Source organism: Trifolium pratense, linkage group LG5, assembly GCF_020283565.1.
Source record: "Trifolium pratense cultivar HEN17-A07 linkage group LG5, ARS_RC_1.1, whole genome shotgun sequence".
In the NCBI taxonomy this organism is placed as follows: Eukaryota; Viridiplantae; Streptophyta; class Magnoliopsida; order Fabales; family Fabaceae; genus Trifolium; species Trifolium pratense.
Genome location: NC_060063.1, coordinates 36,000,893 through 36,072,981, shown reverse-complemented (window position 1 = coordinate 36,072,981; position 72,089 = coordinate 36,000,893). Strand labels below are relative to the sequence as shown.

General features: G+C 36.8%; 2 protein-coding genes, 1 long non-coding RNA gene, 1 other non-coding gene and 2 pseudogenes across 4 annotated transcripts; 3 read left to right on the top strand and 3 right to left on the bottom strand.

Moving 5' to 3' along the window:
- Window positions 1–17,799: 17,799 nt before the first annotated feature.
- On the top strand, window positions 17,800–21,300 carry LOC123886534. The gene is made up of 3 exons (XM_045935842.1): window positions 17,800–17,897; window positions 19,388–21,060; window positions 21,245–21,300. Exons 1-3 carry the CDS (start codon window positions 17,800–17,802, stop codon window positions 21,298–21,300), a joined length of 1,827 nt encoding a protein of 608 aa, XP_045791798.1.
- Window positions 21,301–32,316: 11,016 nt separating this feature from the next.
- On the bottom strand, window positions 32,317–37,578 carry LOC123886533 (annotated as a pseudogene).
- LOC123887784 lies at window positions 37,094–37,200 on the top strand. The gene has a single exon (XR_006801780.1). It is a non-coding gene; the product is annotated as a small nucleolar RNA R71 (small nucleolar RNA).
- Window positions 37,579–41,522: 3,944 nt separating the features above from the next.
- LOC123885413 lies at window positions 41,523–43,210 on the top strand. Its single transcript, XR_006801154.1, has 3 exons — window positions 41,523–41,631; window positions 42,471–42,529; window positions 43,161–43,210. It is a non-coding gene; the product is annotated as an uncharacterized LOC123885413 (long non-coding RNA).
- Window positions 43,211–64,071: 20,861 nt separating this feature from the next.
- LOC123887076 lies at window positions 64,072–64,603 on the bottom strand. The gene is made up of 2 exons (XM_045936356.1): window positions 64,432–64,603; window positions 64,072–64,349 (listed from the first exon to the last, which is right to left on the bottom strand). Exons 1-2 carry the CDS (start codon window positions 64,558–64,560, stop codon window positions 64,098–64,100), a joined length of 381 nt encoding a protein of 126 aa, XP_045792312.1. The 5' UTR covers window positions 64,561–64,603; the 3' UTR covers window positions 64,072–64,097.
- A 1,150-nt stretch (window positions 64,604–65,753) lies between these two features.
- LOC123886532 overlaps window positions 65,754–72,089 on the bottom strand; it is an 11,073-nt pseudogene continuing 4,737 nt past the window's right edge.

The following is a 72,089-nucleotide window of genomic DNA, read 5'->3' as shown; positions in this document are numbered from 1 at the left end:
ATTCGCATCTAAGGCCTTTGTAAAAATGTCTGCTAATTGTTCTTCAGATGCAATGTGCTCAAGTGTAACAATTTTTTCTTCCACAAGCTCTCTTATAAAATGATGACGTATATCAATGTGCTTAGTCCTACTATGTTGAATAGGATTTTTAGAAATGTTTATAGCACTTAGATTGTCACAGTAAAGTGTCATGACATCTTGCTCAACACTATACTCCTTCAACATTTGTCTCATCCATAACAATTGAGAGCAACTACTCCCAGCTGCTATATATTCTGCCTCAGCTGTTGATAGAGACACACTATTCTGCTTCTTACTAAACCAAGATACTAGATTGTTTCCCAAGAAGAAACATGCACCAGAGGTGCTCTTTCTATCATCAGCACTTCCAGCCCAATCTGCATCACAATATCCAATTAAGGTAGAATCATTACCATGAGAGTATAAAATTCCATAGCCACATGTTCCATTGACATATTTAAAGATCCTCTTTACTTGAGTCAGATGACTCATCTTGGGTTCAGATTGATATCTTGCACAAACACCAACTGCAAACATGATATCAGGCCTGCTAGCTGTGAGATATAGCAAGCTCCCAATCATACTTCTATAGAGGCTTTGATCCACATCAACCCCTTTCTCATCTTTGGTAAGCTTCAAGTGTGTAGGTGCAGGTGTCCTTTTGTGACTACCACCTTCCATTCCAAATTTCTTCACAATGTTTCTTGCATATTTTTCTTGAGAGATAAATATGGTGTCTTCCATTTGTTTGACCTGAAGACCTAAAAAATAAGTTAGCTCACCTACAAGACTCATTTCAAATTCAGATTGCATTTGATGCACAAAATGTTCCACCATTTGTCGCGACATTCCACCAAATACAATATCATCCACATATATCTGAGCTATCATTAGCTTCCCTTTTTCTTCTCTTACAAACAGGGTTTTATCATTACCACCCTTCTTGTATCCATGGCTGACAAGGAATTCAGTCAGTCTTTCATACCATGCTCTAGGGGCTTGTTTCAATCCATAGAGTGCTTTCTTTAGTTTGTAAACATGGTTAGGAAAGCTTGGATCTACAAACCCTTTTGGTTGTTCAACATATACCTCTTCATTTAGATAGCCATTTAGGAATGCACTTTTTACATCCATTTGATATAGCTTAAATTTTAAAATGCATGCCACAGCCAAGAGTAATCTTATGGACTCCAAGCGAGCAACTGGAGCAAAAGTTTCATCAAAGTCTACTCCTTCTATCTGGGTGTATCCTTGTGCTACAAGTCTGGTTTTATTTCTAGTAATGTCACCATTTTCATCAGTTTTGTTCTTGTACACCTACTTTGTACCAATAACATTTATACCATCTGGTCTAGGTACTAGATCCCATACCTCACTTCTTTTGAACTGAGTTAGTTCATCCTGCATAGCATTGATCCAGTATTCATCAGTCAAAGCTTCTTTAACATTCTTTGGTTCAATCTTTGATATAAAACATGAATTGGATATTGCTTCTTTTGATCTTCTTGTTGCAATTCCTTGATTTGGATTTCCAATGACAAGTTCCAGAGGATGATTCTTCTGTGTTCTGATAGATGGTCCCTTGTTTGGTCTAGGAACCTCTGTAGTAGATTCAGAATGTTGATCAGGTTCAGGTTCAGTTTGATCTTCATCAGGTGTTGGGACAGGTGTTATGACATCTGTCTCTTCAGCTGGATCTGCACTTGTTGTATCACTATCATCAACAACAACATTAATTGATTCCATCATAGTTCTTGTTCTGGAGTTAAAAACCCTGTAGGCTCTGCTGTTGGTTGAGTAACCTAAAAATATCCCCTCATCACTTTTGGGGTCCAATTTTCTCCTAGGTTCTCTATCTGCCAAAATATAACATTTTGACCCAAACACATGGAAATACTTCACAGTAGGCTTCCTATTCTTCCATAGTTCATACAGTGTTGTAGCAGTGCCTTTTCTTAATGTTACTCTATTGTGAATGTAACATGCTGTATTCATGGCTTCAGCCCAGAACTTGTAAGGAACATTTTTGGCATGCAACATTACTCTAGCAGATTCCTGTAAGGTTCTATTCTTTCTTTCAACCACACCATTTTGTTGAGGTGTAATTGGTGAAGAAAATTCATGAGTTATTCCTTCAGCAGCACAAAAATCAGCAAATTTAGAGTTTTCAAATTCCTTACCATGGTCACTTCTGATTCTTACAATACCACAGTCTTTCTCCTTTTGAAGTTGTAAACAAAGATTTTTGAATTCTTCAAAAGTCTCAGATTTTTCCCTAATGAAATTTACCCAAGTATATCTAGAGAAGTCATCAACAATAACAAGAACATATTTCTTACCTCCAAGACTCTCAACTTGTATGGGTCCCATCAGATCCATATGTAGTAACTCAAGAACTCTAGAGGTGGACAAGTGTTGCAACTTCTGGTGCGACACTTTGGTTTGCTTCCCAATCTGACATTCACCACAGATATTGCCTTCCTGTATCTGTAAGCTTGGTAGTCCTCTGACAGCTTCTTCTGATATGACTCTCTTCATGCTCTTCAGGTTAAGGTGTCCTAATTTTTGATGCCACAGCTTAACCTCTTCATTTTTAGTTAAGAGACATGTAGATACATTACCTTCTTCAAGAGGGATCCACAAGTAGCAGTTGTCTTTTGATCTAACACCCCTCATAAGGATGTCTCCTTCATTATTGCTGACCAGACATTCATTTTTTGTAAAGTTGACTTTCATGCCTTGATCACATAGTTGGCTTATACTGATTAGATTGGCAGTTAGTCCTTTTACAAGGAGAACATTTTCAAGTTTTGGTAGACCATGGTCAATAAGTCTTCCAATACCTTTGATTTCCCCCTTTGCTCCATCTCCAAATGTCACAAAACTTGTGGCATAAGATTTTACTTCCTTTAAATATTTTTCAACACCAGTCATGTGTCTGGAACAACCACTATCAAAGTACCAATCTTCTTTTGATGATGCTCTGAGAGATGTATGGGCAATCAAACTTTTCCCACTGCTTTCAGCTGTATACTCCTTGGTATTGGTTGCATCATCTTTTTGCTTCCATTCCATCTTTGTTTTAGTGATGGATTGATCAGACTCTTGTGGAATTTCACTTGGATAACCATACAATTTGTAGCAATAAGGCCTTATGTGCCCCTTTCTTCCACAGTGATGACATCTCCATGAATGGTACCTGCTTCTTGGTCTAGGTATAAACCTAGGTCTCTGCCATCTTTGCTGATGTGGTGCCACATGTGGCAACACTTGTCTCTGCTGTCTAGGAGACAGGTGTGACGACATCCTGTCATACATTTTTGTAGACGGTTGTTTACTTATCTCAGGCATATATTTCCCTTCTTTGTTGTAATCCATAATCCTATTAACATTTTTGTATTCATACCCAATGCCTGTTTTGGATCTACTAGGAGCAGGCAAAGTTTCCAGGATTTCATCTAGATCACTTCCTTTGAATAGCCTAAGAACATGCTTCTTTAAATTCTCAAGATGAGAGTTTAATTCAGTTACCTCTTCATTCAGATGGGCTATCTCAGTCAGTTGTTTGATCTTGTCAGCTTCTAAGTTGATGATAGTTGCCTTCTGTTCCTCAATGATCTTTAAACTATCTTCCCATTTAGTACTAAATTCAGAGATTCTTGACAAATTAGCAGCTCTCTCAGTTTGCAACTTAGTGATTGTTTCTTTTTGCTCTTCAGAGACTCTGCAGACTTCTGCACTCTTCAGACACAGCTTTTTATATGATTCAGCAAGTTCATCAAAGGTTAGTTCTTCTTCACATGATTCAGTGTCAGATGTGCAAACACTTGTCAATACATGTATAGCTTTTGCAGTATCGGCTTCTCCTTCAGAATCTTCATCTGACCAAGTTACAGTTAACCCCTTCTTTTGTTTCTTCAGAAAGGTTCCACATTCACTTCTAATGTGACCAAACCCCTCACATTCATGGCATTGAACACCTTTATTTGGAGCTGATTTCTCATCTGTTACAGGTTTTCTGAAATTCCTGTAAGTGTTGCGACCAATGTCAGCTGCACCTGTCTTAGAGCGTTTGTCCATTCTCTTTAGCACCTTATTAAATTGTTTTCCCAAAAGAACCATTGCATCAGAGATGCTTTGTTCAGACTCTGTGTCACTCAGTTGATCTTCTTCCTCAGCATTTGAAACAAAAGCAATACTTTTGTTTTTCTTATCCATCTTTTCATTTGTAGCTACCTCATAGGTTTGTAGTGAACCAAAAGTATTGCTTGTTGATTTGATTAATGCAGCTGGATTGATGAAAACTGCAACTGGGCTCCAACTACTCATTCCAATACTCTGGCTACAGGTTTGGCTCGGCTTATATATGTTGTAGGGACAAGATCACCTTTTGACTTTGGTTCTTATATTCTTGATGAAACTGTTCTGGATATTAAGTCATTTGTTGTGAAGATGCCTATAGCCTTCCCTACACTGATGTGTGATATTGTTTTGGCTCAACATCCTGACATCTGTTATGAGGGTGATAAGAGAGGTTGTGATTTGTCTTTTGATTTTAGACTGTTTGAAGGTACACATGCTGCAGACTGTGCTGCATCATCTGTCAATCAGTCATCTGATGTTTTGCCTAGGAAGCAAATAATTGTTGACCTCAAGGTGTTTTCCAATGTCCATCCTAGTGTTCTTAATGATATTGCAGGTGGTGATACTGAGGTAGAGGAGGAGGACTCTGACGCAAGTCCTTCTATGTGACCTGCTTATGCTTTATTTGCATGTCCTTTTGGATTTTAATTTGTTGGGCTACGCCCTGATGCTCTCTAGATTGTAACATGCATAATCCATGTCTTTGGTTCCGATACTCCAGGTTTTCTATGCCCTGATGGTTTGTATATGCACTTTATGAGTTCCTATGCTCTGATTCTCTCTACACTCTGTGTTCTCTATGATCTGATAACTCTGTGGAAATATGTATTTTGCTCCTACTATGTGATACTGACTTTATTTGTCAGAATTTATGGCTAAAAAGGGGGAGTAATATGTTGTGCATGATGTGATGCATAATGCTATAGCATCTAGTATAGCATGTCTGTTCTATGTTATATGCATGTTTTGAGGGGGAGTGAAGTTTATGCATATATTGAGGGGGAGTAGGTAGAATTTATTTTTTCACTACTTATGATATGCATTTCTATATAGGAATTTATTTCTCCTATTCTTTGTGGCATTGCTTAAAATATGAAGGAGTTTATTTCTCCTAGCTTGAATCCACTATGTGAGAGTTTATTTCTCTCTATCTGTACTTTGAGGCTAAGATGTGTTATGTTCCGCTGTTGCATGCCTCTGATGCTTACGTGCTAGCTATCTATTCATCTGATGAATTTCTTTACTCTCTTTCCTAGTTGTGTGCGTATGTTGACTCGAAGGAAAGTTTAAATAGCTTAGCATCGTTCTACTTTCTTTCCTAGTTGTGTGCTTATGTTGACTCGAAGGAAAGTTTAGACTGTATCTCTCTATGCACTGGCCTAAGGTTGTTTTAGCCAAAATTTGCCAAAGGGGGAGATTGTTGGTGTTTTGATTGGCTACATTTTGCAAAAGCCAACCAGCCAGATGCTGGACTGAGATGCTGTAGCATTATAGTACAGCATATTGAAGCTCTGTTTTCGTGCAGAATTTTTATTTCAAATCTGAGTCAAGATTTGCTTCAATTATATATTCAAGCACGTGCGTCTGGGCAAAACGAGCCTTGCTCAGCAAGTTTTATTGAAGTCGGCTGAAGGAATATTATTTAAAACAAAAATATAATTATATTATATTTTTGCGTTTTTTTTGTTTGGCACAACATGAATTATATTTCTGGAAATAATTTAGGGTTGGCCGCAATTCCTACAGCTGTACATGTCTGAAGACCTAACTTGGACATCAAGACAATTGAAGACTATAAATATGTGAAGCCTCAAGCTACTCTACTCATGTATTCTAAACCGTGTTCTTTACAAAGTGTGAGATTTTAGGGTTTACAGTTTGTGTCTTGTTGGCGTTGTATGATTGGCCTCATTTTGCTAAAACATGCGATCTTTCCTGATGTGGAACTACATGCTTCCACCATCCAGTATAAGCAAGATGTTCGGTACAATGCTTCAACATTGGATACCACATCCAGTAGGCCGGGCCTGTGTATGTTGAGATCTCGCGCCTAAGTTCTAAATATGGAATCCATAATAAATGATCGTTTGTGATAAGGAGCGTTGTCACGCATAATTATTAATGGATCTCGTGATCAAGTTTTGCTTACTAATCAGATCTTCAAGTTAAGGAAACAAAACATTTTAATCGAAGAATATTCCTTGAAGGATCCATTAATCAAGCTATGCCATTGAAGCCTAACTGAAGACCTAGCCTGAGCTCGTGAAGGCTATTTAAAGAAGGTTGAAGCCTTTGTTCAAATAACTGAAACCAGAATTGAGTCTTACAAAGCGTGAGTTTAGGTTTTAGTATTGTGTTTATTGTGTTCTAAGTCTTGTGTTGATTTCCCACTAGACTAGGAACTGTGTGTTTGTGCATTGTAATATCTCTGGAGCTTCTAAGCAAGGAGATAGTGTGTGTATACAATTCCAAAGCTTTTAAGTAAGGGATTGGTGTGTGTTTTATGAAGTGTGTCTTCACCTATTGAATCTAGAAGTGTACGATCACAGTGGATGTGATCAAGAGGAGGTGAGCGGAGGTTCTCATACCTAGGTGTGTCTTAGGTAGGATATAGCACGGGTGGTGATTAGGTGAGAAGTCATAAACGGAAGGTTTATTGAGGGCTTCAAACTAATACTATCATAGTGGATTCTCTCCTGGATTGGTATCCCCCAGAGTAGGCTTATGCTGAACTGGGTTAACAAATCACTGTGTTAATTTACTTTCAGTTTGTTTAGTTTATTATTCCTTGTGTATGCGCTGTTGGATGTTGGATCATTGATTCACGCATTAAAAGTATACTATAGTGGTGAAGCGTTGAGTACAACATCTTTATACTAGTGTGCCAGAATTCCAATTGGCATCGGAGCAGGCACCCTGCTCGAATCTCAGGGTGAGCTTCAGGGACGGAAATTTCTGGTGAGATGGACAAGGAAGGAGGAACGGTTTCTAAACCACCACTGCTAACTGGGCCTGAGAACTATGACTACTGGAAAGCTAAGATGATGGTGTTTCTTAAATCCATTGATAGCAGAACATGGAAAGCTGTAGAAAATGGATGGGAACCTCCTATGGTCATTGATAAGGATGGAAAGGTAACAGGTGAAATCAAGCCTAATAAAGACTATTCCAAAGACGAGGATGACCTAGCTCTGGGAAATTCAAAAGCCTTGAATGCCATATTCAATGGGGTGGACATCAACATGTTCAGACTTGTTAAACGATGCACTGTAGCCAAACAGGCGTGGGAAATACTCAGGAAAGCACATGAAGGAACCAACAAGGTAAAGCTGTCCAAACTTCAGATGCTTCGCACAAATTTTGAAAATCTGAGTATGAAGGAAGAAGAGACTATCCATGACTTTCACATGAATATTTTAGAATTTGCAAATTCATTTGATGCTTTGGGAGAACCCATATCAGATGAAAAGCTGGTGAGCAAAATTCTCAGATCTCTACCTAAGAGATTTGACATGAAAGTAATAGCAATAGAAGAATCTCAGGATCTGGCCAACATTCAAGTGGATGAACTAATAGGCTCACTCCAAACCTATGAGATGAGCATAAACCAAAGAAAAGACAAGAAAAACAAAAGTTTGGCTTTTACTTCTAATACTGCAGAAGATGATGAGATAGATATGGAGAGTGATGAAAGTTTATCTGAAGCCATGGTGTTACTTGGAAGACAGTTCAACCGTATCATGAAGAGGATGGATAAAAGAAATAAATTCAATGGTCCAAACACCAAATCTGACCTCAACAATAAGTTCAATGGTCCAAGCACCAAATCTGACTTCAACAAACCTGTATCTAGTCAAAGGAGGACCAGAAGTGATGATAAAAGTACTTCATCTAGAGGAGTTCAGTGTCATGAGTGCGAAGGATTTGGTCATATCAAATCTGAATGTCCTACTTTTCTGAAGAAGAAGAAGAGTCTTGCTGTTACTTGGTCAGATGAGGATGATTCAGAAGAAGATGAAGGTGAATCTGCTAAACTTGTCAATGCATTGACAGGTGTCTATGAATCTGATGCTGAATCATGCGATGAAACATCATATGAAGAACTGCTGGCTACCTATAAGGACTTATTCATCAGGAGCAATGAATTCTGCAAAGCCTTGGAAAAACAAAAGGAGACAAATTGTCAACTTCAGGCCGAGAAGAATGAATGTCTGGATATAATTAAGACTCTCAACAAAGAGATTGAAAAGCTGAATGAAGACTTGGAGCATGCTAGAAAACAAGTTAGAGTTTTTGCATCAGGAGAAGAAAAGTTTCAAGCCATGCTGCTAAAACAAAGTGCTGGTAAGAAACCTATTGGCTTTGATTACGAGATAGTGGATCAAGAAATGGGTTACAACAAAGCTACAATCACTACCCCCATTGATAAAACTTTTCCTGTTAGTGGTGGGTTACTACCTCCTCATCCTCCCACACATCAGGGAACTGACACATGGTTAAAACCCAAGCAGCATGTCCAGACTAACTCGATGCCTCAACACCCGCCTCACCATCAATACAACAGGTCAAGATCTAGGACTAAAAGAAGGAATTGGAGGTGTCATTATTGTGGTAGGAAAGGGCACATTAGACCTTATTGCTACAAACTGTACGGCTATCCACAGAATTCAAGGCCACTTGAACCCAAATCTGAGAACGTGAACGTCAAGAAAGAATGGAAGAAGAAGGAAGATGGTGTAAGCTTGATAGCTCATACATCACTGCGGGCATCATCTAGACAAGATTGGTATTTTGACAGTGGATGCTCTAGACACATGACTGGAGTGGAAGGGTATCTAGCCAACCTAAGGTCCTATGCCACAAGCTTTGTAACATTTGGAGATGGAGCTAAGGGAGAAATAAAAGGAATTGGAAACCTAATTGATAATGGGTTACCAAACTTAGACAATGTTCTGTTAGTAAAAGGACTTACAGCAAATTTGATTAGCATCAGTCAACTATGTGACCAAGGCATGAAGGTGAACTTCACACAATCTGAATGTCTTGTTACAGATGAAGAAGGAAAACTGATAATGAAGGGAGTAAGGTCCAAAGACAATTGTTACTTGTGGGTGTCTGAAGAAGGAAATTATATGTCTACCTGCCTCATAAGCAAAAATGAGGAAGTCAAACTCTGGCATCAAAAGTTGGGTCATCTACACCTGAGAGGAATGAAAAAGGCCATAGCTGAAGAAGCAATCAGAGGATTACCCAAGCTAAAGATAGACGAAGGAACAATATGTGGAGAATGTCAGATAGGCAAACAAACCAAGGTGGCGCACCCAAGGCTTCAACATCAATCTACTACCAGAACACTTGAATTATTACACATGGATTTGATGGGACCTATGCAGACTGAAAGTCTTGGAGGAAAAAGGTATGCATTTGTTATGGTGGATGATTTCTCTAGATTTACATGGATAGACTTCCTTAGAGAAAAATCAGATAGTTTTGAAACATTTAGAAACTTATGTGTACAACTTCAAAGAGAAAAGGGGTCTGTCATCATAAGGGTCAGAAGTGATCATGGAAAGGAATTTGAGAATAGCAAATTCTATGATTTCTGTGCAGCAGAAGGTATCCAACATGAATTCTCTGCTCCCATAACACCACAACAAAATGGTGTAGTAGAGAGAAAGAATAGAACCATTCAAGAGTCTGCTAGGGTAATGCTTCATGCCAAGGGTCTTCCATATCAGTTTTGGGCAGAGGCTATGAGTACAGCCTGCTACATACACAACCGTGTAACACTCAAAAAGGGAACATCTGCAACCTTGTATGAATTATGGAAGGGAAGAAAGCCAACTGTGAAACACTTTCACATTTTTGGGAGTAAATGCTACATTCTTGCTGACAGAGAACCAAGACGAAAACTTGATCCTAAAAGTGAAGAAGGTATATTTCTGGGATATTCCTTGAATAGCAGAGCCTACAGGGTCTATAACACAAAAACCAAAGTCATTATGGAAACGATCAATGTTGTGATTGATGATGCACCATCCACTCAACCATCGGATGTGGAAACTGATGTTGAACCATCTCCTGACAACTCTGATGAGATAACACAAAGTGAAAAGTCTGAATTAAAAGGTGATGAATCTGATCAAGACTCTGCACCTGCCCCAGCAAAAGCACCATCTATTAGGACACAGAAGAATCACCCTAAAGATCTAATCATAGGTGATCCAGACCAGGGCATTGCTACCAGAAGAAAGATTGATGCTATCTCAAACACTTGTTTTGTATCAAAATTTGAGCCTAAAAACATAAAAGAGGCTCTTACTGATGAGTTCTGGATTGAAGCAATGCAAGATGAATTGAATCAATTCAAGAGAAATGAAGTTTGGGACCTTGTTCCAAGACCACATGGAGTAAATGTCATAGGCACTAAATGGATATACAAGAATAAGTCTGATGAGAAGGGTACAGTAACAAGGAATAAGGCAAGACTGGTAGCTCAAGGCTACACTCAGGTGGAGGGAATTGACTTTGATGAGACATTTGCTCCCGTGGCAAGACTAGAATCCATAAGGCTGCTTCTTGGTGTAGCTTGCATCCTCAAACTCAAACTCTACCAAATGGATGTCAAGAGCGCCTTTCTAAATGGGTATCTTCATGAAGAAGTATTTGTTGAACAGCCCAAAGGTTTCATAGATCCAAATCATCCGGATCATGTCTACAAACTGAAAAAGGCTTTGTATGGCTTGAAACAAGCACCAAGGGCTTGGTATGAAAGGTTAACTGAATTCCTGATTAACCAAGGATACAAGAAAGGTGGAAATGACAAGACCTTATTTGTCAAAGAAATGAATGGAAACTTGTTGATAGCACAGATATATGTTGATGACATAGTCTTTGGAGGGATGGCGGAACCGATGGTCCAACACTTTGTGAGACAGATGCAGTCTGAATTTGAGATGAGCTTGGTAGGTGAATTAACCTATTTTCTTGGATTACAGGTGAAACAGATGGAAGACACAATATTTGTGTCTCAAAGCAAGTATGCTAAAAATATCATAAAGAAATTTGGCATGGAAAATGCTGCACACAAAAGAACACCTGCTGCCACACATCTAAAATTAACCAAGGATGAGAAAGGTGTAGATGTAGACCAAAGCCTGTATAGAAGCATGATAGGGAGCCTACTGTACCTCACAGCAAGCAGGCCTGACATCACCTTTGCTGTTGGTGTATGTGCTAGGTACCAAGCTGAGCCAAAGATGAGCCATCTTACACAAGTAAAAAGAATCTTGAAGTATGTCAATGCAACCTCTGATTATGGAATAATGTATTCCCACACCAACAATGCTAGGTTGATGGGATATTGTGATGCAGATTGGGCTGGATGTGCAGATGACAGAAAAAGCACCTCTGGTGGATGTTTTTATCTAGGAGAAAATCTTATCTCATGGTTTAGCAAGAAACAAAACTGTGTTTCTCTATCCACTGCAGAAGCTGAGTACATTGCAGCTGGGAGTAGTTGCTCTCAATTATTGTGGATGAAGCAGATGCTTAAGGAATACAATGTTGAACAGGATGCTCTAACATTGTACTGTGACAATTTAAGCGCCATAAATATTTCAAAAAATCCTATTCAGCACAGTAGAACAAAGCATATTGACATTCGCCATCACTTCATTAGGGATTTGGTGGAAGAGAATATTGTGAAATTGGAGCATGTTGCAACTGAAGAACAGGTAACTGATATTTTTACCAAAGCTTTAGATGCAAATCAGTTTGAAAGGCTTAGGGGCAAATTGGGGATTTGCCTATATGAGGAATTATAGCAGTTAAGGCATTATGTGCGCGCAACCGTTTTTTTTTCCAAATTTCAACTATTGGCGCACGTAAATCAAGGAAAGACAAAAATAACTTTCCATAACTTCTCAATTACACGCTATCAACTCTCATATCATCATTATTTCTTTCCAAAACCTTCAACTTCCTCTGAACTCTTTGCTGCGATCTGCAAACACAAACCATCATCGCAAATCATCAAAAACTTCAAAAACTTCAACAATCTCCGTGTGAAAATGTCTCAATCCTCCGGTTCCACTCAAATCAAAAACAAACTTGTTGATGCTGTGAAAACAAGATCAAAATCTAAGAAGGAAGGATCAACTGTTGTGGTCAATGCGACACCCATATCAAGTATCCCTGCTACTAGTTCGAAAAAGAAGAAGTCTGCAAAATCCACTAAGAAAGTAAGTGAATCGTCTCCCTCAATCTCTATTAAGTCTGATTCTGTTAGGTCTAAGAAGAAGAAACCCCAATCTCCCATAAAAAGGGGTTTGAGCATGTCTGATCTATACTTGAATAAGGATCCTTCTGAAACTGCGAATGTGGAATCGCATGATGTTGCCTCCGGCAAAAATGCGAATGTTGAATCATCTGTTAAATCTGTGTCAGAAAAGGTGAATCAAGAAAACCCTTCTGTAGAGGAAAACCCTAGTACTGTTGAAACCCTAGGAAAAACCCAAAATATTGCTGAGAATGTTGGTGTGAGCAATAATCCTAGTGTTCCTGAGAATATGACAGTTCCCACGAATGTCATAACTGATGTTGCTGAAAAATCTCAAGAAAAGGTTGTTGTAACTGTTGGGTTTTGTGTTTGGCTACATTTTGTAAAAGCCAACTTTGCCAGATGCTGGACAAAGATGCTGCAGCATCCTCGTACAGCATCCTGATGCTCTGTTTTAAGTGCAGAATTTTTTCTGTCAATCTCGTTCAAGATTTGCTTCAAATATTAATTCCAGCACGTGTGTATATGCAAGACGAGACTTACTGCACAAGAATTGTCCAAGTCGGCCTAAGGAAAGTTATTAAAAACAAAAATATAATTATATTATATTTTTGTTCGCTTTTTTTTGTTTGGTACAACACAAAACATATTTTCAATTTTAATCTAGGTTTGGCCGCAGCTGTTGCAAGGGTTTCTGTCTGCAACCCTAGCTTGCCCATCAAGACATTGAAGACTATAAATATGTGAAGCCTCAAGCTATTATTTTTATGTATTTTCTAAACCGTGTATTACTAAAGCGTGAGTTTTTTTAAGGTTTAGTGTGTTCTTTTTGTGAGCCTTTCTTGTATCGTGTTGATGCAAGTTTAGGACTGAGTTTTGGTTGTTAATTGTAAACGACTCCTAAGCTTTGAAGTACGGAGTTAGTGTGTGTGTTTCACTTGAAGCTTTTAAGCAAAAGTGAAAGTCTAGTTTCAAGGAGAGTGTCTCCATCTTGATTATTATTAATTGACAGCAACATGGTACGTGTTGTTAGAGGGAATTTGGGACGGGGTCTCATTATCTAAGAGGTTCTTAGGTAGGATTGCACGGGTAGTGTCTAGGCGATAAGTCAAGTACCGGGTGTTGGTCAAGGGCTTTGAACTAGAGCTATTATAGTGGATTCATTCCTGGATTGGTATCCCCCAGAGTAGGTGACGTTGCACTGAACTGGGTTAACAAACGATCTGTGTTATTTATTATTCTGCTATTTATCGCTTTATTTTATTCAGCGTTTGTGATGCTACACCACATGCTGTAGCATCATCTGTAGCATTGTGTCCACTGCATGCCGGAATTACAATTGGCATCAGAGCAGGCACCCTGCTCTATTTTGGGTGAGCTCCAGGGAAGATACTTTCTGGCAATATGGACAAGGAAGGAGGATTTGTCACCAGACCACCTCTTCTAGATGGTTCCAATTATGATTATTGGAAATCACGAATGATGGCTTTCTTGAAATCCATGGATAGCAAAACTTGGAAAGCTGTTCTGAAAGGATGGGACCCCCCTGTGATTGTAGACAAAGAAGGAAAGTCAACACTTGAATTGAAACCTGTGGAGGAATGGTCTAAAGAAGAAGATGCGCTTGCTCTAGCAAACTCAAGAGCATTGTATGCATTATACAATGGGGTGGACAAACACATCTTTAGACTCATAAAAAAATGTGTCTCTGCAAAAGAAGCTTGGAAGATTCTCGAAACTGTTCATGAAGGTACCTCTAAGGTAAAAATGTCTAGATTACAAATTCTCACTACTCAGTTTGAAAATCTTAGAATGAGGGATTATGAAACCATTCAGGAGTTTCACATGACTATACTTGACTATGATAATCAATTTGATGCCTTGGGAGAAAAGATATCTGAAGAGAAATTAGTAAGAAAAATGCTTAGGTCTCTTCCTAAGAAATTTGATATCAAAGTTACTGCAATAGAAGAAGCCAAAGATATCTCTGAGATGAAGTTGGATGAGCTGGTTGGATCATTGCAAACATACGAAGTGGCTACAAATGAAAGAACTAAAAAGAAGAACAAGAACATTGCTTTTGTCTCCAATGCTGATGATGAAGAAGTGCAGAGTGACATGGAGACTGATGAAAGTATTTTAGATGCAATTGTGCGTCTTGGTAGGGAATTCAACAAAGTCTTGAAGATGATGGACAGAAATTCAAGACCAAACAAAGGCAAAGGAGTTCAATGTCATGATTGTGAGGGTTATGGTCATGTCAAAGATGAGTGTCCTACGTTTTTAAAAATTAAAAAAGAGGGAATGTCACCCACTTATTCTGATAAAAATTCTGAAAGAAAATGTGATGACGATACAGCAAAACGGGTGATGGCCTTTACAGGGAAGTATGACTGTGATAATGATTCTTGTGATGGAGAGGTAACCTACGAAGAACTTGCTGATTCCTACAGAGAACTCTATTTCAAGAGTGAAGAAATATGCAGAGTTATCGAGAAACAAAAGGTAACCATCAATCAAATGAAGGCAGAGAAAATTGAAAATATGTCAAAGATGGATGAACTCCAGAAGAAGGTAAATTATTTAACCTCTGATCTTGATGAAGCTAAAGAAGTCATAGAAAAATTAAATGCTGACATTTGGCGTTTAAGAAAATTCTCTGATATGTTGTATAAAGATGATGATCACCTTGATAAACTTCATAAAGCTGATGGTCAACTAGAAGAAATTTTAGAGAAAAATGTTCGAAAGCCTAAACATATTGGGCTTAGCTATGAAAATGTCAACAAGCACAGAGGCTATAATCCCGATCTCATGTATACACATCCAAAAGAAACACAAAGTACAAGGATGCTTAGAAAGACGCTGCAGCATCCTAAGCAGCATCATGGAACCAGGTATAAGGGTAAACGACGCTCTTGGATATGTCATCACTGTGGAAGAAAAGGGCACATAAGACCTTTCTGTTACAAACTATATGGGTATCCTGACATAAACTCTCAACCTAAACCACCTCCTATGACTATTCCAACTCGGAAAGAATGGAAACCTAAAAGTATGGATATGAAGACTAGTGATGTAATTCTACCCGAGAATAAGGTAGCTAGCTTAATTGCTCACACATCATTTAGAGCATCATCAAGAGAAAACTGGTATTTTGATAGTGGCTGTTCTAGACATATGACTGGCATTAACAAATTTCTAGTTGACTTGAAATCCTACCCGACTACCTTTGCAACCTTTGGTGATGGAGCAAAAGGAGAGATTGTGGGTATAGGAAAGCTAAGCAACAATAGCTTGCCTAAACTTGATAATGTTTTATTAGTAAAAGGATTGACTGCTAATCTGATCAGCATCAGTCAATTATGTGATCAAGGCATGAAGGTAAAATTCACTAAGTCTGAATGTTTAGTTACAAATGACAAGGGTGACTTGTTAATGAAAGGTGTTAGATCAAAGGACAATTGTTATTTGTGGGTTCCTCAAGAAGAAGCTAATGTGTCAACCTGCTTGATAACCAAATCTATGATGAAATCAATAAATGTGGTAATAAATGATACACTAGAAGGAATTGTGCTAGATGCTGCAGATGTTGCTACAACATCTCTCCCACATGATGATGCTCCTGAGATAGTTGAAGAAGGCATTGTGACTCTTGAGAATATTGCTACTAAAGAAAAATTTGCTGATAATTTTACTAAGGCTCTATATGCAGTTCAATTTGAAAAATTACGAGGCAAACTTGGTGTTTGTCTATTTGAAGAGTTATAGCAATTATTGCAAGTGTGGCGTGCAGTTTTCTCTTCAATTTATTTAGTAATGCACGCTGTTATGGGTAATGTTGAAACATCTGAAGATTTGGTAAGAATTGTGTGTTTGTTGATGATAAGGATGTTTCTTGTGGTGAGAAAGTATTTGTCAGAGAAAGTTATATGGTGTTCTCCCCTGCTGTGTTTAACATTTATTGGTAATGATATTAGCGCTCTAACTGAGGTCAAAGATGACTTTGTGTTGGAACATGTCAAGAAGAGTGTTCCTGAGAAAGATGCTGCACATGATGCTACAACATCTGCAGCACGAGAAAATTTGGAAAACATCGTGATACCCGAGTCTCCAGACGATGTTATTGTTCCTGACAAAGAAAAGGGTTCTGAAGCAACTACTACTGATAATGTTTTTGTTCATGATATCTATGTGATCCCTTATGTTGATGATAGTGGTAAAACTATGTTTGTTCCTTTGAATGTTGATGAATCTGCTGAGAAAGATTCAAATGTTATTTATGTGGACAATCTCAACCTTACTGAGAGGACTCCTGCTTCTAGTACTAGGAGGTTAAGATGCAATGCTGGTAAGAGTGTGCCTGTTTCTAATGTTCCTGTCAAGACTGCCAAGGAAAAGAAAATCTATGGTCTTAAAAGACAGTGGAGTAAGATTACCAGGCCCTCTGAGCCAAAGAAGAAGCTTTTGAGGAGGAAGATTATTTCCTCTAGTGATTCAGAGTTTGAGGAAGACCAATATGCTACTACATCGCCTGCAGCATCCTCAAAGAAGTCTGTGAAGAAAAAGAGGATCCCTCAAGATGTATCCCCTGTACCCATTGACAACATTTCCTTTCATCATGTTGAAAATGTTGACAGGTGGAAATTTGTGATGAAAAGAAGGCTTGCTGTGGAAAGGAATTTAAGTGAAGTTTTTTTTTACAATGCCAAAAGCTTGTTGATTTGATTAATGCAGCTGGATTGATGAAAACTGCAACTGGGCTCCAACTACTCATTCCAATACTGTGGCTACAGGTTTGGCTAGATTTATATATGTTGTAGGGACCAGATCACCTTTTGCCTTTGGTTCTTATATTCTTGATGAAACTGTTCTGCATGGTAAGTCATGTACTGTGAAGATGCCTATAGTCTTTCCTACATTGATGTGTGACATTATTCTGGATCAACATCCTGACATTTGTACTAAGGCTGGTGTTCCTAGTAAGAGAAGTTGTGATTTGTCTTTTGATTTTAGACTGTTTGAGGGTACACATGCTGCAGACTGTGCTGCATCATCTGTCAACCAGTCAAACTGATGTTTTGCCTAGGAAGCAAATGACTGTTGACCTCAAGGTGTTTTTTTTTCAATGTCAATCCTGGTGTTCTTAATGATATTGCAGGTGGTGACACTGAGGTAGAGGAGGAGGACTCTGACGCAAGTCCTTCTATGTGACCTGCTTATGCTTTATTTGCATGTCCTTTTGGATTTTAATTTTGTGGGCTACGCCCTGATGCTCTCTGGATTGTAACATGCACAATCCATGTTTGTTGGCTCCGATACTCCAGGTTTTCTATGCCCTCATGGTCTGTAAAATGCACTTTATGAGTTCCTATGCTCTGACTCTCTCTGCACTCTATGACTCTATGCTACTTGATACTCTATGGAACTTTGTTTTTGCTCCTATTCTGTGGTACTGACTTTATTTGTCAGAATTTATGGCTAAAAAGGGGGAGTAAAAATGTTTGGTGTGTGTGCATGATGTGATGAAAAATGCTATAGCATCTAGTATAGCATGTTGATTATATGCATGTTCTGAGGGGGAGTGAAGTTTATGCATGTTATGAGGGGGAGTGAAGTTTATGCATGCTTTGAGGGGGAGTAGGTAGAATTTATTTTTCTACTACTTATTTATTTTTCCTATTCTCTGTGGCGCTGCTTAACTATTAAGGAGTTTATTTCTCCGATCTTGAATCCACTATGTGAGAGCTTATTTCTCTCTGTCTGTACTTTGAGGCTAAGATGTGTTATGTTCCGCTGTTGCATGCCTCTGATGCTTACATGCTAGCTACCTTTTCATCCGATGAAATTTTACTTTCTTTCCTAGTTGTGTGCTCATGTTGACTTGAAGGAAAGTTTAAATAGCCTAGCATTGTTCTACTTTCTTTCCTAGTTGTGTGTTTATGTTGACTCGAAGGAAAGTCTAGACAGTATCTCTCCATGCACTGGGCCAAAGTTGTTTTAGCCAAAATTTGCCAAAGGGGGAGATTGTTGGGTTTTGTGTTTGGCTACATTTTGTAAAAGCCAACTTTGCCAGATGCTGGACAAAGATGCTGCAGCATCCTCGTACAGCATCCTGATGCTCTGTTTTAAGTGCAGAATTTTTTCTGTCAATCTCGTTCAAGATTTGCTTCAAATATTAATTCCAGCACGTGTGTATATGCAAGACGAGACTTACTGCACAAGAATTGTCCAAGTCGGCCTAAGGAAAGTTATTAAAAACAAAAATATAATTATATTATATTTTTGTTCGCTTTTTTTTGTTTGGTACAACACAAAACATATTTTCAATTTTAATCTAGGTTTGGCCGCAGCTGTTGCAAGGGTTTCTGTCTGCAACCCTAGCTTGCCCATCAAGACATTGAAGACTATAAATATGTGAAGCCTCAAGCTATTATTTTTATGTATTTTCTAAACCGTGTATTACTAAAGCGTGAGTTTTTTTAAGGTTTAGTGTGTTCTTTTTGTGAGCCTTTCTTGTATCGTGTTGATGCAAGTTTAGGACTGAGTTTTGGTTGTTAATTGTAAACGACTCCTAAGCTTTGAAGTACGGAGTTAGTGTGTGTGTTTCACTTGAAGCTTTTAAGCAAAAGTGAAAGTCTAGTTTCAAGGAGAGTGTCTCCATCTTGATTATTATTAATTGACAGCAACATGGTACGTGTTGTTAGAGGGAATTTGGGACGGGGTCTCATTATCTAAGAGGTTCTTAGGTAGGATTGCACGGGTAGTGTCTAGGCGATAAGTCAAGTACCGGGTGTTGGTCAAGGGCTTTGAACTAGAGCTATTATAGTGGATTCATTCCTGGATTGGTATCCCCCAGAGTAGGTGACGTTGCACTGAACTGGGTTAACAAACGATCTGTGTTATTTATTATTCTGCTATTTATCGCTTTATTTTATTCAGCGTTTGTGATGCTACACCACATGCTGTAGCATCATCTGTAGCATTGTGTCCACTGCGTGCCGGAATTACAGTAACCGATGCCCCAACTGGTGTTGAACCATCCTCTATACCAACTGATGCTGAGAAGGATGTTGAAGCATCCAAAGGAGGATCTAGCCCACATGCTAACACTGCCACTGGGTCGTTTGGCAGTGGATCTAATACTGAAGCTTCCACTGAAGAGGAAGTAAACAAAGAAAGTACCCCTGAAGATGTGGCTGATTCTGAACCAGAAAATGAAGTTGGTGAAGATTCTGAGAAAACCACAAATGAAGAGCAGGACATAGTAGATGTTGATGAAGTCCCCTCTGAAGAAGATCTGCAACCTCCACCTACTCAGAAAGGAATTGGGAGAAGACTGAGAAGCAGGACCACTACACCTGCACCTGCTGTTACCACTACCCCTGTTGTCACCAAGAAAGCAAAGGACACTACTCTGAAGCCTGTCAAGTATGGTCCTAAGAAAAGTTGGAGCAAGTCTATACCTCCTCCTGAAAAGAAAAAGGGTGTACTGAAAAGAAAGAGTGCACCATCAAGTGACTCTGAGTTTGAAGCTGAAAAGGATGACTCAAGCATCAAGCCTCCTGCTAAGAAGGCTATGTCTGCTAAGAAGGCCATGCCTCAATCTGTTGCTCCTGACATTGAAGACTTTCCTTGTGACAATGTTTCATTTCATCTTCCATCTTATGCTCAACGATGGGGAATCATTTGCAAACGAAGATTGGCTCTGGAAAGGGAACTAGGTAAAGATATTCTGGAATGTGAAGAGATTGTGAGTTTGATCAATGATGCTGGATTGATCAAAACTGTGTGGGGCTTAGGCTCCTGCTATGAGAAGCTGGTTAGGGAGTTTGTTGTCAACATTCCTATAGGTTGTGACAATCCCTTGGACAAAGAATTTCAGAAGGTATTTGTTCGAGGAAAATGTGTGACATTTTCTCCAAGTGTGATCAACAAGGTGCTAGGTAATGCTGATGATCCTCACCCTGACATAGATGTATCTGACAATGTGGTCTGCAAAACTATCACAGCTGAAAAGGTGAAAACCTGGCCCAAGAAGGCGAAGGTACCTGCTGTCAAGCTAACCCAAAAGTATGCCATCTTGAATCGTGTTGCATCTGTCAACTGGGTTCCTACAACACATGCATCTGATATTGCCACAAATCTGGGTAAGCTCATTTATATGATTGGTACTGGTACTAAGTTTAATGCTGGTCTATATATTTTCAATCAAGTTGTGCAGCATGCTAAAACCTCTGTCACCAAGCAACCCATTGCATTTCCAACTTTGATCTGTGACATCATCTTGTCCCAACATCCGAATATAAGGCATGAGGATGAGTCTGCTAAGAAAAGGGCAACTCCTTTGGCCATTCATCAGAAGCTGTTCAGTAAACAGCATGCTCCAGATATTGCTGGACCATCAAATGCTGCTGCTGACACTCCTATGACAAGGAAGGAGATGATTGCTATGCTGGAAGCAAACTGTAAAGAGCTAGATGAAAAGAAGTTGCAGTTTGAAAGGATGATACATGCTCTCAGGGTTGAAGAGGCTGCAGCTCAAGCAGCTGATGCAGATGATGATAGTTCTAGTGGTGGAGAAGAAGCTGACTCAGATACTGAAGGAGAAGAAAGTGATTCCTCCCCAAGTGCTTCTGTGTAATTCTGATGTTTTCTTATTTGGATTTTGTTTTTTTGTTTTGCATGTCTGTGGGCTGAGCCCTGAATTTAGCACCTAGTGTGCATGGTTTGTAATATTGTGTCTGCACTTTCTGTTCTGCTACTATCTGCACTGCCTTTGGACATTATTTTATGCAGTTCCCATTTTGTCTATTTTGTGGCTAAAAAGGGGGAGTAGTTATTGTATGCCATAATAGATGCTGAGCTTGATGTGCCATCAGATGCTGGATCATCTGAATACTCCTATGCATGAATTAAGGGGGAGTAAGACGAACTTGGTACTCGATTTTATTTTTGAGGGGGAGCAATATTTTTTTTTTTTGCTTAGCACACAATGTGCTACTGCATGTTGAAGCATCATCTGTTCCTGAAAATTTATTTTTCTCAGTTTTGAGGGAATTTATTTTTCCCCAGTGTTTCTTTTATGAGAATCTTATACTCTCTATTGGCAAAATTCCTATGAGGCTCTTGTGCTTATCCTTCCGCTGTTGCATGCCTCTGAAGTTCTAATGTGATACATGATAAATATGCTATTTTTATTTTGAGGGGTTATTAAAACAAGCATGTTAAATTGTTCTACTTTACTTCATGATTGTGTGCCTACGTTGAGTTGAAGAAAAGGTAGCCTGTGTATCCCTCTAGGACGGTTGAAATTATCTTAGGATGTTTTAGCCAAAAATTGCCAAAGGGGGAGATTGTTGGCGTTGTATGATTGGCCTCATTTTGCTAAAACATGCGATCTTTCCTGATGTGGAACTACATGCTTCCACCATCCAGTATAAGCAAGATGTTCGGTACAATGCTTCAACATTGGATACCACATCCAGTAGGCCGGGCCTGTGTATGTTGAGATCTCGCGCCTAAGTTCTAAATATGGAATCCATAATAAATGATCGTTTGTGATAAGGAGCGTTGTCACGCATAATTATTAATGGATCTCGTGATCAAGTTTTGCTTACTAATCAGATCTTCAAGTTAAGGAAACAAAACATTTTAATCGAAGAATATTCCTTGAAGGATCCATTAATCAAGCTATGCCATTGAAGCCTAACTGAAGACCTAGCCTGAGCTCGTGAAGGCTATTTAAAGAAGGTTGAAGCCTTTGTTCAAATAACTGAAACCAGAATTGAGTCTTACAAAGCGTGAGTTTAGGTTTTAGTATTGTGTTTATTGTGTTCTAAGTCTTGTGTTGATTTCCCACTAGACTAGGAACTGTGTGTTTGTGCATTGTAATATCTCTGGAGCTTCTAAGCAAGGAGATAGTGTGTGTATACAATTCCAAAGCTTTTAAGTAAGGGATTGGTGTGTGTTTTATGAAGTGTGTCTTCACCTATTGAATCTAGAAGTGTACGATCACAGTGGATGTGATCAAGAGGAGGTGAGCGGAGGTTCTCATACCTAGGTGTGTCTTAGGTAGGATATAGCACGGGTGGTGATTAGGTGAGAAGTCATAAACGGAAGGTTTATTGAGGGCTTCAAACTAATACTATCATAGTGGATTCTCTCCTGGATTGGTATCCCCCAGAGTAGGCTTATGCTGAACTGGGTTAACAAATCACTGTGTTAATTTACTTTCAGTTTGTTTAGTTTATTATTCCTTGTGTATGCGCTGTTGGATGTTGGATCATTGATTCACGCATTAAAAGTATACTATAGTGGTGAAGCGTTGAGTACAACATCTTTATACTAGTGTGCCAGAATTCCATGTCTTTTGTCAGCCTTTCTTGTGTCACTTTGATGCAAGTTTAGGACTGTGTTTGTGTTGTTTATTGTAAGCTGCTCCTAAGCTTTTAAGCACGGAGTTAGTTTGTGTGATTCACTCATAAGCTTTTAAGCAAGAGTGTTGTCTAGTTTCTAGGAGAGTGTCTCCATCCTTACAATCATTATTGACAGCAACACAGTACGTGTTGTTAGAGGGAATTTGGGACGGGGTCTCATTATCTAAGAGGTTCTTAGATAGGATTGCACGGGTAGTGTCTAGGCGATAAGTCAAGTACCGGGTGTTGGTCGAGGGCTTTGAACTAGAGCTATTATAGTGGATTCATTCCTGGATTGGTATCCCCCAGAGTAGGTGACATTGCACTGAACTGGGTTAACAAACGATCTGTGTTATTTATTATTCTGTCGTTTATTGCTTTATTTTATTCAGCGTCTGTCTTGCTGCAATATATGCTATAGCATCTTGTGCAGCATTGTGTTCACTACGTGCCAGATTACAAAGATAAACACAAAGAGTTATCCTGGTTCACCCCTAATCTTTGGGTTACGTCCAGTCCCCACCACCTGTGAGTTTGTCCACTAGAATCACTTAAAAGTTACAGATCCAAGACTTACAAATTCACCTTGATCTTGACCTAAGATCAACAACTTAACAAAGCTCCTAGAGCTTTGAACTTTCCTAGTCACCTTGACCAAACAACACTCAATCAATAGTCACGTATTGACTTGAGTAATTACAATATAGATGATTTGGTTCTAAGCTTATTTTCAGACTCACTATAAAAGAGAAGCTTAGATGAAAGCACTCTAAAGAGGTTTGTACTCAGATTATGATACAAAAGAGTGACTTAAAAAGGACTTTGAGCTAAAGAGATTGAATGTGTTTTGTATGACTTGAATTGCTTGAAAACTCTTGCTCTTTCCCTTGGACTTGATTGCCTTTTATAGATGCTTGCTTGAGGTTGAAGCTTGGCCTTCAAGTATATCAGTTAGAGGGCAAAATAGAGCTGTTACTCAGTGCTCTATATGCAGCAGACAACTTCTGCATAATTTGCAGATTCTCTGTTCAGTCTTGGAACAGTCTTGATTTCCATTTGGCTTTGATCCATAAGATCCAAATGTGTGTGAGCTGTTACCAAGTACATATGAGTTGTTTCTTACTTCCTTCCATTGTCATGTATCAGATATAGCCGTTTGGATGCTCAGAAAAGGACTTATGACAGTTGGAAATGGTTTTGAAAAACTGTGTGCAGGATCAGTCTTGCATTAGTCTTGAAACAGTCTTGACTGCACCAGCAAATGAGATGAACCTTCATCCTTCCTTTCTTGTAGCATGCAGTTGTACAATAGCTCTAAGGGCTGATCAGTAGTAGCCTTAGCTTGAGAATAAAACCAGCTGGAATAGTACAAGAGCATATGAGACAAAAAGTACTTCTGTGACACCACCATTGAAGAATGTTCCCAAAATGGTCCTTTTGCAAGTACATCACAACTCATACTTAAAAATGTGTTGTTACATTCTGATTGGTCTAGGATATTTGATCAGGTGTTTTCATTGGATGATCAATACCATAAAAGATCATGAGAGATCAATGCTTGTGATTCATCACATGACTAGGAAAGCATATGCTTAATTTCCATCAAATGTTGTTGATCCCAAAAGAGATTATTTCCTGTAGTGATTTGGTCCAAAAATCAATTGTAAAGTGCTTATTTGTTTTGTTCTTAGTTGACTTGAAAAACCAGAAAGCACTTATTTCCAAAACGTGCTTATAACCAAAACTGCAGTCTGTCTGTTAAGAATGTTCTCAGAATGGTCTTAAAACAGCTTTGCAGGATTTTTACTTTGCAAGTGGATTGTTAGAATCTGTTTAAACTTATGCCACTCAAAAGCACTTGTTAGATAACAAAATGATCAGAATCATTTAAAATATAATTAAAGATGTTTGTAATATCAAAAGTGGATTTTGCCTCAACAATCTCCCCCTTTTTGATGATGACAAACTTCTTTAATTTAGATTTTAAAAATGATTTCTGATTTAATCAAATGATGAAAGCACTAGTGTTTTTTATCAAAAAGCTCCCCCTCAATTTATGCATTCAATTTCAAATTATCAAGATAAAATTGTGCTAGATAAAGGTCTGAATCATAACACATCCTTAATCATTCATACTTCAAATAAGCATTACAAATCATGTGTTTAGCAAGATTAGGATCAAAAGATGATTCAGAACAAACAGATACTTAAGACTTAGATTACATAATGCTAGAAGTTCTATCCTAAGATTAAAACTTCCTACAATATCTAGTCATCAAAAGTTTTCAAAGTTAAACACAGTACACAAAGCAAACACAATACATAAGCAGAAATATTTAAAAATCCTAGCATTCTTGAAACAAGCTTCTTCTTCTTTTTCTCCCCCTTTTGTCATCACAAAAAGTGGAGGGACTGCAAAGTTTTTTAGGGAGACACAGTAGGGCTGGAAGCATAAGAGGATGGATCATTCTCTGGCTGAGGGAACTCAGCAATGTGTGGAGGAGGATTGGCTGGAGGATGAGGAATATTGAGAAGAGGGCAAACATGGTCACAGAGCCAGTTGCGATAGTTTTGTTGTTCAAGCATGATATGCATAAGCAGATTGTTCTGCTGCATCATGGCTTCCAAAATCTTGGTGGTTTCTCTCTTGGTTTTGGAAACATCCTTCTCCATTTTGGTTCTCTTAGGTCTGGTGCTAGGACCAGCAGCAGCAGGATCATCAATATGTGGAGCAAGGTCTTCAATGTTCTGACCAGAGGAGCAAAAGGATTTTAGTGATCCAAACTGAGGTGGAAAGGAGGGTAAGGAATTACCAGCAGAGTACAGAGGAATTTGAACTTGAGAGAGTTCAGGACTTGGAATTTTTAGCAAGCTCTTAAGGAAATCAGAGCTGGATTGGGAATCATAGTATGGTGGAGAAAATAGAGCTTTGTTGGTGAATCTTGGATTGGTGGATAATCCTTCAAGAACATGAGCAGCATTTTGGGAGAGTGTAGGTTGGATGTTTAATCCAAAGCTTGAGTCAAAGCCAAGTGAAACATCAAGATTAACAAAAGGAACAGAAATTGTTGGAGTGGGTTCCAAGCCTTGATTTTCAATGGGTGCACAGTTGAGAACATTCTCAGACTGTTCTGCAAGACCAGTAGCAGATAAATTTTTCTCAGCTTCAAAAACTTCTCTCTTTCTTTTCTCACCTATAGTAGGTAGATCAACTGCTTTCTTCATGTGAGACAAGTTTTTCAAATCAAATACTTTAGAGTTGTTAAAACTCTTTTTCTTCTTGAGCTCAACCTTGCATTCTCTAAAGACCTTAGTCAAATGCATTCCATAAGGTAGTGTGATTTTCTTAGAACCAGAGGATGCAGCTTCTATCATGTTGTGAATGATAACATAGGGTAGGTTCAGCTTTTTCCCAGTTCCCAGATGATGCATGATCATTAAATCTCCATCATAAACTTTCTCTCGTGTACCTATTCTTGGAAAGATATGGTTTTGGACCATATTGAATAACACTTTGTATTCAGTTTTTAGGTAAGAAGCAGGTGGTTGAGGTAGTTTTGCCCCTTCAACAACAAACATTTCCTGAATTAAATCCTCCTTTTTAACTTGAGCTTCAGAGTACCAAGTGTCTCCAACCAACTTGGCTCCATCAATGGGTAGATTGAGATACTTTCCTAAGATCTCAGGGGTTAGATTGATTTCAACATTCCTAAGGGTTGACTTAATTTGATCATTCTCAGGATCAACTTTGGCATTGAAATAGAAAGCTTGAACTACTCTAGGGTATACAGTTTCTCTCATTCTAAACAGGTGAGTCCAACCCTGTGATTCAGTAAGCTTCATCACATCAATACCCCCATTAGCTAGGTTTGCAAAGTCATAGTACCTACAGCTAGGGACAGGTTTCATATTCCAGAATAAATCAAAGTCTTCTCTTTCAGAGTAGTGAATGAGAGGAATTACCATGTTCTTGGGCAGTAGTTGAGTTAGGGTTGGTTCTTCAATTTCTGGAGATTTTCCTTTTTCTTCATCAACATCTGAGTTCTTCTCAGCTTCTTCTTCTTCCGAGCTTGATGTTTTTCCCTTTTCAGCAACATACTTCTCCAAATGATCAAGGAAAGCTTTGCTTGGAGTTCTTGTTTTGACAGGAGCAGATTTGGTGGTTTGAGTTGATTTTGAAGGTTCAACAATTTGGGAAAGAGGTTTGGTGTGACGAGTGAGAGAAGTGGTTTCCATTTCTTCAGAGTCACTGTCATTGACTTCATAAATGGTGTTGTCTGTTGCGATATTTCTGCAAGTGCACAGACTTATCGTGTAGTTATAAAAGATTATCGATCCCACAGGGACTATTAGTTAATATTTCGCTTATGTTTTCAATATAATGTAAGGTTAAGGCTAATAATAATTAAAAAGGGGTTTGTAAAATAATTACCTAGAAATGAAATAATTAAATTAAATAACAGTGACTATTAAGAATTGGTTTTAAATAAGTTGGATTTAACTAACTGGAATGTTACTTTAGGTACTTCAATGGGTTCGGTAATAAACACTGTGTTTTGAAAAGTTTAGTCTTTTTAAAATTGATTTAAAAATACTCGTCTCACACTTTCGCGCTATTGAGTTATATTATATAATGATAGAATAAATGTATCACTTTCGCTATAACATTTACTTATAAAAATATTGTTTGGAAATCAATTAAATTTTACTAAAGGGTCTAGTTTTCATAAAACGATATTAGTTTAAAAATATAGAACTCATGTCATCACACTGTTGGACTATATTATATTATATAAATAAGATGTTTTGCTATCGCTCAATCATTAATTCATAAAATACTTTTTGAAAACTAATATAATTTAATTAACCTTAAAGAGCTGTCGCGATATTGAAGTTAATGTTCAGTTTTTACTATCTAGTATAAATTTCAAACAATCGTTCTGTTAATTCATACTTTAATTAATTTTCACTGATCGTGCAAAATTATAATCTATTGTTTATTTAAAAACTGAAACAGAAAACTAGACTTGAAAATTTAGTTCACAGTTTAATTACCGAACTCATATCAGACACCTATTTCACATACCAGTTATATTAAATTAGTTGGACATAATTACAAATAAAGGCATGATATAACAATAGTAGTTACGGGAAAAAGAAAACATAGATATAGATACTGCAATTTATTGGTGCTGGAAAATTAAAGAACATGCAATAACAGTAGCAAATAAAACAAGACAGGAATTAAAATAATTAAAGTAAGCAGTAACTGGAATTTAGAAAATAAAACTAAATATATTGATTAATGTAACTTACAAAACCGAAACTGGAATTGAACAGGAAACAAAGGACAAGCTGTAGCTCTCAACACGTAAAGCAGTAAACTTAATTCTAAGAATAAGTGTTTTTTTCTCTTAAGCTCTAACTTGTCGTAGTGGAAGGTCCTCAATTCATTCTGAATGCATCTATATATAGGCTGTGAGTGAGGAGTTGAAGTCCTCCTTTTTCTCCTTTCAGTTCCTTTTCTTTCTCCCCACGATTCGTAACTGATTTCATTCAACGAAGATAAGGATTCAACGTATTTTTTCCTGAAGAATCGCTCACGACTGGCGCCACGTAACACATGACTGGCGCCATGTGTTGTTTAATATTTTTGCATGTGCTCCTTTAATTTAGGTGTGGCTGGCGCCACAATATGCATGGCTGGCCCCTTAATTCATGTGGCTGGCGCCACTTCTTTTGCTTTGTGGCCGGCGCCATAGTTGTGTGGCCGGCACTGCTGGCCTCAACTGTGGGCTGGCCCACTTGTTTTGTTTCTTTGATATTTTTTTGGTCTCGGTACATATCTGTAAGTTTCATAAAAAACAATAATTATTTTATTAATACTAGGATAATTTAGACAAAAATATTAAGATACTTAAAAAAATAATAGTGATAAAATAGTGCATTTTTCGGTGTTATCAAACTCCCCTAAACTTGAACCGTTGCTTGTCCTCAAGCAAAAAGATATAACATTTAGTGATAGAGAAAACAAAACTAAAGACATCCTCAAAGCCACTTATTTAATTTCTACCGAATCATTCAAATCTGCTTGTTTATCCCCACTAAAGATATCATGGAAACACAAACCAAAAGTGATCATGAATTTCTTCCTTATATAGACCGTTCCGATATATTTTGCCATTACCCGAACTTAACTTTCATTTCTTCTTTCGTCATCCCCTTTTAACCCGTGGTAATCACATTAAGCCCGTTATCTATTCACACACACATGATAGCGAACCTGTTAGTGATTATGATTCGATTCTTTTTTTTTTTTTTATTTTTATTTATTTTTCTATTTCAACCAATGATAGTTTTGCATCTTTTAGGTGTTTCGCAGTTGGGCTAAATGACCGGGTGAGAGTCACCTAACTTAGAATGCGTAGTCCCTTTTAGATTTATACTATCTTTATACATATATTTTTTTCGAAATCATTCACTTATTTTCGTCGATTCTACTACTTAGATAGTGATCGTAGATGGTGCCGACTACCACTGGGTTTACTCAAGAATTAGTAAAGTTTAAGAGATTTAAATTCGGGATTTGGCAAGTATCAAAATTGATCTACATAACTAAGAAATTTATGGTGTTAAAATGATATAGCTAGTAGGAAAACATACTGATAAGAGGATTTAGTTTAATTACGTCAATGACTTAGGAACATCTAAAGTGCATTGTTACTCAAAAAAAAAAAAATTTTTGTTATGGCTCAAGATTGGAAAAATTTAAAAATAACCCGAAAGTTTTATTTGCAAAGATAAATTAAAATAAAAACTGGGAAATAAAATGATAAAAGTGATAAAGTCCTCCCCTAAACTTAAATCCAACATTGTCCCCAATGTTATGACTTGAAAGAAGGAGAGGAACGTGAAACCTGGGAGTATTATCAATCATGGTGGAGGTTGTTGGTATCGTTGAAAGTTGTCAAACTGCATCCTGAATTCGCTTAAGTTATAAATGACACGTTCAAGTTGCTGTTGACGTTGTGCCTCCGCAGTTTCCCATCGGTCAAAACGGCCTTGAATTTGTTCTTGATTTTGGAGTATTTGATTTTGTTGGGCGTGCATTGAGTTTATTTGTCCCATCATCTCCGCTTGTTGTTGATGCACATTATATAAGAGATTATCGCTCTCATCATCGGTGTAATGGCGAGAGGAGGATGCACTTCCTAGTGGGAACAAAGTCCCTTTTGGTGAGAGCTTTAAAGATATTTCTTTGTGTATAACCTTCTTGTCCCGGCCGATACATGAGGGGTGCTGGTTGGTTTGCCATGGAAATTGAGTGGTGTAATAAAGAGAGGGAAATTATATGGTATGTTGGTATAATAAACTTAGGAGAATAGAAAAAGTAATGAATGAATTGTTTGTTGAAATGGTCAAAAGTGAATAAATAGGAAATAGTAATATGTCAGGCATCTCAAGAAAGCTTCACATGAGGTAGTATTTTCAAGAAAATAATAGCATGCATTATGACAATGACAATGACACATGAAGAACTATTGCATGCATGACTACTCACATGTGAACTTTATTTATTTTGACCAAATAATTGTTGAAGGCATTGGATACTATACCCACTACGTATAAGTATAAGAATGAATGTATTGTGGTGTAAGTCTCTAAGGCGCCAGCCATGTTGATATTACATGGTATGGCACCAGTTTTAATTATATGGTGCTGGCCGTGGCCTTGTGTAGCGCCGGCCGTGGCTTTGGTACTAGTCACAATTGAAATTTAAATATCGTTTGATAAATTTTTGTGACCGGCGTAAATGCGTAAATAAATATACTTAATAATTTGCGTTATATAATAATAAACTGGTACTAAAAATAATAACTATAAAAAAGAAATATGATTATCCAAAATATAAAAATATGCATACGAAAAATAAAATTTGTCTTTGTGATGCATGTGATGATCTCTAACATGAAATAAATATCTTCTTTCACGATTTATTTAAAGCAATGTCTGGTTGTGAAAGAAAAAAATAAAGTAAAATTTTGCGATCAGCCACTTAGTTGTGGCGCAGCGGGAGGCACTTGGATGGCGCGAATCTGGTCCGAACAACGATCGAACTGTTCTATGACCAAGTCCATGAATCGATAGAAATCTCCTTTTAAAGTTGCAAGATCCGTACGAAGAGCAACGAGTTCTTTCTGCATGCCGGCAATGGCAACTCCACAGTCAGGTGGTGAGGTAGAAGCAGCTGTAGGGGTAGGTGATGGAGGTGCAGGTGTGTAAAAGAAAAGTGGTGGTTCTGGGTCATTAAGAATGTAGTAAAATGGTGGTGTTTCGGGGTCAGTTTCATCTAGTCCCTCCAAGTTATAGAGCCAGTTCTTTTTATCGTGTACACTAGTTTTGGTATTGTACGGCAGAGTGAATTCATGAACAGGCTCAAGGTTGATCAATAACTGGAAGGTATCAGGGCCAAGGTTTCCAATCAGGTGGTTGTTGAAGCAATATTCAATTCCCATGGGTTCTACTCCTATAGAGAGGTCAATCTGTGACAGGGGGGTGTAGAGGTCTAAGGCTCTAGCTATGATGGTGACAAAACCACCAATGCCTATGTGGCGAGTTGGGTCTTTGGTGAATTTGGCTAAGCTGTCAAGTAGGAAGGATGCAGCATTGAGTGGTCGACTTTGTGATCCACAAAACATTATGAACAGTTCTTCCCTACTGACGGTTGTGACGTTGGAGGGTTTTCCAAAGAAAGTGTGAGCAATAATCATGTGGAAATATCTTATTGCCGGGTTATGGATGGCTGTGCTTAGTCTTTCATCGGGGGGTGAGTTAGGGTTGCCCGAAATGCTGCCCCAGAAGCGTTGAAGCTCACTTTCCATAAAAGTATCTTCTTGTATCTTGGTGAAAGCATCTGGGCCACAAGGCACTCCTAGGTATTCAGCTATTTCTCGGGTGGTAAGATGGTAGGATTTTCCGAACAATCTAAAACTGACAAGACCTCCATGTATGGGATTTCCACGTGTCGGCTCATACCTAAATGCACTCAGGAATTCCAGAGTCAGATTTCGGTAGGTGGGTGGGTTGGAAAAAGTGAAGCGGTCCCAACCTAGTTGGTTAATCAAGAATCTCACACTCTCAGAAATTCCTAAAGCTACTAAGGCGTATCTGTCTGGAAAAGCATGGAATGATGTCACTCGGTGGGAAAGGTCTTCGTAACGCTGCTTCTGTGTGGCGCTTCTGAACTTAACTATCATTTTGTCCTCCATTTCGTTTAAAATTAATTTAGTATCTGCTATTTTCAGTAATAGAAAACAATCATACAAGTTAGTGCTGATCAACTAAAAATAAAAATAAAAATAAAGCATATGAAAAATGAAAATACAAACATGGGTTGCCTCCCATGCAGCGCTTCGTTTAATGTCGGTAGCTCGACAATATGGCGGTCAACGTCTAGGTTTCAGGTGGGAGATCATCTAACTTTAAACTTGAGTAGTGATCTCTATCGTTAGGGAAATAGTAATGTTTTAAACGTTGCCCATTAACAATGAATGTCTCGTTTGATCCGTTCTTGACTTCTACGGCCCCATTTTTAAAAACTCTAGTTATTTTAAATGGTCCTGACCATCTGGAACGTAGTTTTCCAGGAAATAATCTTAGCCTAGAGTTGAAGAGAAGTACAAGTTCCCCTTCCTTGAATTCTTTTCTCAATATATGCCCGTCATGCCATTTTTTAGTTCTTTCTTTGTAAATCTTGGCATTCTCGTAAGCATCTAGTCTAAGTTCCTCTAGTTCATGTAATTCTAAAATCATTTTTCTTCCGGCAGCTTGGTAATCCATATTAAGGGCTTTAACTGCCCAATAGGCCTTATGTTCTAATTCTACCGGCAAGTGACATGACTTTCCATAGACGAGTCTAAATGGGGTGGTCCCTATTGGTGTTTTGTAGGCTGTTCTATATGCCCATAGAGCATCATCAAGCTTTTCGGCCCAATCCTTTCTAGAAGTGGAAACAGTTTTTTCAAGGATTGATTTGATTTCTCTATTAGAGACTTCAACCTGGCCGCTTGTTTGTGGATGGTATGGTGTGGCAACTCGGTGTTTCACTCCACATTTCTTTAATAAATTCTCTAATTGTTTTGATATGAAGTGAGATCCGCCATCACTTATGACTAACCTGGGGACTCCAAACCTAGGGAATATGATTTTCTTAAACAACTTAGTGACTACTCGCGCATCATTTGTAGGTGAGGCTATAGCCTCTATCCATTTTGACACATAATCTACAGCTATGAGTATGAATTTGTTGCCCATGGAGGATGGAAAAGGTCCCATAAAATCTATTCCCCAAACATCGAAGATTTCTACTTCTAGGATGTTTGTGAGTGGCATTTCGTTTCTTCTTGAGATGTTTCCTGTACGCTGACATTGGTCACATTTTGCAATAAACGTGTGAACATCTTTAAAAAGGTTAGGCCAATAGAGGCCGGCTTGTAGAATTTTATAAGCGGTTTTAGAAGTGCTTGCGTGCCCTCCATAAGGTGAGGAATGACAATGGGTAATGACACTCTCCATTTCTTCTTCGGGGATGCATCGACGAAAAATTCCGTCGACGCCTCTTTTAAATAAAAGGGGCTCGTCCCAATAGAATTGTTTAACATTATGGAAGAATTTCTTCTTTTGTTGATAAGATAATTCAGGAGGTATTATTCCGGCAGCTATGTAGTTAACATAATCAGCATACCAGGGGGCTGTAGTTTGGACTAGAGCGGTTTCTATTTCTTCCTTGCCAGCTTTTTCTTCGCCGAAGGAGAAATCTAATTGAGCGATCAGTCTATCACAAGGGAAGTCATCGTTAATTGGGATATGTTCTTTCCTAATGTCATCTAGTCTAGATAGGTGGTCTGCTACCGTATTTTCTATGCCTTTCTTGTCTTTGATTTCTAGGTCGAACTCTTGTAGCAGCAGTATCCATCTTAGCAGTCTTGGTTTTGCATCTTTCTTACTCATAAGATATCGGATTGATGCGTGATCGGTGTAAATGATGATTTTAGATCCCACCAAATATGAGCGGAATTTGTCGATTGCAAATACGACAGCTAAGAGTTCTTTTTCGGTGGTAGCATAGTTTAGTTGTGCCGCATCTAGAGTTCTACTTGCATAGTAGATAGCGTGTAGCTTTTTATCCTTTCTTTGTCCTAGAACGGCTCCTACGGCGTAATCGCTGGCGTCACACATAATCTCGAATGGTTCACTCCAATCAGGAGGTTGCATTATAGGTGCGGAAATCAAGGCTTGCTTGAGGAGTTGGAATGCTTCCATACATTTGTCGTCAAAGATGAATTCGGCGTCTTTCATTAAAAGGCCGGTTAAGGGTTTAGTTATTTTAGAGAAGTCTTTTATGAATCGCCGATAGAAACCTGCGTGTCCTAAAAAACTTCTTATGTCTCTAATGGTTTTGGGAGGTTGAAGGTTTTCTATTACTTCGATTTTAGCTTTGTCCACTTCTATTCCTCTATTAGAAACTATATGTCCTAACACTAACCCTTCACGGACCATGAAATGGCATTTTTCCCAATTTAGTACTAGGTTGACTTTAACACATCTTTGTAATACCAATTCTAAATTAGCGAGACATCCTTCAAAACTTTCCCCATAAACTGAAAAGTCATCCATGAATACTTCCATTATATTGTTTATAAAATCTGCGAATATCGCCATCATGCAGCGTTGGAAGGTCGCAGGGGCATTACACAATCCAAAAGGCATACGTCTATAGGCAAAGGTACCTACAGGACATGTGAAGGTGGTCTTCTCTTGGTCGTCGGGGTGTATTGGGATTTGGAAAAATCCAGAGTATCCATCTAAATAACAGAAATAGGAGTGTTTAGCTAGACGCTCGAGCATTTGGTCAATGAAAGGCAGAGGAAAATGATCTTTCCGAGTGGCTTTGTTTAATTTTCTATAGTCGATGCACATTCTATATCCTGATTCCACTCGCTTAGGTACAGATTCCCCCTTCTCGTTTTTGACAACTGTTAGTCCTCCCTTCTTTGGTACTACATGAACAGGGCTGACCCACTTACTATCAGATATTTGATATATTATGCCTGCGTCTAAGAGTTTCAGCACTTCTTTCTTAACTACTTCGCTTAAGATAGGGTTTATCCTTCTTTGGTGTTCTCTCGAAGCCTTTGCATCTTCTTCTAATAAGATTCGGTGCATGCACACAGAGGGACTAATCCCCTTTAAGTCTGAGATGTTGTAACCTAAGGCAGAAGGATATTTTCTTAAGACATCTAGTAACTTTTCCGTTTCTATCGGGTCTAGGTCAGCGTTCACTATGACTGGGCGACTCATATTTTCGTCTAGATATTCATACCTAAGGTTCTTAGGTAGCGGTTTGAGTTCCAGAGAGAGTTGTTTAGGTTCAAGCGTGGAATTAGGTCCGAATGGAGGTTCTTCTCTCAAGTTATCTTCTACACTAAGTTTTAGTGAAGCTTGTACTTCATCTCTAGGAGGTTCTAGGATTTCTATTTCTTGAGGTAGTTCTTTCTCTATTTCCTTAACACACTCATCAATTATGTCTATGGCATAGCAAGTGTCTTCGACAGCTGGTGTTTGCATGAATTTAGAAAGAATAAATTCAATTTTCTCTTCGCCTACTTCTAATGTAAGTTTTCCTCGCTTAACGTCTATTATTGCTCCTGCAGTGGCTAGGAATGGTCTTCCTAAAAGGATTGGAATACATGAATCTTCCGTAATGTCCATTACTACAAAGTCAGTAGGGATATATAGTTGGCCAATTTTTACTGGAATATTTTCTAGGATACCTACAGGGTATTTAACTGAACGGTCTGCTAGTTGAAGAGACATCCTGGTAGGTTTTAGATCACTCAATTTTAACTTTTTGCTGATTGAGAGGGGCATGAGACTAACACTTGCTCCTAAGTCGCATAGTGCCTTATCTATTACGTAGTTGCCTATTACGCAGGGAATTGAAAAACTTCCTGGGTCTTTAAGTTTAGGTGGCATTTTGTTTTGGAATATGGCACTACATTCTTCGGTAAGTGCGACTGTACTATCCTCGTCTAATTTCCTCTTGTTTGATAAAATTTCTTTAAGAAATTTTGAGTATGTGGGCATTTGCGTTATTGCTTCCGAGAAAGGTATGGTTATGTTTAGTTGCTTCAGAAGTTCTACAAATTTCTTAAAATGTCCTTCAGTTTTAGTCTTAGCTAATCTTTGAGGAAAAGGGATAGGTGTTTTGTAAACAGGTGGTGCAACAGGTGTAAGCTTTTTAGTTGTCCCCTCCTTATCTCCTAATTGGGGGTTTTCGGATTCTCTCTCAGGCTCTTTTGGTGGTTCACTACTCTCGGCTTCCTTGTTGGTTATCTTAGCGCTTTCTGAGTTTTTTACTCCAGAATCAGGTGGTCCTTGCAACTCCTTTCCACTTCTTGTGATTATAGCATGTATGGCATTCGCATGCCCTTTGGGATTAGGCTCAGGTTGTCCTGGAAATGTGCCAGCTGGAGCGGCAATAGTTGCTTGTTGTTGTGCCACCTGGGAAATCTGTGTTTCTAGCATTTTGTTATGGGTGGCTAGGGCATCTACCTTAGTTGCTAATTGTTTTACCAACTCATTAGTGTGAATGTTTTGGTTTAAGAATTTTTCCATCATAATATCGAAGTTAGACTTCCTTGGTGGATAAGGTGCGGCTGGTTGTGCTCCTTGCTTTTGGTAACCTGGAGGTGCTTGAGTAGGATTGAGTGTATTATTGTTCCTATAAGATAAGTTAGGATGGTTCTTATAGCCAGGATTATAGTTATTGGACAGAGCGGCATAGTGTACTTGGTCGAGTCCGGCTAATATAGAACAATCAGATGGTACGTGACCAGGGATTCCACATACTTCGCAATTTGGTTGGAATGCAGCTACGGTGGATGTGGTTGGCAGGGTTAAACTCTCCAACTTTTGAGTAAGGGCTTCTACTTTGGCGTTGACATGGTCTATGCCACTTACTTCGTATATACCACCTTTTGTTTGGAATTTCTCTATAGCAGCGCGTTCGCTTCCCCATTGATAATGGTTTTGGGCCATGTTTTCTATAAGCTGGGTGGCTTCTTGGTATGGTTTATCCATCAGTGCTCCACCGGCGGCTGCATCTATGGTTAGTCTTGTGTTATAAAGCAGCCCATTATAGAAGGTATGGATTATGAGCCATTGTTCTAGACCGTGGTGTGGACAGAGTCTCATCATGTCCTTGTATCTTTCCCATGCTTCGAAAAGTGATTCTCCTTCTTTTTGCCTAAATCCGTTGATTTGGGCTCTTAGCATAGCTGTCTTACTTGGCGGGAAGTATCTAGCCAAGAATTGTTTCTTCAATTCGTTCCATGTAGTGATGGAGTTCGAAGGTAGAGCTTGGAGCCAAGATCTAGCTCTATCTCTTAAAGAAAACGGAAAAAGACGGAGTCGTATTGCTTCGGGTTCGACACCATTTGCTTTTATTGTGTCTGCGTACTGCACAAACACTGATAAATGGAGGTTAGGATCCTCCGTAGGGGAACCAGAGAACTGGTTTTGTTGCACGATTTGCAACAAAGCGGGTTTCAACTCGAAGTTTCTTGCTTCGATGTTAGGGGGCGCGATGCTCGAATGCGGTTCTTCTTCGGAAGGAACGGCGTAGTCCCTAAGAGGACGTGCGTTGTTAGCCATGGGTAAGAGGTTTTGAAGTTCGCGGATTCGACGTTTAAAATGAATAAAACGTTCTATTTCGGGTATAGGTTGTTGTAATGGTTCCTCGGAGTTACGAGTATTGGGCATACAACCTAAGAAAAAGGTTTAAGGGTTTGCCTTAATCGTTACGGATTAAAAACTGTATAGCGAAAATTTGACTAAATTAGTCCCTGGCAACGGCGCCAAAAACTTGTTGCGATATTTCTGCAAGTGCACAGACTTATCGTGTAGTTATAAAAGATTATCGATCCCACAGGGACTATTAGTTAATATTTCGCTTATGTTTTCAATATAATGTAAGGTTAAGGCTAATAATAATTAAAAAGGGGTTTGTAAAATAATTACCTAGAAATGAAATAATTAAATTAAATAACAGTGACTATTAAGAATTGGTTTTAAATAAGTTGGATTTAACTAACTGGAATGTTACTTTAGGTACTTCAATGGGTTCGGTAATAAACACTGTGTTTTGAAAAGTTTAGTCTTTTTAAAATTGATTTAAAAATACTCGTCTCACACTTTCGCGCTATTGAGTTATATTATATAATGATAGAATAAATGTATCACTTTCGCTATAACATTTACTTATAAAAATATTGTTTGGAAATCAATTAAATTTTACTAAAGGGTCTAGTTTTCATAAAACGATATTAGTTTAAAAATATAGAACTCATGTCATCACACTGTTGGACTATATTATATTATATAAATAAGATGTTTTGCTATCGCTCAATCGTTCTGTTAATTCATACTTTAATTAATTTTCACTGATCGTGCAAAATTATAATCTATTGTTTATTTAAAAACTGAAACAGAAAACTAGACTTGAAAATTTAGTTCACAGTTTAATTACCGAACTCATATCAGACACCTATTTCACATACCAGTTATATTAAATTAGTTGGACATAATTACAAATAAAGGCATGATATAACAATAGTAGTTACGGGAAAAAGAAAACATAGATATAGATACTGCAATTTATTGGTGCTGGAAAATTAAAGAACATGCAATAACAGTAGCAAATAAAACAAGACAGGAATTAAAATAATTAAAGTAAGCAGTAACTGGAATTTAGAAAATAAAACTAAATATATTGATTAATGTAACTTACAAAACCGAAACTGGAATTGAACAGGAAACAAAGGACAAGCTGTAGCTCTCAACACGTAAAGCAGTAAACTTAATTCTAAGAATAAGTGTTTTTTTCTCTTAAGCTCTAACTTGTCGTAGTGGAAGGTCCTCAATTCATTCTGAATGCATCTATATATAGGCTGTGAGTGAGGAGTTGAAGTCCTCCTTTTTCTCCTTTCAGTTCCTTTTCTTTCTCCCCACGATTCGTAACTGATTTCATTCAACGAAGATAAGGATTCAACGTATTTTTTCCTGAAGAATCGCTCACGACTGGCGCCACGTAACACATGACTGGCGCCATGTGTTGTTTAATATTTTTGCATGTGCTCCTTTAATTTAGGTGTGGCTGGCGCCACAATATGCATGGCTGGCCCCTTAATTCATGTGGCTGGCGCCACTTCTTTTGCTTTGTGGCCGGCGCCATAGTTGTGTGGCCGGCACTGCTGGCCTCAACTGTGGGCTGGCCCACTTGTTTTGTTTCTTTGATATTTTTTTGGTCTCGGTACATATCTGTAAGTTTCATAAAAAACAATAATTATTTTATTAATACTAGGATAATTTAGACAAAAATATTAAGATACTTAAAAAAATAATAGTGATAAAATAGTGCATTTTTCGGTGTTATCATTGTCTATGACAGGTTTTTTGGTTCCAGTACCAGATAGGAGTCTAGCTGATCTTCTTACTTGAGGAATTTTGGTTGATTTGGATTTGGATTTTGTGTAAACAATGAAGGGTTTTGGAACAGGATTAGAGGGTTGAGGAATTGATTTTGACACATCTTCCTGAGAAAGTTTCATGATTGTTTCAGCAATAATCTTCTCAGTGTTTCCTAATTCCACTGAGGATTTGTTGGATTTTGTTGGTTAATCTCCGTATCAGAGTTGGGAGCGGTTGTGAATCGTTCAGAGATGGTTTCAGAGATTGGAGAAGGTGGTGGAACAGGTGGTAGAGATGGTGATTGATTGCCTGCAGATGGTGGAGGAATGGGAGCAGGGAATCGGCCGGTGTTTTTTGTTCTAGCCATTTCAATTTTTTGCGAGAGAATGAGGGAGATAACTGATGAAGGAGGTGGATGAATGATGGAGGAGCAGTTACTTAGTTTGATTTTAAAGAGAGGAAGATAAGAGGGAGAGAGAATGCCTTGAGAATGCTAAGAGAGGAGTAGGTGTACTTGAGTACACTATTTGCCTTGGAACTCTAAAATAAGCCTTACTAGCTCTTACACTAGATGTACTTGTCTTTAATAATTAATACAGTAAATTAAGGGTATGTAGGAAGTACAATCGGTTTTCTTAAGAGTCTATTACCTTCAAATAATTATTTTTAATAAAAAATATAAACCGATGTTTTTAGACCTAAAGAAAACAGAGAACGTTCTAAGACTGTTCTTCAGATAGGACATTTTGTAATTTTTAATTTTTCTTTAATGAAATTAAAACGTTCTTCAACCAAGGGTTTAGTAAAAATGTCAGCTAACTGATTTTCAGTATCCACAAAGGTTAATTCAACTTCCTTTTTATTAACATGATCTCTAATGAAATGGTGTTTTATTTCAATATGTTTTGATCTTGAATGCTGAATAGAGTTTTTTGATAAATTGATAGCACTAGTATTATCACATAAAATTTTAATATTTGTGTACCTTAATGAGAAGTCTTCAAGTTGGTTTTTGATCCAAATCACTTGAGAGCAACAATTTGCAGCAGACACATATTCTGCTTCAGTTGTTGAAAGTGCTATGGTATTTTGTTTTCTGCAACACCAACTTACAAGTGCTTCTCCAAGGAATTGACATGCTCCACTTGTGCTTTTTCTTTCTAATTTATCCCCAGCATAGTCAGCATCACAATATGCTATAAGATCAAAGTGTGAACCCTTTTTGTACCATAGACCAGTATCTTGTAAGACCCTAAATTCCACCTTACTTTAAGTGTGTTAATTGTTTGAATGTATTTTGGAAATAGTGGAATAAATGAGTATGTTTTGTTGGTTGAAGTCGACGGAGTCGTTTTGAGGCGTTTTGAGTCGTTTTCAGAGTTGTTGACTTTTGTTGACTTTTAGGGGTTTTTGTACCCGGAGCCTTTTTGCTTAATTTTTCGCGTAGTTTTCGATTCCGAGGTTTATTGGTTGAGTTAAGAAATGCTTGATAGCATTGTTTGGTGTGAGAACCATGGGTTGTGGTTAGCTGGTTTAGGGTTTTAAGTATTTGGTTCGTGTATCGTCGATTAACGACATTATTTGCTGAGATCGTGTCTGTTTCTCGCTCGAGTGTCAGAATTGTTTGGGGTTTGTTTTGTTGGTCTTCTTTTGAGAGCGCGAACGTTCCTGTGTTTTTAGAATTTCATTTTTCGCGTTAACCTATTTTCTTATCAAACGATCTAAAATTTGTCCGACGTTCCGAAATCTTTCGAACTCGGAATTCTTTTAAAATTTAACCCGAAGTTTTATATATCGGCGTGAGTTAGGAAATGTCCTTAAAATATTTTTAAGAGTTAGGGTTGAGAATCACAGTCGAGCAAAAATATTTCGAGTAACTTTTCGTAAACCATTTTTAACGGACATTTAAATTCTTAATTTTGTTATTTCGCGACTTTCGTCCGTGAGCGTAACGCGACTCGTCTGTGGAGGGTTTTAATCACTAACACTTTATGAAAATATCTTGTGGTCTCAAAAGTCAAACTTGATCCATTGGCTAGGAATTAACAAGGCTTTAGTTGCACATTTGATCCAAGGGCTAGGAATGGCAAAGACCTTTGTATAGTAAGGAGGTTTAGGCACTTAAACCGTGAACCATTCCCCTTCATACTATTCATCCCAAAATTCTCATTTCTTGACCAAATCATCTCATCCAAAGCTAGTTGAATCCTTGGAACTTGCAAGAGTAACATCACTAAGGTAACTTGATCCTTTCTTTCCTCTATAGCTGGCCAAACCCTTAGGGTTTGATGATTTATGTTTATGTTCTTGAGAAAAATAATTTGAGAATTTGTTAGAAAATGAATTGTGATCCATAGGATGTGTTCATGAGTGTTTAACTAAGATTGTTTAGGTTTAGTTTGTTGGATTCCATGAGTTTGATGAGAAGCTCATGAAGAAATGGGATTAGGGTTTTTGAAGAAAATTCTAATTGATCAAGAACATGGAAAATGGTTTAGTTTTTGTGTTTAATGAGTTGTTTTAAAGCTTTTAGAGAAATGGATATGTGAAAAAGGGTTTAGTTTTGAAAAACAAGAAAATTGTTCTTGAGTGTTCAAGAGGAAACTTTCATGAGTTTTAGTTTGTGGTTTAGAAAAATGTTTGTTTGTTCAAATAAATGATTTTGGGAACTAAGTGATCAAGGCTATGGTTTTAAAAATGAAAATTTGTGGGAGAATGCCTTGATTTCTCAATTCTGGACAAACTGTGCAGGGGCATTTTCGTCCATTTAAAATTGTTCCAGTTCCAAAAAAACTTAACCATTTGATCCGTCTTTTCGAGACGAAGAGTTTGGCATATGGTTCGTCTCGATTGGACAAGAATTGAATGTGTTATGGTCATTTTAGTTTGAAAACTATTTGGTCGAAAATTGTGTTTAAAAGAGTTTTACTTGAATTGGTGATCAATTAGGGAGGTCTCGAAAACACTATCCGAGAGTGTTAGAACGTATCCTTAGAACCCCTTTCGATTGTGTAGAATAGGTTCGTTCCTTTGGTTTTGTCGGAGAGTGACTTATGGTATTATGTGTATTATTTTAGGAAACGAGTAACGGTGTTTAATTGCGCGTTCGATTGTGTGATTGGAAACTTTTGCCGAGGTAAGGGCATCTTCTATCCATGACTTTAAATTATGTCAAAAGCCATGAAATATTTGATGTTTGAATTTGTTTGAAATGCATGTGAAATGTATTCATTTTTGGATGGTTTGTAGGGTTGCATTAGCATATGATGTGAAGTTATATGTTCATGCATTCATTGGTAGACATGTGCGTACAGTGAATGGCGTTACTAAATGTCTTTTGTATTTTTGAGTATTAGACTCGTAACGCACAGTGAATGACGTTACACAAGAGTCTCTTATCTATTTCTTTTAGTAAGCTTGTGATGTACAGTGAATGACATTACTAGAATGTTTACGACTCCCTGCGGTGAGGTTAATTTCCGGAAATCATGCATGTGACGTACAGTGAATGGCGTCACGGTGACGTACAGTGAATGGCGTCCCAGTGGTGCACAGTGAATGACACCACCATTCATTAGAGTTTTGCATTAGGCTATGTGCGCATTTTATTTATTATGCTTGGGTGCGACTTTGTGGTAATTGCCTAATATTTGTATACATGTTAATTGCTCAATACTTGTATTTATGTTAAATGCTATTTGCCTATTTGTTACTGTTGGTGACCCTTACTTTTGCATGTATACATCGCGGGCTCCTCCCACCCCCAGACGATGGAGCGCCATCTGAGACCGTAGGCCGTGTGGACGGCGAGGACTTCGTGGACTATCCCGGAGTGTAGAGAGTAGCGCTTTTTAGGCTACACTTTTGGTTAGGCTTAGGGCTTAGTTTGTATTTTTGGATGACTGTATGTCTTATACATTAATACTCAGACATGTTTAGTGCCTTTTGGCCTTGTGATATATTCGGTTCATAACTCGTGTCTTTTGGTTGATGAACTTAATGTATCCGCCGTATGTAAATTATTCAGGTACACACTTTGCTTCGAGGAAGCCCTGTAATATAATGTGTCGATGTTATATTTATTTTCTATTGAATGACGAATTGCCGAGATAGCTGCGGGCGTTCACGCGCGCCATTTTATTTAAGCGTGTTGTTTTTTAAAAAAAAATAATAATACCCCTTTTTATGCTTTGAAAAACGGGGTGTTACATATCTGGTGTTCCCACCAAGTATCTAAAAATTCTCTTGACAGCAGTGAGATGTGATTCTTTTGGAGATGATTGAAACCTTGCACATAACCCAACTGAGAAGACAATGTCCGGTCTACTTGCAGTCAAATAAAGGAGTGATCCGATCATTCCTCTATATTCCTTTTCAGATACATCCTTTCCTTTTTCATCTTTGTCCAAGCTTGTTGATGGATGCATTGGAGTAGGCATAATTTTAGCCTCATTCATCTTAAACTTTTTGAGGAGATCTTTGACATATTTTTCTTGACTAATAAAAATTCCTTCTTCAAGTTGTTTGATTTGAAGACCCAAAAAGAATCTAAGTTCTCCCATCATACTCATCTCAAATTCACTTTGCATGAGAGTTGAGAATTCTTCACACATTGATTCATTTGTAGCTCCAAAGATGATGTCATCAACATAAACTTGAACTACCAGAAGATCATTTTTGTTTTCTTTTCTGAAAAGTGTTGTATCTATTTTTCCTCTAGAAAATCCATTGTTTAAAAGAAATGTGCTTAATCTTTCATACCATGCTCTTGGAGCTTGCTTAAGCCCATAAATGGCTTTGGTTAGCTTAAAAACATGATCTGGTCTATGTTGATCAACAAAACCAGGTGGTTGATGTACATAGACGTCTTCATTTAAAAAACCATTTAGAAAAACACTTTTGACATCCATTTGAAAAAGTTTTAAACATTTATGAGATGCATATGCAAGTAATATTCTAATTGCTTCTAACCTGGCCACTGGTGCAAAAGTTTCATCATAATCAATTCCTTCTTGTTGATTATATCCTTGAGCCACAAGTCTTGCTTTGTTTCTTATAACTTTTCCTTCTTCATCAAGTTTATTTCTAAAAACCCATCTAGTACCAATGATTGAATTTTCTTGAGGTTTAGGTACTAGCTTCCAAACTTCATTTCTTTCAAATTGCAGAAGTTCTTCCTTCATAGCTTCAATCCATGATTCATCTATGATTGCTTCATCTATGGATTTTGGTTCTATTTGAGAAATCATAGCTAGATTTTTTTCTTTATTCTGAGTAGCTCTTCTTGTTTTTACTTCATCTGCTGTACTTCCAATGATTTGTTCTTGTGGATGATAATTTACCATTTTCCATGTTCTTGGAGGAGCTTGTGAGGATTCTTCTAGTTCATCAGTTTTCTTTTTCTGATTTGTAGCTTCTTCTTCCTCATCAGCAATTATGGTTGTTTGTTCTTCAAACTCATCAAACTTTACATGCATACTTTCTTCTATGACTTGAATTCTTAGGTTATAGATTCTATATGCTTTAGAAGTTAAAGAATATCCTAAGAATATTCCTTTGTCTGATTTTGAATCAAACTTACCCAGATTATCTCTAATGTTAAGAATGTAACAGTAACAACCAAAAATATGAAAATATGATATGTTAGGTTTTTTATCCTTCCAGATTTCATAGGGTGTTTTATTCAAAACTTTTCTAATAGTTACTCTATTCAAAATATAGCAAGTAGTGTTTATGGCTTCAGCCCAAAAATACTTTTCCACATTTGATTCATTTATCATGGTTCTTGCCATTTTTTGTAGAGTTCTATTTTTTCTTTCTACAACTCCATTTTGTTGTGGAGTTCTAGGACAAGAAAAATTATGAGAGATGCCATTTTCATTAAAAAATGTTTCAAACAAGGAATTTTCAAATTCACCTCCATGATCACTTCTTATGGAGATAATTTTTGTTTCTCTTTCATTTTGAACTTTTAAGCAAAAATTTCTGAAAGCTTCAAAGGAATCATCTTTATGTTTTAAAAATAACACCCAAGTAAATCTGGAATAATCATCTACAATAACAAAACCATAATTCTTACCTCTAAGACTTGTGGTTCTGACTGGTCCAAACAAGTCTATGTGAAGTAGTTCAAGAGGTCTTTTGGTTGAAATAAATTCCTTTAGTTTAAAACTACTTTTTACTTGTTTTCCTCTTGCACGTGATTCACATAACTTATCATTATCAAAACTTATCTTTGGTAATCCTCTTACTAGATCAAGTTTGGAAAGTTTTGAAATGGTTTTCATACTTATATGTCCTGCCCTTTTGTGCCAAATCCATTTGTCTTTTTCAAGAGACACAAAACATGATTCATCAGGGAGTTCATCTAAGTATATGATATAAACATTTTTCTTTCTTGATCCATTGAAAAGAATTTTGTCAGAAGATGAGTGTTTGATTTCACATGTATCAGGTTTAAATATAACCTCAAAACCATTGTCACATAATTGACTAATGCTTATTAAGTTATGTTTAAGACCTTCTACATAATGGACATTTTCAATTTTAGCAGAGTTTATCTTACCAATTGTACCTTTACCTTTGATGGTAGCTGTCTCATTATTGCCAAAAGTAACTGATCCTCCTTCTTTCTTTTCAAAGGAAAGAAAGCTTTGTCTATCTCCAGTCATATGTCTGGAGCAGCCACTGTCCAAGTACCAGGGCTTCTTCTTGACTGTGAGAAGACATTCCTGCATTTATTTTTAGCATGCTTTTAGGTACCCATATTTTTCTGGGTCCTTGATGGTTAGTGTTATAATGATTCTTCTTATGTTGATAAGAAGAGTTCTTATGTGTTTGTTCAAAAGTCTGTTTTTTAAGATTGTTCTGAGATCGTTCTGAAAAATATTTCTTATGATAATTTTGTTGTCTAGATTTTCTAAAACAAAAGGGTTCAAGATGTCCTTCCTTATGACAGTATGAACATTTGTATATGGGTTTATTTGGAACAAAAAGTTTCTTGTATATTTTTTTATTGTTATAAGTTTCAAAACCTAGGCCTGTTTTACTAGAACTGCATTTTTGGGATCCTAGAATATTTTCAAAAGTTTTAGTGGACTTTACAAACTTGGTTATGTCATTTTCAAGTTTTGAAATATTTTCCTTCAGTATTCTATTTTCTTTCTGTATGTTAGGATTAATTTGTTCCTTTTGATTTTCTCTAAGTTCTTCTAATTTTCTATTATGAGCAATTTCCATGTTTTTGATTATATCTTTTAATATCTCATTTTCAGTTTTATATTCATCTTTTTCTTTAGAAATTTTGGTTACTTCTTCCTGAAGCTGATCATATTTTTTATTTAGGCTTAAGCTATCATAAAATAAATTATCAAAAAGATGTTCAGTTTTTTGACAAGAAGAACAAGTTTCAGCATTTACCTCTTGCGTTTCTGATCTTGTCATAAGACATACGTTTGCTTCTTGTTCTTCCTCTTCTTCTGGAAGTTCATCTAATTCATCCCAGGTTGCCATCATTGATTTCTTTGCAAAAGGTTTTTTGAGTTTTGGACAATCACTTTTGTAGTGTCCAAATTGATTGCATTCATAGCATTGAATTTTGCTCATGTCAATTTCAGATTTTGCACCATTTCTTCTATTTGGAAATGTTTTTCTCATTTGATTCCTTCTCATCATAAGTCTTTGAATTCTCCTTGAAAGTAGAGCAAATTCTTCTTCATTGTCTTCATCAAGCAAGTCTTTGCTGAAGATGATTTCTTTCTGCTGAAGGCATTCTTTTGTTTGAGAGTCTAATGCAATCATCTTTTTCTTTGGAGATTTATCCTCCTGAAGTATTGCTTCATGAGCTTTTAGAGAACCAATTAAGTCCTCCATTTTAACTTCAGAGAGAGTTTTTGACTCTGTGATGGCTGTTACTATATGCCTCCATTCTTTAGGTAGACATCTTAGTACCTTCCTTACTCTTTCATGTGTGGTGTATGTTTTTCCAAGAGAGTTGAGTTCATTTATGATGATGGTGAATCGTCCATACATCTGATCAATGGATTCATCTTCTTTCATCTCAAATAACTCAAACTTTCTTACACCAATATCAATTCTTGTCTCCTTGACACGACTGGTTCCTTCATGATGAGTTTTGAGAGTTTCCCACATTTCTTTAGCATTTTTGCATTGCATGATTCTATCATATTCTTCCCTGCACAAAGCACTTTTAATAAATAATTGAGCTTTAGTATTTAAGAGTACCCTATCTGCTTCAGTGGTTGTCCATTCAGCTTGAGGCTTTGGAGTGATGGAATCTTTTGCCAAAGGTGTGTATTCTCCATTTTCAACCACTGACCACATGTAATTGTCTTGTGATCTTAGGAACAGCTCCATTTTATCTTTCCAATAGTAGTAGTCATTTCCTTCAATTAGTGGTGGCCTAGTTGATGATCCACCTTCTGAAATAAACTTTGCAGGTTTTGACATACTTCCTTCCTGAATCTTTTTCCTCTAAGCACTTGTTAGATGCTCAACCTTTAGAGGCAGAGCTCTGATGCCAATTGAAGTAGCAAAGTTTTTCACAAGAAATGGGGGGTTTGAATTGTGACCCTTTTAAAATTTAAACTCAAGTCACAAAATGAATGGTTAGTGATAAAATTAATTTTGTGCTCAGTGAGATCGTTCTAAGAATGATCTGTGCTGTGTAAAAACAGATGCAGAAAATAAAAAGTTAAGGTAAAGAAGATAAACACAAAGAGTTATCCTGGTTCACCCCTAATCTTTGGGTTACGTCCAGTCCCCACCACCTGTGAGTTTGTCCACTAGAATCACTTAAAAGTTACAGATCCAAGACTTACAAATTCACCTTGATCTTGACCTAAGATCAACAACTTAACATAGCTCCTAGAGCTTTGAACTTTCCTAGTCACCTTGACCAAACAACACTCAATCAATAGTCACGTATTGACTTGAGTAATTACAATATAGATGATTTGGTTCTAAGCTTATTTTCAGACTCACTCAATCTAGGATATTTGATCAGGTGTTTTCATTGGATGATCAATACCATAAAAGATCATGAGAGATCAATGCTTGTGATTCATCACATGACTAGGAAAGCATATGCTTAATTTCCATCAAATGTTGTTGATCCCAAAAGAGATTATTTCCTGTAGTGATTTGGTCCAAAAATCAATTGTAAAGTGCTTATTTGTTTTGTTCTTAGTTGACTTGAAAAACCAGAAAGCACTTATTTCCAAAACGTGCTTATAACCAAAACTGCAGTCTGTCTGTTAAGAATGTTCTCAGAATGATTTTAAAACAGCTTTGCAGGATTTTTACTTTGCAAGTGGATTGTTAGAATCTGTTTAAACTTATGCCACTCAAAAGCACTTGTTAGATAACAAAATGATCAGAATCATTTAAAATATAATTAAAGATGTTTGTAATATCAAAAGTGGATTTTGCCTCAACAAAAAGCTCCATTTGTCCGATTCAATGCACTTGAAATGTTTGTTTCCATAGTAATTGTTGACGCTGCTGAGGGAAATAGTGAAAAGTGTGCCTAAATGACTCCTACATACGGTAAACAAATGAAAATTTATTAGCAGTATTTGACAAAATCACTACTAATACTAATGTTTAGATTTTATTTTTTTTGATAATCATACTAATGTTTAGATGAGCACTTTTGTTTGTTTGCTTTCTTTATTACAATGTAAACTATTAATATTTTTTTAGGTTATCAAACTATTGAAGATTTAGCATAGTTATAAACTTTAGGTTTCTGAATTTTAGTGTTTTTTTTTGAAAAAGCATAGTTATAAACTTTAGGTTTCTGAATTTTAGTGTAGTGGCCAAACTGAAAATAGATTTATGTAACAATTGCTATTTTTTTTTTTTAATTGTTAGCACTGAAACATTTTGAATCAAATTTATATAATTGATTATAAATGTGGATACTTTTCTCAGATCAAAATCAAAGTATTAACATAAATCGAGTATAATGATTAAAAAAAGAAGGCTTAAAGTAAAAAGAGAGACATTTATGTGAAAGATTTGATTGGAGAGTAGAAGGACCTATATAAAAAAGAATTAAAAAGGACAAATTAAATTAATGAAAAGTTAGAAAGTGAAAAAGTAAATTTGTGAAAAATATAGTATAAGTTAATTGCCTAATCAATTTTATGGGTCATAAAAAATATAAGGCTTGAATATCACATTGATTCTTGTATGTATGCGTTTTTTTGGTTTTAGTCATTATATCATTTTTTTTATTTTTTTTTAGTCTATGTATGTGTAAATTTTGTTGCTTTTCGTCCCTCCATGCTACAAACGCAAACGGGAAGGACGAAAATCAACAAAATTTACACATACAGAGACTAAAACAAAAAAAACGCGTACATTCAAAAACCAATGTAATATTTAACCCAAAACATAATACACATTTTTTTTGTCAAGTAAAATATAATCATATTTTATTTACAATTAAAATATATAATAGCATTATCATAGGAATTCTATGTTTTCTTTCGGGGCTTGAGTCCCCAATGTAGTACAGGCCCATGGGATAAATGGAGAACATAAATGTAAGAAGTTAGAATTTATCATTATTTCCTATTTCTAAATATATAATATTTATTAGGTTTAATTACTCTATTGGTCCCTTAAAGACATTTTAGGTTTCACAATAGTCTCTTAAAGAAAAAACAGTCTGGATTGGTCCCTTATTAATATCACTATTGCCACATTGGTCCTTTCCATCCATTTTTTCTTGAAGACGTTAACTATTGACAGGTGGCATTGGAGTTGAGATCCACTACAGTCATATATGCTTCATTTTTCCAATTGTTTTGATGGATGAGTGACACGTGGAATAGAAACTAATCAACGGTTGAAATTAAAAAACGAAAACCAGATTGAAAGATCTATTCCCCTTCTTCTCACTATAGTTTGTTACTTTCTCCCTGTGATCTTCCTCTTCTCCATTGAAACCCAGTTACCTCTTCATCTCTATGTCACCACTTCAGATCTCCTTATGTGTCTCCCACAGCCACGTTGTCTCATCTGTATCGCCACTTTCCCCTTTCAGTTTGAAGATGGGTTGATTGAAATCGAAGATTGTCATTGAAGATGGAAGTTTGTTTGATAGAAATTGAAGATTATTTCAATTTTATGCTGTAAATTTAGATTGTAATCTTCCCCTTTTGATTATTTTGAATCGTCTGAAATTTTTTATGCAGAAATAAAATTTGTACCAAATTTGTGTTATGTTGTAATCTTTCCACCTTTTGTGTTTTTTGTAACAATCTTGTACCTAGCGGTGATGGCGAATCTGAGATATGTGGTGGTGGTGTTGATGAATAACATGAAATTGGTGGTGGTGGTGGTGAAGAAGAATATGAAATTGGGTGTTGATTTGAGATTTTTTGGGTATTGTTTGAAGGAGTGAATTGAAAGGGAAGAGTTTGTGTTATTTGAAGGATCTTTGTTGAATTGGCAACTATGACAATTTTTTTTAAGATTTGGATATTTAGGGATTTATGAAGAAGATGATGAAGGATTTGATGAAGATGATGAAGAAATTTAGGGTTTTTGTTTCAACATTTTGGGATTTTGTGAGAAGTTAAAATTTAGAAAGTTTAATTTTTTTTCTCCTGGGTTTGTTTGAAGATGAAAGAAAATCCAGAAATGATTGATGAATATATGAATAATACGAAGATGAATGGAAGAAGAAGAAGAAATAGAAAAATCATTTACTTGGTAATGGTACACCATTAGATTTCATGGAGATGCAAAATCCAATGGTTTCAATTTTTACAATAAGATCAAATGGTTACAATTAAAAGATTGATTGAAGTATATGGTGGACCGCCTATAATGTTGGTCCACTTAATATATTTTGGGTTAAAAATTTAACGGAAGGACCTTTTCGACTAACAGAGCTATCAATAAGGGACCAATCTGAACCTTTTTTTCATTAAGGGACCAATGTGAAACCAAAAATGTCTTTAAGAGACCATTTTACTAATTAAGCCTATTTATTATTATTGCATAATATGCATACCCAAAAAGTCATTTATTACATGAAAAAATAAGGTGAATGACTTTTTTTTTAATTTTATAAATTTTGTGGTGTTATGCATGTAGTAGTTGGTTGGAGGTGATTTTTTGTGATTGATAGGTTTGAATTCAAAGTCATATCTAATACTCCCTCCGTCCCAAATTTTTAGTTCTTTTAAGAATCTAATGCACAATTAGTAATACTTTACCATTTGTATCCTTACTAAAGCTAAAATACTAATTAAATATATTTTCTCTTTCTTAATAAAATAAGGGTAAAAATGACTTAACTTATAAATCTTTATCATTTCTTAATCTCCGTGTAAAACTCTAAAATGACTAAAGTTTTGGGACGGAGGGTGTACATTTCTTAATATTCATATTTTAATTTAAACTTCATAATATATTGGTGGTGTCATGCATGTAGTTGATTAATGATGTTTTTGGAGCGACACAACTTATTGCTCTTTTTTTTTATGGAGCAAGATAAACTTAATGTATTTCATTAATCAATAAAATGTTCAATACAAAAGGAATAAACTCAAATCTATAAAAACTATAGAATTGACTGCCCTAGCAAGCTGTCATAGCAAGAGTATGAACAACCAAATTTGTTTGTCTCATAACAAACTTTACCACAAAGTTTACAAACGAGGACATAATATAAGTAATATTAGCAACAATTAAACTAAACTTAGAATTGTCTGTTTGCTTCAATCGGATTGCATCTACCAACAATTGAGAGTCGCTTTCAAATTGAACATGAACAAAACCTCGAGCACATGCCTCTTCCATTGCACGATGCAGAGCAATAGCTTCCCCCCTTCACAGTGGATAATAATGTGTGTTGTCGCGTGGTAACACAACCACAAACTAAACTTCATGGTTACAGAAAGAACACGTTGAAGTAGTAACACCTGTTTCAACCAAAAAACATGCATAGATATTACATTTTATCTATCCAACGCCTGGTTTCGTCCATTGATATACAATGCTAGTCACACTCAAGTCTCTTAAAGATTGTTGTAGTGTATTAACATAAAACCACTCATTCCACATGACGAAAGTTGGCCTTCCTACCTGGCATGCACTGATTTTCATTCCAAACTTATTCATTTCGATTATTCCATATGCACTAGAACAATGTTGCAACACGCCTTACTATACCACTATCCTCATTGCAAATTGAAAAAATGCGAGCAGCTACAGACTTAGGTCAATACTCCATTGTATAGGACAACATCAACTCCTCAAGGCATGTTGCCTGCCAGCTATCTCACACATGCAAGTCATCTTCTCCATCATGATAAAAAATAGGGCATAGCAACGAACAATCCTTATGCCGCTGTGACAAACGAGATCTCATTGAGAGACATCTCTACAAAAACACCAAAGTAAATGACTGGTCTAATTGGAAGCCTAAGTAAGACCTTTACTTTTTAGGGATGATGATTAACTTAGTGTTGGATATTTGAATTGGCTTAATTTTGCTAAAACAAATATACTAACAAGATGTTGGAAAACATGTTACAACATCATATTTATTCAAGGAAATCTCGCGCATTTATGAGAGCATCTGCTATATATGGAAATCCACTTAAAGAGCACGCTCAATGGAGATTTGATCTGATCAGGAGCTTTAAGGATAAGACAAACTTAATGAAATAGCTGGAAACTTAATGAAATAGCTGGATGACTTATCCTATCTTATAAAGTCCTCAAACACTTTTGGAAAGTCTTGATATATCCTTAATGAAGATTGAAAAAGCATCAGATCACACTTTATGATTCTCAAGGAGCGTCTGAGCATTTGTGAAGAAAGAGGAGCGTGCCTAATCATTATATATACGAAGACCAAGCTCAAGACTATGATTATCATTGAAAAATATTAGTTACACATATTGAGTCTTTGTTGAGTCTTTTATTGTTTGTTTGTAATTCTTGCTTGTGGATTCTATAACACGAGTTAAGAAGTAAGTTTATTATTTTAAGGTTACTCCTAAGCTTTGAAGTACGGAGTTTACCGTGTGTGATTCACTTGAAGCTTTTAAGCAAAAGTGAAGTGTTGTCTTGGCAAGTTGTCGCCACATCATTCTTAACATTGTTTAAACAACACAGGTTGTGTTGTGTGAGTGGAAGTGAGATGGGATCTCATGTCTAGGAGTTCCTAGGCAGAAGTTGCATGAGTAGTGTCGAGGTTATAAGGCGTAAATCAAGGGTTTGCTGGAGGTCTTAGTTTAAGGCGTAAATCCTAGGGTTTGCTGGAGGTCTTAGTAACTAGAGCTATTAGTGGATTTCCTTCCTGGATTGGTATCCCCCAGAGTAGGCAGTTAGCTGAACTGGGTTAACAATTACTTGTGTCATTTATTTATTCTCTGTCAGTTTTTATATTTTATATAAGATGTGCCAACAATAGAAAAACAACATTATCCACAAAGTAGTTGTTGGGACATCTTAGGCAACATCATTCTAGTGATACCAGAATTTCAATTGGCATCAGAGCAGGCTCCCTGTTATGTTATTTTGGGTGAGCTCCAGGGAGAGTACTTTCTGGTACAATGGATAAAGAAGGAGGGTCAGTGTCTAAACCCCCTTTACTGACAGGTCCTGAGAACTATGATTATTGGAAATCTCGTATGGAGGCTTTCATAAAATCAATTGACAGCAGGACATGGAAGGCTGTGTTACGTGGATGGGAACCACCAATGGTTCTTGACAAAGATGGCAATAAAACTGATGTTAAGAAGCCACATGATGAATGGACAAAAGATGAGGATGATCTGGCACTTGGCAACTCCAAAGCCTTGTATGCTATTTTCAATGGTGTGGATGCTAACATGTTCAGGCTTGTAAAGAGATGTATTACTGCTAAGCATGCCTGGGAAATTCTGAGAAAGGCTCATGAAGGAACATCAAAAGTAAAGCTATCTAAGCTTCAGATGCTCAAAACTAATTTTGAGAATCTCAGAATGAAGGAAGAAGAAACCATTCATGACTTTCAAATGAATGTGCTTGATTTCGCAAATTCATTTGATGCGCTTGGAAAACCTATCTCAGATGAGGAGTTAGTTGGAAAAATACTCAGATCTTTGCCTAAAAGATTTGATATGAAGGTGACAGCCATTGAGGAGGCTCATGATCTCTCCAGCCTAAACTTAGATGAACTCATAGGATCACTTCAGACCTATGAAATTGGCTTGAACAGGAGGAATGAAAAGAAAGATAAGAATCTAGCCTTTTCCTCAAAAAGCAATGCTGCTGACTTACAAGTTGAATCTGAAGGAGAAGAAAGCTTAGCTGAGTCTATGGCTATGCTAGGGAGACAATTCAACAAGTTGATGAAGAAAGTAGATCAAAGGTCCAAGCCAAATGGTCGATTCAACAACAACAAACAGTCCAATTCTCAGAAAAAGGCAAATGAAGATGAAAGAGGAGTTAGATGTCATGAATGTGAAGGTTTTGGCCATATCAGACCTGAATGTCCAACCTTTCTAAAAAGGCAAAAGAAAAGTCTTGTGGTTTCGTGGTCTGATACAGATTCAGAGGAGGAAGAATCTGCCAAATTTGTTAATGCTTTAACAGGGGTTTGTGTATCTGACTCAGAATCATGTGATGAGGAGGTAACTTATGAAGAACTAGCTGCTACTTATAAAGATCTTCATAATAGAAGTATAGAAGTTTGCAAAGCATTGGAGAAACAAAAGAAGATCAATGGCAAACTGCAAGCTGAGAGAAATGACTTACTCATGAACATTAATAATCTCAACATTAAGGTTGAAGATCAGAGTAGTCAAATTCGACAGTTGGAAATGGAGAAGTCTAACCTCATGTGTAAAGTTGCTGAACAGAATGAAGAAGTGACCAAGTTAAATGCTGACTTGGATCAAGTTACAAAAGTGGCTAAAATGATGACCAAAGGTACTGATGCCTTTGAGGAAATGTTACAAAGACAAAACTACGGGAAACCTAAGCCCATTGGTTTTGAACATGAAAGAGTAAAGCAACAGATGAAGTTCAACAATGCCACTATACATACTCCAATCAACAACACGTTTGTGTCAGGAGGATTGTCGCAACATCTTATGGAACATCCTGTGCCCAGGTTCTATAACTGGACATGTCATCATTGTGGAAGGAAAGGACATATTAGGCCTTTCTGCTATAGGCTGCATGGATATCCAAGGAGAGTTCATCAAGAATTCTATACTCCTGTCTTCCCTAATGTTACAACAAGACAGGAATGGAGAGAAAAGAAGAAGATCACAGGTCTAATAGCTCATACATCCTTGAGAGCTTCTTCAAGAGAAACCTGGTACTTTGATAGTGGCTGTTCTAGACACATGACAGGTGTTGAACACTATCTTGAAGACTTGAAGTCATATGCTACCAGTTTTGTAACCTTTGGAGATGGAGCCAAAGGAGAGATCAAGGGAGTTGGTAAACTTGCAAACCATGGCTTACCAAAGCTAGATAATGTGCTGCTTGTAAAAGGGCTTAAAGCTAATCTAATCAGTATAAGCCAACTTTGTGATCAAGGCATGAAAGTTAACTTCACAAAAGCTGAATGCCTAGTTACAAATGAGCAAGGAGAGCTGTTGATGAAAGGAGTAAGGTCAAGAGACAACTGCTATCTCTGGATCCCTAAGGAAGAAGATGTACCAACATGTCTTATTAGTAAAGAAGATGAGGTAAAGTTGTGGCATCAAAAACTTGGCCACCTGCACCTCAAAGGCATGAAGAAGGCAATAGCTAAAGAGGCAATCAGAGGTCTTCCAAAACTCAAAATTGAGGAAGGAAGTATATGTGGAGAATGTCAAATAGGGAAGCAGACAAAGATGTCGCATCCAAAGTTGCAACATCTTACCACAACAAGGGTTCTGGAATTACTGCACATAGACCTGATGGGGCCAATGCAAGTGGAGAGCCTTGGAGGAAAAAGGTACGCGTTTGTCATGGTAGATGACTTTTCAAGGTTCACATGGATTGAATTTCTAAAAGACAAATCCGAAAGTTTTGATGCATTCAAAGAACTTTGTCTTCAACTCCAAAGAGAAAAGAACTCTGCTATTGTAAGGATACGAAGTGATCATGGTAAAGAGTTTGAGAATGCAAGCTTTCTTGAATTCTGCATCTCTGAAGGAATCAAGCATGAATTCTCAGCTCCAATCACACCTCAACAAAATGGTGTTGTTGAGAGGAAGAACAGGACAATACAAGAGTCAGCCAGAGTGATGTTGCATGCAAAACATCTTCCATATCAATTCTGGGCTGAGGCCATGCATACTGCTTGTTATATTCACAATCGTGTCACACTCAGAACTGGAACTTCTACTACACTATATGAACTGTGGAAAGGCAGAAAACCAACTGTCAAACACTTTCATGTGTTTGGAAGTAAGTGCTATATCCTATCTGATAGAGAGCACAGAAGAAAAATGGATCCTAAAAGTGAAGAAGGATTGTTTCTTGGATACTCAACAAACAGCAGAGCCTATAGAGTTTACAACCAGAGAACCAAGGTAATAGTAGAATCTATCAATGTTGTGATAGATGATTTGACATCTGCTAAAACATCTGATACTGAAGATGATGTTGCAACAACTTTGCCAACATCTGAAGAAGCTGTAGCAGAGAAAGAATCTGATTCAGATGATGAATCAATAATTCCTACACCTGGTCCTGTGAGAAAAGTTCCTTCAATAAGAATACAGAAGAACCATCCCAAGGATCTCATCATAGGAAATCCTGACCAGGGAATTGCTACAAGAAGGACAAATGAAGTGGTTACTAATTCATGTTTTGTCTCAAAGGTTGAGCCTAAAAATGTAAAAGAGGCTCTCACTGATGAGTTTTGGATAGAAGCCATGCAAGATGAACTAACTCAGTTTAGAAGAAGTGATGTGTGGGATCTTGTTCCTAGACCCAATGATGTTAATGTCATAGGCACAAAATGGGTGTTCAAGAACAAGTCAGATGAAAATGGTGTTGTAACAAGAAACAAGGCAAGATTAGTGGCTCAAGGGTATACTCAGGTTGAAGGACTTGATTTTGATGAAACATTTGCGCCAGTAGCAAGACTGGAATTTATTAGGCTACTTCTTGGTATAGCATGCATCTTCAAATTTAAGCTGTACCAAATGGATGTCAAGAGTGCCTTTATTAATGGGTACTTACATGAAGAAGTTTATGTGGAGCAGCCAAAAGGTTTTGTAGATCCTGCTAATCCTGATCATGTGTACAAGCTAAAGAAGGCTCTTTATGGACTGAAACAGGCTCCAAGGGCCTGGTACGAAAGGCTGACAAATTTTCTTGTTAGTCAAGGATACAGAAAAGGAGGCCATGACAAAACCTTGTTTGTTAAAGAACAAGAAGAGAAGCTAATGATTGCCCAGATTTATGTTGCTGACATAGTATTTGGTGGAATGTCTGAAAAGATGGTGCAACATTTTGTACAACAAATGCAATCAGAGTTTGAAATGAGTTTGGTAGGTGAGCTGACATATTTCCTTGGTCTGCAAGTCAAACAAATGGAAGACACCATATTTGTTTCTCAAAGCAAGTATGCGAAGAATATGATCAAGAAGTTTGGAATGGACACTGCAGCACACAAGAGAACTCCAGCTGCTACACATCTGAAGCTAACCAAAGATGAGAATGGCATTGATGTTGACCAAAGCCTATACAGGAGCATGATTGGCAGTCTCTTGTATCTTACAGCTAGTAGACCAGACATCACCTTTGCTGTGGGTGTTTGTGCAAGATATCAAGCCAAGCCAAAGATGAGCCATCTTGTACAAGTCAAAAGGATTCTGAAGTATATAAAGGGCACCAGTGATTATGGGATTCTGTACTCCCAGACAAAGAATTCTACTTTGGTAGGGTATTGTGATGCAGATTGGGCTGGAAGTGCTGATGATAGAAAGAGTACCTCAGGAGGATGCTTCTTTTTGGGTGACAACTTGATCTCATGGTTCAGCAAGAAGCAGAATTGTGTGTCTCTATCCACTGCAGAGGCTGAATACATAGCTGCAGGTAGCAGTTGTTCACAGTTGATGTGGATGAAACAGATGCTGAAAGAATATAATGTTGACCAAGATGTTATGACATTATATTGTGACAACTTGAGTGCAATTAATATATCAAAAAATCCAGTTCGACACTCAGGAACCAAACATATAGACATCAGGCATCATTTCATTAGAGACCTTGTTGAAGAAAATTGTGTGGAACTTAAGCACATTGGTACAAGTGAACAGCTAGCTGACATTTTTACAAAGGCGCTTGATGCTAATCAATTTGAATTTTTAAGGGGCAAATTGGGAATTTGCCTGCATGAAGAAGCATAGCAGTTACAGCAGTTGAGGCGTGCAAAAGGAAACTGTTTTCTCTCCCATCAATCAATGCACGCTAATTTAGGGAAATCATTACAAACTTCCCTTAAATGTGTCTGTACACGCTATCAATACACTTCCACTCAAATCCTAATTTTTTATCGTGAACCCTATTCTTCCACTTCCAACTTCAACTTTCATCCATTCAACTTCCTAAAACTCAAAAATCATCATCCAAACATGTCTGAATCTTCCCAAACTACAAAGTCCGGTCGTTCTACTCGATCAAAAGCAAAGATCGAACCCTCAAAAATCATCAAGGATGCTGTACCGGTTACAACTGTTCGTGCTTCCAAACCCAAAGTTCAATCAAGTGTTGCTGAGAAGAAAGGGAAGGGAAAATCGGTTGAAAAGAAGAAAACTTCAAAAGTAAGTGATGCTATCTCTCCATCTGATAATAAATCTGAGAAATAAACTTCTAAAAGGAATAGAAGGGATTATAAATCTAAGTTTGCTCTGTCTATGTCTGATTTGGTTTTTGAATCGAATGTTAACACATCCGAGAAAACAACTGAAGTAGAATCTCAGAACCCTAAATATGTGTCTGAAGTTGTTGAAACACTTATTTCAATTGCTGGTAACCCTAGTCAAGAAAATTTGGGATCTGAAGCTGAAAAGAGAGATCTTAATTCTATTCCTGTTGAAACTGAGATGGAAGACACTCCTACAGAGGTTGAAACAGAAACTGCTAATAAATCACCAACAATTGCTGAGATGGTGGCTGAAAAATCAACCCCTGTTGTTACTGAAGAAGTTGTCATGGAGGATGTTGAAACATCCTTGAATATGAATGAAGAAGTTGAAACTGCAACTGCTGAGGAAGAACCTGTGAAGGAAACTGCTGCTGAAAAAGATGTTGAGACAACTGTCACAACATCTGAGTCCACAGATGAAGAAACTGGAACTGCTGATGATGGTACCTCTGATGATGAAAAGGACACTCAGTCTGAAGAGAGCAACCAGTCCATCCCCACAGAAGAGCAAGAGGTTGAAGCTGACAAGCAAGCAGAAGCTGAGAAAGAGAAAGAAAAAGATGTAGTAGATGTTGATGATTATGTCACCACCAAGACTACCGTAAAACCAACTGGTGGTATAACAAAAAGGTTGAGAAGCTGTACAGGGAAGGCTGTGGCTACTGCAAGCAAAACTCCTGCACCAAGAGTGAAAACAAAAGGTGTTGGACCAGTCAAAGGTTGGAGCAAGGTTCTCTCCCCTCCTGCCAAGAAGAAGGATACCCTAAAGAGAAAGAAGGAGTCATCTAGTGACTCAGACTATGATGTTGCTGAAGATGTTGCTAACATCTCATCTGCCAATCCTAAGAAGGCTACTGTGAAGAAGGCTCCTCAAGGTGTTGAAGAAGCCCCCTGTGACAACATTTCATTCCATCGTGCTGCCTTTGCACTAAGATGGGATTACATCTACCAGAGGAGACTGGCTGTTGAAAGGGAATTAAACAAAGATGCTCTCAAATGTCAAGACATCTTTGACTACATCAAGGAAGCTGGTCTGATGAAGACAGTTTGTGATTTCAGTCCCTGTTATGAGCTGCTTGTGAAAGAATTTCTGGTGAACATCCCTGAAGAATGTGATAATCCACTGAGCAAGGACTACCACAAAGTTTTTGTCAGAGGTAAATGTATCAATTTTTCTCCTGTAGTGATCAATAATTACTTATGAAGATCTGTAGAACCTAAGGCTGAATTAGAGGTTGCTAATGATGTTGTGAGTGCTGAAATAACTGCTGGTAAGGTTAAGGTCTGGCCCACGAAGAAGCTGATACCCACTAGTAAATTGAATGTCAAATATGCCATCCTCAATAGGATAGGGTCAACAAATTGGGTGCCAACCAAGCATGCAACCAATGTAGCTACAAACCTGGGTAGATTTATATATGCTGTAGGAACCAAGTTTGACTATGACTATGGGACCTTTATTTTTGATCAAACCATTAAGCATATTAGATCAACTGCTGTGAAGATGCCAATAGCATTTCCATCTTTGCTATGTGGAATTATCTTGGCCCAATACCCAGACATCAAAGTTGTGACTGACACACCTAAGAAGAGGGAATCTGGCTTTACCTTTCATCACAAACTCTTTGGTAATCACAATGTTACTGATCATGTTGGGACATCTGCTGCTGGAGCTGGTGTTATGACCAAAAAGGAGATTATTGCTGGTTTAAAGGTTCAATGTCAGGAAATAGATAAACAGCAGGCTGAGCTTGAGGAAAGGAAGAAAGTGTTCTTGCAGATGATTGAAGGCTTGGAAGCTGATGAGGTACCTGTCAAAGCTAGTGCAAATGTGGCTGCTGCAGGTGAACAAAACAATGCAGATGAGGATGAAGGATATGATACTGATACAGATGAGGATGAAGCTTCTGATAGCAGTGATGATGAATGATTTTGTAATCTTTTTATGTTTTACTGAACTTTGTTATTTGGTTTGTGGGTGTTTTGTGCCCTGGATTTTAGCACCTTCTGAGTGCATGGTATGTACTGTGTTTAATTCTGCACTTTGGATACTTAACTTTCCTGTTTTGGCACATTTTGTGGCTAAAAAGGGGGAGTAGTACTTTGTTTCTGCTACATGTTGTTGTGTCTTTTGTGATGACATGTTTTTAATTAGCAGTAAGCAAGTATTCAGGGGGAGTAAAAATTTTACCCTTATGATGCACAAGCTGATGAATTCAGGGGGAGTTTGCTGCTGAATGGATGCTGCCCTAATTGGACGAACATGCGCTAGAAGATGTGCTCCCATATGTCACAACACCTTTGATGACATATGACATATGATATGATTAATCATTTGCTCTGATACCACGTTTTATTTTGCTCGAGGCTATTTGATGATAACTCCGCTGCTGCTGCCTCTGATGCATATATTTTTCACCTATGTGAAATTTTGTTTAAATGATGCTCTAACATTCCTTCTTTTGTGTGATCATCGTGATTTGAAGGATTGCGCTTTTTATATCTCTCAAAGGTAATGGCCTGAAATTGTTTTAGCCAAAAATTGCCAAAGGGGGAGATTGTTGGATATTTGAATTGGCTTAATTTTGCTAAAACAAATATACTAACAAGATGTTGGAAAACATGTTACAACATCATATTTATTCAAGGAAATCTCGCGCATTTATGAGAGCATCTGCTATATATGGAAATCCACTTAAAGAGCACGCTCAATGGAGATTTGATCTGATCAGGAGCTTTAAGGATAAGACAAACTTAATGAAATAGCTGGAAACTTAATGAAATAGCTGGATGACTTATCCTATCTTATAAAGTCCTCAAACACTTTTGGAAAGTCCTGATATATCCTTAATGAAGATTGAAAAAGCATCAGATCACACTTTATGATTCTCAAGGAGCGTCTGAGCATTTGTGAAGAAAGAGGAGCGTGCCTAATCATTATATATACGAAGACCAAGCTCAAGACTATGATTATCATTGAAAAATATTAGTTACACATATTGAGTCTTTGTTGAGTCTTTTATTGTTTGTTTGTAATTCTTGCTTGTGGATTCTATAACACGAGTTAAGAAGTAAGTTTATTATTTTAAGGTTACTCCTAAGCTTTGAAGTACGGAGTTTACCGTGTGTGATTCACTTGAAGCTTTTAAGCAAAAGTGAAGTGTTGTCTTGGCAAGTTGTCGCCACATCATTCTTAACATTGTTTAAACAACACAGGTTGTGTTGTGTGAGTGGAAGTGAGATGGGATCTCATGTCTAGGAGTTCCTAGGCAGAAGTTGCATGAGTAGTGTCGAGGTTATAAGACGTAAATCAAGGGTTTGCTGGAGGTCTTAGTTTAAGGCGTAAATCCTAGGGTTTGCTGGAGGTCTTAGTAACTAGAGCTATTAGTGGATTTCCTTCCTGGATTGGTATCCCCCAGAGTAGGCAGTTAGCTGAACTGGGTTAACAATTACTTGTGTCATTTATTTATTCTCTGTCAGTTTTTATATTTTATATAAGATGTGCCAATAATAGAAAAACAACATTATCCACAAAGTAGTTGTTGGGACATCTTAGGCAACATCATTCTAGTGATACCAGAATTTCACTTAGAGTTTAACTATTAATTACTAGGTCTATTTAAGGAGGTTGTGGATCTTTCCTCTATCGTGCTGGTAGCCTCTAGCTCCAGACTACTCCACTAGGCCATTAATACCAAGTTTAGGGTCTAAAGCAGTTTGACCAAATAAAATGCATGACTATTTCATGTGATTGGATCATCTCCTCCACTCTCCTCTCCATCTCTCTCCGTCCTCTCTATCTCTATCTAAATCTCACTCTCTCGCATTATTATTTTAAAACTTTTTATTGAAGAGAGAGATTGAAATTAAGAGAGAGATTGAAATTAAGAGAGAGATAGAGAGGATGAAGAGAGATGGAGAGAAGACTGAAGGAGATGATCCAACTCCCTATTTCATGGCCCTTTTAATGAGTCCAACACAACAGGGCGAGATATCAAGTGGTTAGGAATTGACCTTTAATTTATGGGTTTTTAGGTTGAAAAAAGTGAGAAGAGTTTTTTAATGATGGTGGTGGCATGGGAGAAGATTTAGAATTGAAGAATGAGTTTTTCAGACTTCCGGATTTTAAATTTGATCACAATAATTTGAACAAATTTTGATTTTCGTCCTTATAATTTGTCAAATCAACGCACTCTGAACACGTAACAGTGGTCCGGTCAACAGATTCCAAACATACAGTGTTTGTGTGTGTGACATACATTAAAAACTAGGCTTTGTCTAACATGCACAACCACATTAAGTGGTGCATGGTGCACAAGTTAGCCATATCACTATAAAGAATATACGAATTTTACAAAATTCACCGTTGGATGGAAAGTTTATATCGTTTAGATCATCCATAAATTTTTTTAATTTTTTTGAAAATCATTTGATATGTTACTAGTGTTGATCCCGTGCACTTGCACGGGTAATTAAATTCAAGTCAATTATACAACCTAACATATGGTTTTACAAAAAAAAAATTACACACAACCTGATCAACATTTAAATTAGATTACTTCCCCCTGTTTCTACAAAAAAATAAAACAATTACATCCACTTGTTTTCCACTATTGGTAGATAAGCAAACAAAACTTTAAATAACACAAAAAAAATGATAGAAAATTAAAGAAACAAAATAGACTTACACAAACAAACTCAGAAAAACAAATCTAAAAGTTACATAGTTGAATGAATGTTCCCAAACTGGTCTTGATTCAACAAAGGCATAAAAAATCAAAAACAAAACATTCCTTCATTCATTAATCTTGTACACATTAACAGAATTGGAATAATTCCAAATATTAAACTTAAAACACAAAACATCTCCAACAACAAATCTGTTTTCCTGGTAGAAATATTCCCACCCAGTCCCAATCGAGGTTGTCTTGAAAGGCTCATCAGTCAAAGCAACTTGAAATGGAATTATCATTCCATTGTCACAGCAAGCTATAAGAATCTTGAAATCACAGTACCTCATAGAGTCTTCGAATGCACCAGTAATGTTCTGCAGCAAGCAATTGTGACACATCATTTACAGAAAAACCAAAAACAGAAAATAAATAATGAACAACAAAGTAAAATCTCACCAAAAAACCCTTGTTAAGAACATCATAAGACAATTGGAGATAGAAATCAAGAGTATAACCAAACTTCAGAAAACGACTGTGGTACATAGGAATCTGGCAAACACATTCAAGACGTTTGCTACACATCATGCCAAAAAGACTATTCCCGTAGTAAAGAAAATCAATCTCCTGGTTTGGATTAAAGAGGAAAACGTCTTTCATTTGTTTCCATCCACTGGTAAGAAGGGGATGAACAACACTCTTGTTAAAGGTCACTGAATGTATCTTATCTTGGTAGTCCATAAATTCCCAGATCTCAAGAAGCTCACCAAAATATTCTTTAACAAAGGAAGGATCAACCTCACCATAGATCTAGCACAGTATATTGGAAGAAACAGAACAAATTTATCAAATAATAACAAACTCAAACTTAGAAGTAAAGATAAATAAATTTAAACTATGCATATATAACTGAAATTACCTGGTTAGCTAAAAAGATACCAGTGAATGATGCAATCGGGGTAACCTGAAGATACTTGCTATAATTTTCCATTGCGGTTTAACTTATGGCAAGAACAATCAAACTCAAACAACAATATATATACTGACCAAGAGTACCAAAGAAGCCAACAAAAAAAAAAATTAAATAACATAAAACCATTAAAAATAAATACTGACATCAAACAGTACCCATTTAATTTTCTGAAAGACACTTTCTGCCAAAAAGCAATACCTTGAGGGACAGATTGAAAAAGAGCAGGAGGACTTATATGGCAACTTCCACTCTATCCTCTACTTCACCTATGAGCTGCAATTAATGCATTCAATGCAGGTAGAAGAAACAAAGTCTAAAAAATAGAATAAATATATTCTGTCAAAGTACAAAAGACAAAAACAAAATTTCCTATATGTGGCTATATTTGAACCAATAGACATATCGATGGGACAACACTTATATGAATAGTGACATTCTACAGTACAACTATTGATATAAACACCTGGTAAAATAACTATAGGTATATAATAAGAAATAACAAAACTTATTTTTAGAATTGAACTAACTTAGTCAATGATGATATTACTTTACTATATATTATATCTTGCAGAAAAAAAGATCACAACTGAAATCAACATTAAGTCCTTCTAAGTAACACAAATACACTATTAAGAATAGAAAATAACAAAAGATTTAAATTGCCTGAGACCCAAGTATCCTGCAAAACAAAAATAAAAATGGCAACATTAAAAATCTGAACCTTGCAAAATTCAATAAACAGAACAAAATTTTTTACTATATAAAAAAAAAATCAGAGTTTACATTTTATTTAAAATGTAGGAAAAGATCAAATTTTTTGAAAAACTTCTTGGTAAACAACATTGGTAGTTGAATTTGTTGGCGCACCAGATTCATCCAAAATCAGGATCTTAAGTCCTTTTCTAGTTTTAACACGCGAAAGAGCAACATAAAGCTGACCATGCGTGAAAACTGATCTCGGAAGATACAATCCAACATCTGATAATATCTGTCCTTGACTTTTATTAATAGTCATTGCAAAACATAAACAAAGAGGATATTGCCATCTTTGAAAAGATATAGATACATTGGAATCAGAAGGCATTAACCTCATGCGAGGAATAAATACTTTTTCTCCACTATGAGGTCCATTGACTATCACAGCACCAATAATTTTCTTTCCTAGTTCAACAATTGTCAAGCGAGTACCATTACAAAGTCCAGAAGAGACATCAGTGTTTCGAAGCAACATCACTGGAACACCAACCTTAACGCGAAGTTTATGATTTGGCATTCCAGAACATTTAATATCATTTAAAAATTCAGTTGTAATCCATCTTTGATCAATGCCAACATCTTCATCACAACGACACACTGAATCACAACTAAGATATACCTTTTCCTCGGAGGACAATAGAGACATAACATAATCATTGACCTTTTCAACCAATTCCAAAGTTGGAGCCAATATGGCACGATCCTGAAAAAATTTAGGGTCACCCATGTGTTGAATCAAATCTGGATACGTCGCATTAACAATATCATGGATGTGATTCCCAGTACTCGTAACACAAAGATCTTCTGGAATTTCAACGGTAGCCTCTCCATCATTGGATAGACCTAACTTGCCATCACCAATATCAAGAATCCATTTAGCAAATTCAACCAAAGTTTTGTTTTCTTCCACAACTGTAGAAAATTGAATTCTCATGTTTTTTGTCAATTTCAACACTCGACAAAAACGCCACAAAGGGGATGAATTAATAGTAGCATGGACGATATCAGCTCTACCACCCTTCGGTACAACAGAAAGAATTTGTCTAAAATCACCACCAAAAACAATAGTTTTTCCACCAAACGGAATTTTTTATGCCCCCTCAACAACTTTGTTCATTATATCACGCAAAGTTTTGTCAAATGCTTCAAAAGCAAGTCTATTAATCATCGGAGCCTCATCCCAAATAATTAGACTTGCCCTCACCAAAAGCTTACCCTTGTCACCCTGTTTATCTATCCGGCAACATGATTCTTCGGTTAACACCAACGGTATACCAAAAAGAGAATGAGCAGTTCGTCCACCAGGCAGAAGCAGTGCAGCAATACCACTGGATGCTACATTTAATACAATCTTCCCTTCTGAACGAAAACGAAATGAAAGTGCATTCCATAAATATGTTTTTCCAGAACCTCCAAATCTATCAACAAAAAACATACCACCCAAACAATTGGTCACAGCATCAACAATTTGATGGTACGCAGACAATTGTTCTTCGTTTAAACTCCTAAACAGTTCATTATGTTTCGATAACATTTCGCAACGATCATATGACAACTCATTAAAAATTAACAGATTCTCAGCTGTCTCAACACCACCAGCATGTATCTTGGGCATGCATTTATAATCTGCCAAACACTTCCCATTTGGTCTAAGAATCTTATCTATCTCAATTAAACATAACTGTTGCAAATCTTCGGAAGAGATAACCAAATCTACAAAATGTACATTAAAAACAAAAAAAAAATTGCTCAACATAAAATGGTCAACTATAACCATCCTTTAAAAATCTAAATAATTAAATGACTATAAAATCTAACCTGGGTTGTTAAGCATTCGACGCCTAGAATACAAAATTCCATCAGCTAAGATTTCCCACTTTTGTTGCCAAACTTTTAACGGATCACTCATGGATGAAGCCACCAATAAAACAGCAAACACTTTTCTCAGATGATAACCAGAACCAAGAATGGAAAGTTCATCTATACAGTCTATGAATTGACGATCATCAGCAAGAAGCTGCAGCTCACCACAAGCTTCACGATAAGTATCATAAACATGATTATCAACAGTGCGGATATCTTCAAAACTTTTACATCCAACTTGGACATTCAACAACAATCGCATATAATATAGCTCTCGATTACTGGGAGGAATAAAAGACAGCCTACCAATCGATTCACCCTGTTTACGTGGATACCAAAGGCGATTATCCGAATCATAAACAAACTTAGAAGGAAATTGAATGTAAGTTAAGCAACGACCTGCCGAATAACGTCGATTTGCCTCAAACCAAGCAAGAAACATTGTATTCCTATCACGATTTCTAGAAAGCACAGTCTGCAAGTTGGAACCATCATTGAATAGAATTCTTTGCTCAGAACGAAGATGAAACGTCAACCGCTGAACAGCTGGCCATCTACTATGAATATCAAACCTAAATATTCTCCATATTGATTCAGACGGAGACAAATAACGACAATCATAAAACTGTTTTATTTCATCAACAATTTCATCATCATCCACTTCCAAAGTAGCTGTAACCCTATCAACTCCTTTGGTAATATACTTAAACAAATATTTGATGCAATTTGACTTATTACAGAATTCAATATTAACATGAGCTTGATATTTCATGATCAAGCTTGGGTTATAGGGAACAACACTTCTATTGTCCAATTGAATTTCTTTCTTTAAAACTGTCACCCCCAGATCTCGACGATGATAAATAGGATAACCTCTTTCATCGAAAGTAGTTTGCTTGACAAACTTCTTTGGATAAAACTTTGAGCATCGATAATTTTTCATACAGGGAGAGTACTCTATATCCTTCCCACAGGGACCATGAATCATAAACCTCGAAACAGCAGAATACAATTTTGGAAAAAGATTCTCATCAGGGATTTCAGCACAAATAACAGAATCTATTGAAGCAGGTGAATCAAGTCTATCACGTTTATCCAACCACAATAAAATATGTGCATGAGGCAACCCTCTCTTTTGGAATTCAATAGTATATACACCTAAACAAAAAAATACATCTTAAAACAACACACTAAAAACTTAAAAAAGAAGAAAATTTAAAAGTTTATGGAAACTCACTTGCAACCAATCTTCCGAAAAAATGACCTTTCTTGAAATCTTTCATCATTTCCTTCAACTTTACATGGAAAACACGACAACTAATATCTGGTCGATAGGGAGCATGATTCCTTGATTTTGATAAATGTCGTTGTATCTCATCCCATTTTGGATTGCACGTAACAGGATATCCAAATTTCTTACAAAGTGCCATTGAATCCTGACAATTATTAAGCATATATCTTCTACCTCCGGTGAAGGAAGATGGCACAACAACACGAGACCCCAGAGAAGAACCAACAATATCACCACGACCAATAGCTTCTTCAACACCAGCTAGAAAATCGGCCCAAATCTTTGCTTGATTAAATCTAATGTACGATAAGCGTTGAGATTCAATCATAGAATATAAATCAACAATAAATTGTTGGAAGAGGCGCCTACCATGAAGTAAAATAGAATTTTCAAGCACTCTCTCTTGCAATCTATAAGCAATGAATTCCCTTAGAGTAACACGAACCCGTTTTTTAACTGTTCCAGTAACCGTTAGTATGTTACGCCTAAGAGTCTCATCATATTGATCTTCCCCAAATGAAAACAACAAAGGATATTGAAGTGGGATATATTTCGCATGAGTTTCGTGAATTTTTTGCAAATAACCATCTCTTTCACGAACAATAATATCCCTTCCATTTTCAGAGCTATCAAAATCACCAACAATTAAAGCTGCAACCTCATCAATACAGGGAACATTATATGTTCTAGGATCAAAAGTTCTACCACGAAATAATCGTAACTTTACATGAACATTTTGATTCTCCCGATAAAAATCACGAACCATTCTAAAACTTTTTACTAAAATGTTATGTTCATCCATAACTTTCAATAAATCCTCAACCAACGATGGATCCAAAACATTGCTTCCAGAATGTTCCCTACAAAGGAATGATTTAGAATCATAAATATTCAACATAAAAAACAGCCTTTTCTTAAAACAATATACAAAATTATATATAATAAAATAAATATCACACCTGAAATGAGACAAACGATTATCAACTTCATTTTCCGTATCATATATGTAAAGTTGAGCAAATTTTGGTCTCTCACCTTCATCTGGTATTAAACTTCCAATTCGATGATAGTTTTGTCCAGCAATAACAAAATTAGGAGGACCATGTCCTTTGTTCTTATCAGATATAACTTTACCACCAAAAGAAGTAAATGAAAACATGTTGTTGTATGACCTAAGATTCAACATGAAATTGCTACTCCTTCGATCCAACCCAGCGAACAAATTTCTAATAAGAACAGGCGGCTCAATCAATGGAGGTAACGTGATATTTCCTTTCATACAACACAAAGATATCTTTGGAAAGTTAACTGCATAAAACTTTTGAGCTCGTTCTCCATACCAAACCATAGCACCACATTTTTGGCATTCAACATTCATGTTACCAATATCCAAGTATTCTGTAATAAAAATCAATTGAGTAAATAAATTCAACTTAGTACCAACCTATAATAATATTTATGAAAATTAAAAACTAATTGTTATACCTTCACACTCAGCACGACGGAAAATGTTAGAATTCGATAATTCTACATTTATAATTACAGAACTTGAAACTCTACCCTTAGAAGATCCTCCACTAACACGAGACACTGACGATATAAACAACAATGTTACAGATAAATGATTATTACAATAATATTTAATTATAATATAAATAGAAAACTAACTAAACAAACTTACATCCACGTCTAACAAATGGATCAGTAGATCGAGGGCGTAATCTATTCAGTTTCAATTTTTTCATTCTCTCTTACCGTCTTAGCTTAGTGCTACTATTCCTAACCACAACATCAACCAAATCTAGGTAGATAAACAAAAAGACAGTTAAAAAATAGCAGACATATTTATTACTTATAAAATTATAGGAAAAAAGACAATTGAAGAACAAATTGCAACATACCCTGCCTTCCCAATACAGGTAAAGACCGCACATTAGTTGCTTGCATAACAAAATCCACATGACTATTGGGATAGTGTTCCACTGAAACATTACCTTAAGATACAACCACTGCACAATTAAAAAAAAAAACACAGAGGACTACCAATATATATATATATATAGAAATAATAGATAGATCTAAAACACAGAAAATAAAGAACATATATAGATTTTAATATAATCACAACAGCTAACCTCTTCCTCTCGTAAATCTCCTCTTCGAAATTAAAATCTCTTTCCTCTTTTTACGTTTTAACTTGGCCAAACTTCTAGGATCCAATTCAGGATAAAAATTCGGCCTATTCCTCCTTAAATTTAAGATCATCTTTCTCTGCAAACGCCTTTGCTTAGCAACTCTACCTCTACATTCAGAATCTACAGACACCATTAGATATGAAAGAAGCAAGATTGACCAAAGATAAAAACAAAGAGCGAATAGATTGAAATTCGATAGAGAGCGAACTTTTAAAATTTAAAGTAAACTTTTAGTGTATTTTATTTTTTGGCACATACTTTTATGGGGTGTATTTATATATTCTATGCTATATATAAAAAAAATCAAATTTTGCGTGGACTTTTTATAATAACAACAATAACCTTATTTTTTAAAATATCAATAAAAATATTTTATTAACAAACTCACTAAAAATAAGACAATATTTTTTTTTTTGCAAGCAAATTTTTTTATTAGCAAAATCACTATAACATAAGCATTTTTTTTTTACATCAATTAGACACAATCGGGTCTCCACTTTTCATTCTTGTTTCATATTTAAAAAAAATAATATATTGTTTTTTGTAAACCAAAAGTATCTCCGAACACAACTGCAAAGACTAATCTCCTCGAGAAAATTGAAATTCATTTAAGGAGTTGACCTCTCTAAGCAAATTTTTCTCTATATGCACGTCCGCGGATCGAACTCAGGCAAATGGTTAAAGGACTTAAATAGAATATAATTAATTTAACATGAAACTAAGACTAACTATCCAGATTTTTTGTGTGACAAAACTAACTATCTACATTGTTATACATAGAATCCTTTGTTTTGTTATTCACTAAATGGTCATGTGATGCATCAATTTGTTCTCTTATGCAAGGAAAAGATACACCAGGTTCATACAATTTATACACCGCAGCAACATTTCGGGCGAAATCTACAATACTTTAGTTAATTAAAATAAAGAATTGTACATGGACCAACCGAGCGCAGCCGGCGAAGCAAAGAACAGCAACAAAGTAATCCACAATAATTTGACACGTCACACAAAACAAAAAATTCTACGTCGGCAATTC

Bases quoted from the DNA above. Each gene is read 5' to 3' on its own strand.
- LOC123887076 (XM_045936356.1), bottom strand. From the start codon at position 64,560: ATGATGTGTAGCAAACGTCTTGAATGTGTTTGCCAGATTCCTATGTAC. The intron at 64,350-64,431 runs GTGAGATTTTAC...TGCTTGCTGCAG, and splicing joins TTCTTAACAAGGGTTTTTTG to AACATTACTGGTGCATTCGA.
- LOC123886534 (XM_045935842.1), top strand. From the start codon at position 17,800: ATGCACTTTATGAGTTCCTATGCTCTGACTCTCTCTGCACTCTATGAC. The intron at 17,898-19,387 runs GTACTGACTTTA...TATTTTATTCAG, and splicing joins GTTTTTGCTCCTATTCTGTG to CGTTTGTGATGCTACACCAC. The intron at 21,061-21,244 runs GTGATTCCTCCC...TATTTTATGCAG, and splicing joins AGATACTGAAGGAGAAGAAA to TTCCCATTTTGTCTATTTTG.